Below are 72089 nucleotides of genomic sequence, written 5' to 3'. Positions count from 1 at the left end.
TGCATTAGACACTTAGCTCGGGTACAGGCAGTTCCTTCAGCAACTCAACAATTAGGAACCGAAGCTCTCTGAAATGGCAATTCTAAGCCTCTCAATCAGATGACTAAAGCAGATCTTGCTGCTCCAAATAAACAATGGATGCTGGATGCTGCTGCATGCAGGGTGGTGACAAACCTGCTGATTGCTGGAGAGCACCAGCCTGACTCCCAGGTGGCTGGCAAGCCAACACAAAACAGGGCAGACGCGATTCGGAACCCAGTGCAAAACTCCAATCCCACCGAGGACCAACGCATCTCCTGATACTGGGCAAGGGCTTGCCGTGCTCCATGAAGGCCATGCTCTGAGGCATATCGTGGGGCGTGAAACTTGGGTTACCCAGATCCACTCAGTTAGGGAGAAGTTTGGACTAGAACACACAGCAGAGGGAAACACGGCACGTGGTGTGATGTGACCACTGCCCACACAAGAGCCAACGTCTGTCCCGTCGTACACCGGGCAAGACTGCTCCGGCCTAGGAGAGACCGAAAAGTGGCTGGAGGAGGAAGAGATGCCAGAGCATCCACTGCTGTTGAAAAAGGATCTTATCTCTACTGCAGATAGAACCACGAGGACTTTTTTTATCCTTGAGGTTTATTTTGTTAGTGTTTCTGTATCTGACACCAGACAAAAGGGATTCTGGGGGGGAAAACATATAAATGTTACTTTTAGTGTTTTATAAAAGGAGATGTATGATCTCAGTCATTCAGTGAGAGCAGAAGACTTACGGGACGGTAAGGAATAGAAAAGAGCTTGGAGATTTATTTCCCATTAGAGTGCGGCAGGTGGGGAGGAAGGGGACGCAGACAAAACCGAATTATTTGATGTAGAACCAGAGCCAAAATGTGGAAAAGGCAAAAATCAAATCAAGACAGGCTGAAAGTTTTCCAGTGAAACATTTCCCTCCCCCCCAAGAAAAGAAGTATTTGCTACAAAAGGACTTGTTCATGGACAGCCCCCAGTTTTCATGAAATTGTTATTATTTTTCAGTTTGCACCGAGTAACCAACCCAAAAAGGATTAGTGCCACCAGAAAAAGAAGTTAGGTTGCAGCAGACTTATTTCCATTGAAAACGTAGGTGAAAGCAAAGACTTATGTGCAATTCTTCCATCAATAAAATCTCATCTTCCAACCATTTTTAAGGCTGAGGTGAAAAAAAAAAAAAAAAGAGTTCAGGAAAAACATTCTCAGGGTAAGCAAGCTAGACGCTATTGACAGTAAATCTACAGAAACTTTTACCAATGTCGCTGCCGTTGTTACCTGTCAGTCTCCCAGAGCTGCCATGTGAAGGATAAGCGTGTCCTGGAGGACAGCCCGCTGCTTACAACAGGGATAGGCTTATGCATCCAGAAAAATACATTATTTTTTTTTCCCCCTGGCCATATCTCTTCATCTAATGAAAGGTTTTATCTCTCCCTTGTCTTACTATGACACTTCACCCTCACTGGAGCTACACGCATCCAAAATAACTAAGACACTGTGGAGAATGGGAGAGGACTGCGGCATCTTGAGCCAGTGCAGTTGGTCCTGCAGAGGAAGGCGTCTTGGATGGGTGAGAAAAGAAAGACTGCTGCCCAGCCTGCCAGGAGGGCAGGCTGACGGGGGACCCACCGCTCAGTCCCACTTCACTCCCAGGCTCCTTTTGCTGTGCCTCTAACCCTGCTCCCCAAGCCTCTCATCCCTCCTCCTTGCATCCCTGCTGCTTCCTGTTGCCCCATTTTCAAAGCCACTAAAATAGGAAAATAGAGACAAACACCCACACGATACAAGTTTAGTAACATGAATTGGAGAAGAGAGGGGTTTTATTTATTTTTTTACATGCCGGCTGTTACCAGCACACAGCAACAATTGGTGGAAACGACACATTTTGCAGCATGTGTCAGTGTGCAGAGACCCAGATCCAGACTTTGAGCAGCAGCAGTAGCTGGGATGAAGCTGGTTTGTACCAACCAGCTCAAAGTAACGAAGCGATGAAAACACCAAACTGTTTTACTGCACCGCCAAACTAAATGCCTTTTGGTCCTTCATGCCTGAGTCTTATAAATGTAAACTTTTCACACTAAGAGAAGGAAAATAATCCTTACACTTTAGCAAGAAGAATGATTCAGGTGGCCCCAGGCAAAAAAGATCTGAGCCGATAAAGAACGACAATGTTTGACTGTCTTTGTAAAAGTATTTGCTGATTTTTTCTTCATGCGCAACGTTGCTTTAAGCTACAAAAGACATGGAGGTTAATGGCAGGTCACTAAGAAGATGTTATTGTGTTATTTCTTTTCGACATGCCTTCCTTCCCTTTTCCAGAGGTGCAGGGCCAAGGGGGAGACGGACTGGCAGTGGGAGCCTGCATCCCCGCTCTCTACGCAGAGTTCAGCCCAGCCCTGGGTCTCAGCTTTGGGACTGGAACCTCCTCTATCACTCCAAGAACGAAACGCAGCATCGCTTTTGCAGAGACTGTTCCAATGCAGTTCTCAAAAGCAGACGTGCACAGAAATAAAAGCCAAACATCCATCAGCTCCATGTCACTAACCCAGAAACCCGGCACATATGTTGGAAATCTGGTAAAGAAAGTGTGGGGGGAACAAATACCTTGAGGTTTCCCATTATTCAAGTATCTCAGCATTTCCCACCTCTGCAATAAACCTCTCTGATGGGCAGAGTACCTTGCAGGAGTCCCTGGCTGCTCTGGACCTGATCGCAGCAAATATTTTCTACCCAAAGTGACAACAGCGCACGGAGAAGACAGTCAGTGGAAACAGGTGGAAAAGACAGTGAAAACCAGAGAAGTAAGAGAAGCACCATAGGATGAAATCCTGGCTTTTCCAAGGCAATAGCAAAAAAAACTCCCTCTCCCTCTGGCCTGACTCCCACTCCATAGGCTCATGCAAGTTTTCCTTTCATTAGTAAAACATCCAGACAAGCCCAGAAAGTTTTATCAGGAAGGGTAATGTTCATCCTGTCCATCATTCCTTCTGCCAGTTCTGTCCCTGTGGGAAGAGAGCGGGTAACGTCCCCCATCCTGCTCTGATGTGGAAGAGGCTATGGCCTTTTGACCTCCTCTACTGGCTGTAAGATAAGGCGTAGGGCCTTCTCCTCTCCTGCTTAAGCAGGATTTCTAGCATTTCTTTCAGAATGAAACATAAAAAACTCTGTCTCGCAAACGTGATTTTTTTAATGAATGCTTCCTAACAAACTGATGAGGTGGGATGGAGAGAACAATCTCTCTCTACCCCGCACACGAGAGCGTGCCTACGCTGCCCTCCAGCACAGCTTCCACAGACTGCTGTAACGTCCAGGGAGCAAGCCTCATCCGCGACCATCGCCCGGCAGCCCTGGGTGAAATGAGATCAACTGACCTCCCGCTCAAGCAATGGTAGATGGCTTCCCCAGAGCTTCCTTCCAGCTCTGTAAATCTGTCATCCCAAGCAGAGGGTGGCCAGATGGTGCCTCATCCCTTCCGAGACTCACAGCCCTGCCCTCCTCTCCCAAAGCCATTTATTTGGAAAGGGCAAAGAGAGGTCCCAGCAGAGCTGTGACTAATGCCTAGCTAATTCCCAGAAGAGAAGGCAAACCAGCTCCCAAGGAGGCAGTCCCTTATGCTTTCCTGACCCAGGCTGTGACAGTTTAAGAGAGAGCTTGCTCTTACCAGTAAAAATAAACTCTTTCCTCATCAGAGATTACAGAGGGCAGCTCTCCCGTCCGTGTTACATCTGCAGGGCCAGTGTGCAAGGGCAGATGTCAAGACGTCGAGTAGACCGAAGACCTGCAGCAGTGCACCTCAGGGATTAACCCTTGGTGCAGTCCAGAGGAAAAAATTAATGTGACTCTTGTCCTAACCTTTTTAGGTGTTAAATGCTGAAGTCATTGGTTGGTTTTCACTGTCGAGCCCAGTCAAAACTTACCTTCAATTTCCCCGTGTAGTTGGTGCCCTACATTGGGTTTGAACACCAGACCGTGTATAGTCCTTACTGCAACGTTCATCGTGTTCACAGGTGTGGAACAGCCCCCAACATCTACTCACACCTTCAGTGGAAGCTGCTCTTCACTCAAGCTTAGAAAGGAGGTTCTGAGAGCAGCAAACAAGCAGCAAACATAGCATTGCTTAATAAATGGAAAATACAGTACACATGAGCTATTTGCAACACAAAGCAATAAGGCTCAATGAAGTTGAGGAAACATCTCTTAAAATGAAGAATACTTCAAATTACAAATTTTTTTCCTCCTCAAATGCCCATGTTTTCATTAAGGATTTTTAGCACTTTATGCTTCTTACGTTATCAGCTAATTTGTAAATTCCAGCATCTTTACATACTTTTTAAGCTACATTTGTTCTTTAACTGACAATTAACACTTTATTCAATTCATATTTTTACCTTCAGCAAAGAGATATAAAATCTTTAATCTTTGCAAAAAAAAAAAATAAAAAATTCTTTTAATGACCTCCACAGTTCTGCTGCAGGCAATATTCTGCAGGTGTACATGGGAGCTGGAAACAATTACACAGAGCTGGAACTGCCAATGCTCTTCCTCTGTTTGGAGGAAAGGAGGGCTCCAGCACCCAGTAACTTGTCTTTAGGAGGAAAGATACTGCACAAACATAACTGCAGTTTAGTGAGTATTGTGCATTTTGCCCATATAAACTTAAATAAGTTGTCTCTTTGTAAGGAAATAGAAAATCTCTTGTTCTGCTAGTTCTGGCCAGTGTGGAGGAACACTAAAGGACCTGCCTCTGGCACCTAGTCCTAGAGGGTAACTTCTCCCTTGGAGAAGCTGATGTATCCAAATAGCTTTCTGTGACAGGCAGTATCCACAGAAGGGCCCCTACAGAAAAGAATATGGAAGCTGACGCAAACCTTGCTCTTTCCCATGCAGGTTTCACCCTTCTGCAAGTGTTGATTTCAAGGAGTTTAATGGCATGAGCAGAGTGTCTCTGTAGCATAACTGAAAAGCAGAACCAGAAGCTTGCTAAGTCTGAACTGCAGAAGGAATTCAGGTTTGGGAATGTCGTCAAGGAACACAAGTATCTGAGAGCACGAACTATACAATAAACAACCCATGGCTTTCTGTACAAAAAAGGGGAAGTTCATGGGATAAAATATCACAAGGAAGGAAACTATTTTAACCATATAAATGACAAGCATATTTTAAAGAAAATAGTTTTTAGCTTAGCAGAAGTAGTTTCTGATGTAGGAATACTTTGCTGGTACAGAGAGAACTCAGTATCCAACTTTGCTTTCATGACGCTGTGCCAACACAGCCCATTATGCAAGAGAGGACTTTCAAATTCTTATTTAAGAAAAGAGGTCAGACTGAGCTCAAACAGTTTCTTACTGAAATGCAGCTTAATGTGGGTTTGACTAACTGTCATGGCTTAGTGCCAGTCAGCAGCTTCAGCGATGTTTCTGAGAAAGGTTCTTCAACCTTCCTTTGCTTCAATCTTCCTCATTCAGGGAAATGGGGTGAAGCAATGAGACTGAGGTGTCTTCATAAAGGAAAAAATTACAGGGTCTTGCCATGGAATAGCTATAACTAGCAAGTCAAGATACCCATGCTAGACAACGTGTTTTGTTGCTGGACTATATCTTACCTTAAGGGAAGCAAAGAGAGTTGTCATCTGTAGGTGAGATGAACAGAAAGATGAAGCTATGTGTGCTGTAGAGATGAATATGTCACATCAAAGTTCATTTCAAGCACAGGTTAGGATCAACTGGAGGGTGACATAGTGGCAAAATCTTTTATTCATCCTAATTTCATGGCTATGTTTATGTAAGAATGAGGACAACAATTTTGAAAATTATCATCACAAATGTGTTTCTTTACTTTGTTGCATTTTTTTCTTAAGGCTTAAAACTTGACACATTCAATCAATTCTACGGCTCCTGTTACATTGGGGATTAGTTAATTGCAGAAGCAAAAAAGGGTGCCTGATTTATTATGTATAGAGCTTTGGAAAATTACAAAAAGCAGAAACCTAGACAAGTCATACAACTCCTCACTAATGGCCTTCAGCAATGAGGAAATGAGAGTAACTGTAGTAAAAATGCAAATAAAAAGCAACGTATGAATTCAGGCCTCTGTCTTCATTACAGAATCAATAAGAAATACGTGAATTCAGGCAGCCAAAAGTTTAAAGCCAAGAAAAGGAGAACAAACCCCGGTCTTTCACATCTGTAGCCCCGGGAGCAAGTAAATCTTGCCAAATGCCTAACCACTTGTGCAGCAATTTATACGTCCCATTGTCCCACGTGGGCTGTAGTACCCTATGTCAACAGCTCAGAGAACAAGTATCCAGAAAAGAAAGGCCAGTCTTGCTCTGGGCACAGGAGGAGCCTCCCTTGAAGTCTCTTGCATGATGCGAGGGTGAAATTGTCAAGCTCCATTGAACTGAACTGGAACAAAATTTAAACTGGAATTTCTGACCAGTCCAAAAAGCCTCGCCACTTCTTCCCAGATGTTTCTCTTGCAGGCGCGATGCCTGTCCTGCCGCAAGAAGGGCTCAAGAGCAGCAACAACACCCGCTCTAAGGGCTTTTCAGTCATGCAAAGGAGCAAGACTGAACAGCAGCTGCATGAGAAATTTTCTTCAAGGGTAACTTTCAGACACCCAATCTATTCTGGATAAAATGTAAGAACTCGAAAAATTCAACTGTGATACCAGCTGCTTTTGAGGAATCCATTACACAGGCATCAGCTCATGACAACGCTTGGCTTTTAAAGGCTGAACCAGTGACACGGAGGAGAGAGCTCTACATGCAGCTACCTAACCTCAAAGCCCCTTCGTGGTGAAGCATCTGATAAAGCCCTGAGCCTGTGCAAACTAAATTTAGTGCTGGGAAAATGGAGCTCAAACACATACAAAGCTTTCACTCGCCGTGTGTGCATGTGCATGTGTATAAGTCACATTTCTACACTGCTCTTTGCCAATTAATACCTCCAGATAAAACACACCAGGGAGAGACTCACAATTTCAAAGATTTTGTGTGCTCTCCTGCCCTGATAGACATCGTAGCACTTTACTGCTGTTTTACATGTCCAAATATTTGCCTGGATAAATAGATTTAGAATAGTTTGAATAAGCTGCACTTTCTCTTAGGAAGCTGGATGAGTCACATCAGAAAAAAAAAAAATATTCTGGTAAAGATCTACAGCACAACTACAGACAAGAAAATTAAAGAAGTTGGCACTAAACAACGCATCAAGGCTAGAAATGCCCAGCCTACGTGAAACGTGAATAGCCTGTAGATTTAAAGAAAATTTGCCAAAGAAGGCACTTCCCCAAGCTCAATCTTTGTGAAAACTGCTTCATAAAATGATCAATTGGATATATACCTTTTTTAAAACATAAAACATACCCGTGAGCTCAAAAGGTGCTTACCAGTGGGAAAAATTTGCCAAACCGTAGTTAGAGCTAGACCTTTTCTTCCCAGCAAGAGTCTCAGAAACCCCAAGGAGTCACTCCTTTAAGCTATCTGCTTGGCTGGAGTGCCATGATGCTCCCGGTCCTGGGTCCCTGCCGAGAGAGTCCCTGCAGCAAGGTGGCCTTAGCCCTGGGCCCGGAACTAGCCATGCAAAGGAAAAGAAATTGAGACGGGTTTGAGTGGAAACCAGCCTGGCATGCTGGAAACACTCCTGGAAACGTAACACAAAATATCTGAGATCCAACAAAAACAATGCTTTTGGCTCTTTTTTTTTTTTACTCCGCTCATACCACAAGGAAGCAAAGGACCAAAATAACACATGCACCGTAAGAGAGGGCTGGAGTTACAATTTTGTGTCTCTCAGGACACAGTGAGAGCCCTTGCACGCTTCAGAAATCCAAGTGGAGATCTCACAGGTTATGTAGATCAATTGCAGGCACAGAATTAGGGAAGAAAAAAGTGACATTCACACCATTAAACATAGGTGGAGCCTTAATAAGGCTCAAAGTGAGGGAAATGAGGAGCTTTTAAATTGAAGTTATTATGCGCTGCAACAACTGCCAGAAATTACATGCTAATGTCATTCCCTTGCTTTTATTCCTCTCCAGTTCGGCAACAACCCACTCCCCTCTGCCTCTTCCTGCATCTGCAACCGCTCCCCTCTCACAGATTTGACACCAGAGTGGATGCTCCCCCATCAAAATGCAACATCCTCCCCCAAAATGCCCCAAATCCAACATCTTCACCATGGATCCAGCAACCTTTCTCCCTGAAAGCCTCCCCCCCCCCAGCATTAAGACCCCCAGGACTTCTCCATGCCTGCGCCACATGCTGTACCATAATCTGAGATCCGACTCATAATTTCTTTCCTGCCAGCAGTAAATCTGCTTCTAGAAGGATCCACTTAGGTATTCAAGCTTGACTTTCATTTCTGTATACAGAAAATAGTTTAAAAAAAAAAGAATCAATTAAGACTATTGCATTTTCCCTCCTTCCTGATTTGCTTCATTTGAAAGTAAGACACAGTCCAAGGTTGGCCAACTGGAAACTTGCAGCACCTTCCACTGCTTTCCCGCCTCCAGGAACACAGAGGAATAAACCCAAACCTTCTTTCCTCCTGATCTTCAAGCTTCTGGCTCTGCAGTACTCGTGCATTGTGCAGTCAACCTACTTTCTGTTACACGCCCTCATACCTCTAATTAAACAGAAGATAATTTCAGCCTTTGGCTGGTTCCTTCTACGTGGGGACTCCAAGCCTACGTTATTCCTTCTGCTCTGTCTGCAGTCTGACATGCCACCAAGGGCAGAAGGATTGTGTAGGTAACACACGATCTTCCAGCAATGCTGGTCCTGTTTGGCAGCCCCTGTGTCATCCCCAGGCAACCGAGTAGCATCTCAGTGACGCTGCTTACTGTGCAAGAGAGGGCGTTCAGATATTAGAGCATATAAACTGGAACTGCAACCAAAGTAAAAGATTGCTTGGGGAAAGGGGGTAGAAACCAAACGTGTGGGGCTGTTCACACCTAGAAGCTATTTAGAACCAGAGATAAATACAATAATGGTGTTTTGCAGCTCACATACAAGTGCGCTGTGCTCTCCTCAGCCACGGGTAATGGTCCTGAATCCCCTCTGCAGCCATAGGTACCTTTGTTCTTCTTACCTGTGTGAATGGCTGATGTTCTCCAGTCACCATGGGTCCTGGCACCCAAAAGCAGGCTGTGGCAGAGGTTCAACCACAGCAGTAGCAATAAGCATAAAAATGGTGTTATATGAAGCAGAGAACCTGTGGAGAGAGGACAAAAAAAATCAAAGCAGAAAACAAAAAAAAATAACATTTACAGGGGAACACAAGACCAAGGTGAAAAGCAGAAAGCCACACGATCAGAGGCAATTATGGGTGACTTTCTTGGCAATCACAACTTGCAAATCAAGTCCACGTCCTGCCCCGGTGGCTGATTGCCAGGAACAAGTTAATTAACCATCACTAACAAATGCACGTCTAGTCTAGACTTTAACAACTCTACTAATGCTGGCTCCACCTCCTCTTGGCAGCTTCCCCCGAGTGACCTCCTGCGATTGCCCACGGGCCAAATTCATCCTTGGGAAAAGTCTTTTTATCTTCGCCTTGCACCAGGAATTAATTTAGCTCCAAAAGTATGCCCTGGCATTCTCCCCATAACCTAAAGGAAATAATAAAATCTTTCTTTTGTAGTTTTTTTTTTTTTTTTAACCTTCCCTAAACATCATTGATCTTTCCTGTATTCCTCCAATCACCCTGACGCCAAGGGCTCACGGCCAGCTCCTTTTCTCTTTCAGCTGATATTTGCAAGCATTTATTTTATTTTACATGTTGCTCATTGAACTTTTTCCAGTTCATGTGTCTTATTTTAAAACTACAATTCACAAAATAGCCTAATTCTCCAAATGGTGCTGAACTGAGTGGAATAATTACCTTACTTGTTTTAGGCCTCTGTTGGAGTCCAGAATTATACACTTGGAAAATTATGATTGTTTTATCTTCGTCTTTTTTTTTTTTTTAGTTTCACAAGATGTGTGAAAGACAGCTTTTTATAAAGGACATAAAACCAGCCAAAACTGTAATTACCGCAGACAGAAAAGAATTCAGAGAAAAGATGATTTTATGATTAAGGCATTGGAGTAGAAACTCAGAAATTTAGATTCGTTTTGTGGCTCTGCCAAAAACTCCCTCTATGACCTTTGCGGAGTGAGTTAATCCCTCTGTGCCTCAAATAAAATACTCTGGCACTTCCCTGGTTTGCGATGGCTGCTGCGAAAACACATTCATTCACATTTGCGAGATGTTCAAATGCGCCGATAATCAGAGAACCACAACGGCTGGGACGCTCACAATCATCTGGCTGTATTTAATCATCTCTTGTCAAAAGCATATGCATCTTTAATCACAAGCACATGGGATACAGCAGCATCGCTCTGGAGAAACAAGAGCCGTACTAAAAGGAAAAAAAAAAAAACCAACAACAGGAGCAAAAATCCCGTGTTCCTAACAGAAAATATTTTGCAAAGCAGGGCAGCAAATATTTTAAATGTGCATCTGAAACCTAGCAGCTCCCCATTGCGGCTCCCCCAAAACAGGGACTTTCAGGGAGAAGCTCAGGCTTCTCACTGAAAAAAAACCTGGCCAAGATTTCAATTCGCATTCCCCAGGAGATGCGTGAAGTCAAGAGCAATTACAGCAACTCCTGGGCTTCCATCTTGATACCAAGGAAAAGTACACAAAAGAAACGTTACTAAAAGCACACACAGAGTTTTGAAAATAACCTTAGAAACAGGATGCCAGAGCAGTCAGGGGGATTAGTTGCATACGTTTCCAGGACACGATGAGGACGCTGAACTTTCAGAGTGAATTCCATTTAAAAACACGGAGAGATCGAGCAACGACTGAAATGAGAGAGGAGGGAAGTCAAGCCCCCGCGAGTGAAAGCAACGCAGCAAGCGAGGGTCACCGCAGGCACGTGCGGAGGCAGTTGCCTTCACCCGGCGCTTCGGCGCCTTGCCGGTGGCTTTGGGCACAAACTAAGGCAGATCCAGAAGGTCTTTTCTCTGAGGTTGCCACCATGAACTGGGCTCGTATGGAAACTGCTGCCACCGTGCTCTGCCCACCGCGGGCACCCTGCCTGGGGGAAGAGGCAAGCTCAGGGGTGTCTCCCATCTTCTCTCTTCCTCCTTGAGCACCAAAGACTAGGAAGGCTGCTATGTCAACCAATCCCCCCCCCCCCCCCCGCTTCCTTTTTCATTGCTTTAATAAATTAAGCCAAGCAACAATGGAGATGAGAGAAAGCAGGACAATGTGGTAAATGTAGCAGAAAGAAATTTGAATTGTAATGAGGAGAGCTAATCAGGAAAAGAATGGACTATAGAAAAAGCACTAATGAGTTTCTAAATAAATTCAAAAGGTTAATATTGTTCTATCTAACAAATACGAGAAGAATCCTAATGTGAAATTAAAGGCCTCACTCCAATGCCCTTGCGGCCATACGTTATAACCACATCCACCCACCCACTCAGTTTACCTCTCCGGCCACCACGGCTGCTGCAGCCTCCAGACACGGCTCTTGTAAATGGGGTGTCTTCACATCAGCCCCCTCTCTCAATCTCTTTTATTTCTGGACATCCAATGCTGGAGCCAAAGTCCAATAAGTCAATGGACAGACTCCCTTTGTCTTACAGAGTCTGCATTAAGATTTTTGTGACTCGTTTATGTTAGCGCTAACCCGTCGGTAATCAAAATGCAGTTTTCAAACCATGAGGGACGGGTGTGTGCATCTGCGAAGTGCTGGGCGACGCGGTTTTTCACGCACATTTGTACTCGCTGTTAATGCCACGTGGATTGACAGGGTGAGTAAAGAGCCAACGGAGGTTCACTGAGGAAAGGGCAAGTGAAAATAAAAGTTTGTAAAAATAAAAAGCTGGAGGGTTTTTGTTTGTTTTAATTTATCGGATGCCAGTGGTTCAAAATATAAAGCTACGACTTTCTATATATAACCAGAAATGAAAATATTCAGAGTCCTTTACGCATTCTATTACAAAACACGGTAAAAATCGTATTTCAGCCAAAATACGGTATTTTTTTAAGGTGAGGAAAGCAACCTCTTTCAAGAAAAAAATAAAATATCCAATTCCCAGCAAAGTAATAGACTCACAGGCTTTTCATAAGAATAGAAGATCTGTTCAACTATTTTCTTTCTTGAAGGAAGGAAATGGTGCCATTATAATATTTTACCCCGAGTGTTAAAAAAAAAAAAAAACTAGCGTGACATCATTCTTCAGGGACAAGCCTGAGTATATTTGTGTACATGGCTGTCCATCTGTCTTCTGAGCTGCAAACAAAACCTAGAGGGAAGAGACGAGGGTAGCTGCACATTTATCTCCCGCCCTGGTCCCAGGGTGCCAGGAGATGAGTTAGGTGCAGTCCCAGAGCCGTGTAACCTCATTACGATCCAGCTTTACCCACGCTAATAAATCTATCCCCGCGCATCACGGCGGGCACAGCTGCATGCCGTGGGTCAGACCCCAGGGGGTCTGCGTGGGGCAGAGCTGAGCCCGGCTCTGCCCCTCTGCCCTGCCCCGGCCAGCAGCCCCAGTCCCATCCCACGTGCGCGTGGTCCCAGCGAGCAGAGCTCCCTTCGAGCTCCACCACCAAAGGATCCCTTCACTCCCTACAGAAAATGAACACAATTAAGATGCACACCTTTTTTTCTTCCAGGCAAGCGCATTCCTCTACTGCTGGAGTAATGCTCCCGTGCTAAGACTGACCATCCTATGTATTATTCACGGGAACCTCGCAAAATGCTGCTCAGCCACTCACCTGCCATGAATAATTTTGTTTGACAGGCAGGTTAAATACTTTAGCTTTCTAATCCTCCTCCTCCTCCTCGCTGAGAAGGTGGGGATTCGTGCACTGCACCGAGACACAGCGTGGGGAGGATGTTTAATAGAGGCTTCGGTGGAGTTTGACCCCGGGAGGCAAAGACTGAAGGCAAAAAAACTTGGACCCAAGAGAGAGGAGGAGTGGGAAATGCACAGAGACAGCAACTTGACAGTCAAGACATGTAAACTCTTTGCAAGTAACCCTTCGAATGCCTGTGGGAGACGTGCACTTACCCCCACATCAGTTATGGAGAGCTCACCAGAGCTCCCCGACGTCTCCAGCCCAACTCGCCAGGGAAATCAGACGGAAAGCAGTGGAGCACCTTGTCCTCCCGCGCCCACGCTGGAAGTCTCGCCATGAACGTTTCTGGCGATACTCCGTCTGTAAAAGCTTAAATGCAAAAAATCTTCCTGAGACAAAGGGCACTGCGATGAAATTGCTAACTGTGAATAAACAAGACAGTTGCACAGCTCATCATAACTCTAACGATCCTCTCTAAATCACGCAGGCCCATCACCTAGATCTATTGGCCGCATTAGCAGACTGCTGAGTGCAGGAAATACGGAGAGGATCATTTTTAAAGGGTTTTGCGCGCCGCGCTCATTGGGAGCCCTTTGAGATGGAGTCTAAAGCAGATGGTGAAATGGGAAAATTATTCACGTTAATTCTTTAGCAGCCTAAAATAAATTTTGAAAAAAATTGTGAAATAATGAAATCCCACACTTTTAGTTACAGTTTTGCAGCAGTGAAAAAAGCCCCAACAGGAAGAATCCAACACGGCTGCATTCTGCACCACAAACCTGCTGCCGGTGAATTGGTTCAAGGGCATGGGAACAGAAATATCCTGTAAAAAAATATAAGGTCTTCCCCCTTCATTGGCTGTTGTTCAATGGCCTGACAAAAGAGCAAACAAGCTGAAACAGCAAATGAACCTCCCTGTACACAGTGCTGAATGCTGAAACCCTTTCAGTTTTCCTTCACACACGCTTTCTACAGAACAACATCTTCTGCTTTGAGCTTCTCATCCGCTCTGAAAATTCTTACAAGAGACATTATCATGAGTCCCCCATTTTACGGTTGGGGAAACTGAGGCACCGCTTTCATCCAGAGGGGGAAGAGCAAAGTCAGGATTACCCCTTACACCTAATCCAACCCCAAGACTGAGTTTTCCTGCTCATTTTGCAGGAGGACCAGCTCCTCGGCTGACCCGGTGTATCAGACCATCAGGGTCTCCTGAGCTGAACAAGCTGTGGCCCCCGCCACAGCAACGCCAGGATTTGTCACCTCTCGAGTTTTCCCTCGCCCAGATGAGCCAAAGGACTTGAGGAATGTGCCACAGGGGAACCCCACTCCCCCAGCAGCGGCTTACACGAAATTTTACTTGCCATCTTAAGCACAAGAAGCAGCTCAAGAACACTGCAGAATTCACGAGATATTTCTGTGTGAGGGCAGTACAAAGCTCTCTGATAGTGCTGAAAGCAAATGAGGGACAATGTAAGTGTTTCATACTAAAAATGTTAAAGTTCACTTTTAAAATCACTAACATCAAACTCATCTAATATAAAGATATAATATTTGCTAAATGGAAATCTCTGACTCAGTTTTTGCTCCTGACACTTCACAGCCCTGGTTTTCTTGGGTTATTTTATTTCCTATTATTTTTTTTCATGATGAGTAAAACCCACCAAGGCTTACAACCGCTTGTAGTTGTAATCTGTGTTTCTCTAAGCTTCTGTCTGTCCTCCTGACGTTATTTTAATTTTATCCTCTTCTCTCTAAGGCACTAAGGTGTGCAAAATGAGTTCAGCTCGCACAGCGAGAGCTGCCATCAGCAGAGAGCTGCTTCATTAGTGTTTTTCCCATCAGGTTAGTGCTGGGATAAGCAGCCAGCTGTTTCAGTGAATAAACATATGTGGACTTACATCACCTGAACAGGCTGCCCTGCCTCATTCCCCAGGGTCCAGCAACTGTGAGACAAAAGTTAACGCAACTCCAGCATCGTCCACTGCGTGCATGGAGTCACCTCCGCAGCCCAGGCTTCGGGATAAGAGCCTCCAGCGGTGGGACTGCGGGAGCAGGTCCCTCTCGTCCGACCTCTCCCAGGCCTCAAAGACTGGAGACGGTGCTTTAGCAAGATGTTGCACATCAGCTGAGCTCTGGGGACTGCGCTTCTGCTCTTGGTCCATGGTTAGTGAAGGCAAGCAGGACTCAGGAGAGTCCATGCTGACGAAGCTAAGGCTCCACACGTGCCAGCCACACACAGCTCTTGTAGCTCAGCTCACTACAGTAAGGTCACCGTCTTCCCAACCCCTTGTCAGTACTTAAAACACCCCTGCTTCCCCAGCTCCAGCCACATGCTCAGAAAAACCCTTCTTTCCAGTTTGAAACATCCCTTGGGCTGCGGCTTTCCTGCCCTGCTCCCGAAATGAGGGCTGCTGCTGGAGCGAAGGGGATGGGAAGAAAGCTTCTCTGTGCTCCTCTTGTCTCAGCGTCAGCTGAGAGCTCTGGAAAAAGCACGGCTTGGTAAAGGTCATGATCTGAATGCAGATTATTCATGGACATGACTTTATCTGATGAATTATTCTAAACGTATAATTCAGCTGGCTCTATTGAGCATGTACAGGATGCGCCTCTGCAGCTACTCTAAATACAAAGGGGGGCATTAAATAAGGACAGTCACTTGCTTGAAAGCATAATATTTTATTTGCCACAAATATGCTAATTCTTTAATTTGTACACTCTGTGCTAACTAGAAATACAACCTGAGCAAGATACGTTTTCATGTAGCGGATTACTAGGTAGCATATCAGAACAGATATCTTCGATTTTAGACCCTGATTTGGTGTTTCTTTAGACTCTTACCTAATTTTGATCACAGAGGAATAGATTTTGAGTTGCTTACAAACATGTAGGACTATCATCTGTCAGCCATGTCCCCGTGCTGCTCATTATTGGTGCCTACCGAGCAACTTTATTGGCAGGTTTGTCAGAAAATGTAGGGTTTTTTCTACTGCCTTCTAGATAAAGAAGGAATGCTAAGAAGCAATGAAGAACGAGCCATTTCAGTATCTATCCCAACATCCTGATGAACCTCCTGGTTTCCGGACTCCAGTTTACTGGATTCAGATGATAAAAGTAAAAAGAGAGAGCCTTTATCATTTAACACATCTTCTCTGAAGCTTCACTAGTCCTGCCATTAATGCTATATAATTCTTCATTTAAAAATGTATATTTTCTGTCACTATGACCACTGCTGAGCCCAGGCTCCCATGTGGAGGGACCACAGGCATCATTTTCAGTACTATCTGGGAGGTTAGAGACAATTTATTCTGTCTGTTGCAGGTAGATCTCGTTAGAGCTAATCTAATTACACAGGAATTACAGGAGTCGTCTCCAAGGAGGAAGGCACTAAGCCTCCGTCCAAGAGGAACAAACTGCAATTCACTAAAGTAAGAGGGCTCGGAGATACCGACCTGGGACTGCAGCACGGAGTTCCTGTTCAGGGGTGCGCTTGCATGTGGTTAATGGTACTGACTTTAAGGTCTTTGCCCAATCTGGTAAATGGAAGCACGTGTTTAAAGCTGAGCCTCAGTGCTTTTAGGAGGTGGGACAACACGAACGGTTCAGCTTGGGTCCACCTCTGAAAGTCGCAGCTCTGTGGAGTCATCCCTTTCTTGGCATAAAAATATATATAAAAAAAATATTCTTATAATAATATCTCCACAAATAAAAACAAAATATATATAAATATAAAATATCTCCAAAGTCTTTGATTCCCACGGGGTGTTTGTAACTCCTGTGGTATTTTGCCGTGACAAAAGAGGGATGGAAAAGTTTGCTCCTGCCAAATTTTCAAGTGACAAATTTACCGTCATCTCACGGTGTTTGGGACTGTTGATTGTTTTAGCGCTTGAGTCCAACATCAGCACAGAGAATTTTAGGAGACGAAGAAAACAGAAAACCTATTTTAAAAAGAAGTGCAACTCTTTGAATGTCCTGAATAGTTCAAGTGCCTTGTCGGTTCTGGACAAATATTCAATTTAATTCTTATCTTATCCAAACTCCAAATCTCTTTTGTCATCAGTTCTTTTCCGAGGCACTGAACAAGAGAGCTCTGAACTTACATTTGAAAGACACAGAAACAACACAAAGCTTCTGCTTCCCTCCCAGAGATTAGCCCATCCCAGACCCCTGACAACCTCTAGAGCCTGGGGAAGTTGAAACCCAGAACAAGCTGGAATGAAATCCCCAAACTGCAGAAATAATGCCTGTAGCTGAACATTGCAAGTAATTTTCCAGACATATCAGGGCAGATCAAAATGCAGGAGTGGTCACACTAACGAGATGCAATTCTGTTGTACAAGGTTGAGAGCTTTCTTTAGATCTCTGTCAAAAAATGTTCAGGTATCAGGGACCTTTTTTTCTCACATGTTCTCTTCACCATCTCATCCTGTCACCTGTAAGATTGCGTCTCCACTTATTCCACAGATGGGAGAAACCAAAACAAGTGGGACCTAAGCCAGGTGCTTTTCTTGGCCGTGCCCAATCCATGGAGCTCATTAGAAAAGTTTGATGTAATCACCCCTTTGAAAAATACACATCTATTAAATGGAAGCTGATCAGAAGAAAAAGTAACTTTCATATATTTTCTTCATTTAAAAAAAAAAGTCTGAAAGATATTTTTAAAGTTCAAATAAAAAATGCTCAGAGTTAGATGAACCTTTTTTTTTTAAATTGCAGGAAAACATTAATTCTGTTCAAGTAAACAAAATTAATTGACTGGTTAGCAAAAATATGCAGATTCCAGCTCTTTCTTCTGATTCGAAATCTCACTCACTTTCCTGGGAAAAGGAAATAATTTCTCGTATTATAATATCAAATCAGATATTGCCATCGCACTTCTTAATCTTTTCTTCATAGTCGCTTGTTGAGAGTAATTTTCCCATTCTTAAGTAAATAATTCAGGTTTTTTTCCCCTCCATGAGTACCTGGCACAGACATAGTCCCTGCTTACTGCGGGGGGGTTGGACTAGATGACCTTTAAAGGTCCCTTCCAACCCAACCCATTCTACAGTTCTATGATTCTAAAGACAGGTCACTGTTGGCTGAGTATCGTTTCCACATTGGCACACAACGCGCCCCGCGATGCTCACCTTCTCCTGTGCTGCGTTGGTAGATCCTGCCCCGGCAGCATTGTCCCGAGGGACAGCGGGATGTACCGGACATGTTCCCTTCCCACTCAAACCAGGGGAGCGACCACAAGTGGACAGCGGTGCAGATCCTCAGGATGGTCCCCTTCTGATCCATGTTTTCTATAAGAAAGGATCCCTGTACTTCTGTCAGCTGTGAGCAAGATGTAATTTTATACTGAGAAAAGATGCCCGGACTGACTCAAAGTAGCTACCAAAAGTCAAAAATCACCTGGGCCCTGTTGCCACAAGGCAAGGTTTGGGCACGCGACCATCACATTATGAAAAGAGCCCTCCGCTGTAGCCAAAGCCCCACCAGGTAAAGCAGTATTGGAGCGGCAAGGTACGCAGAGCATCCCCAGGGCCCGTGGGGGTACTATGGAAAGCTTCAGCACAATGAAGTTACTTCCCCTGTTGGAAACACGAAGGCCTGGGGCTTTCTACTCTAGATCTTAATTTTCCACTCATCTCCTCCATGGTTCAAGGACAAAATCAGTCCAGTGGACTTGAAGAAGAAAAACAAGAGAAAGAAAAGCATAACCCTTTCCACCTTTATTGCCCCCAAACCTACTCGACTTAATCATTTCCACAGTGAGCCCTTCAAAATACAAGGCGCTGCTGTGCTTCGACACATGCCAAGGCCCCTTTGACACTCCAGAGGACACCTGTGTCTTTGTGGGCACAAATCCGCACCTCCAGCTTTCACACGGACCTCGGAGGGGGGGTGCAGAGGAAGGACGAGCCCGATGGATTTTGCATGACGTGGGACTTGGAACAAAACATCAGCTCCCGCAGCGGAGGTAAGTCCACAAGCACCGACAGGTTCAAGTCTCAGCAGGACACTTTGTACTACGGAGCGCACGTGTGGGACATAAAAGATAAAAGGTGAAACTGCTTCAGACAGCGTCTTTATCCCACCAGCAGAAAATCAGCTGCTCAACAATGGGCTTTGCTGGGTAGTTTATTTGTGGGAGCCGGGCAGCCCAAACCTGAGGCATTCTACTAAAAATACTCAGAGCAGGGCGTAAGTACGGGTGCCTTCGGCACAAGCGCTCGCAGATTTGAATTCATATAGGGAAAGGGAAGGAGGAAGGAAACAAATGCAATAGGAAGGAGCGGAACAGCAGAATGAGACAGCGGCACAGGTGAGAGGAAACAATTTATAACTTAACTTGAGAACCTTTTCCGAGTCATCCGTTCTCAAAGAGCAGCGGAGGTTTGTTTGACTCTATTACACACAGACGCAGAAGCCCACGTACATTCAAACCACCTCTTTCACCCCGAGCTGTGGGGTCGTTTCAACAAGCCACATCTGCACTGATCTGTTTTCGTGCTTAGTGCCAAACTGACAAGGCAATGGCAAAATAATTCAGATTATTATCACCAGACGAAAGGGGAAGCTGCTCTAATTCCATGGAAGCTTCTCTTACAATAAATAAATCATTATGAGCTGAGCTTCATGGCTTTTTGTGCAATATGCTAAACTCAGAAATAATAATGCAAAAGAGTGTCCCTAAGACACATTAGCACCATTGTTTTGTGCTAACTTGTGGGAGAGAGACGGGTGCTTCAGCTCAGTAAATTCTGGATGACAGAGCTCTGGAGAAGTGCTGCCCTCCCCCAGGACCCTCCCATAAACCCCCAGTGCTTAAACACCGGATTCGTTAGCTCAAGTGTCCCCTTGGATCTCATTAACCACCATGATTGGGGACAATAAGGCTCTCATAAGCCTTGGGAGACCTACTGAGTGCACTTGACATCCCTTACCCCATGTTTTGGGCTGGGTCACAGTCCGCATCTGCAAAACATTTGCAGCTTCCCCCCAGATGCTCCTGCTGACCAGGTTTGCCTCAGGGCAGCGTCAGTCCCGCTACTGATCCGAGTTGAGAGCTGTTTCCCGCTCAGGTGGCTGTTAACTAGCTGTGCTGAAGCCATACAGAGACCGAAAGCAGTGAATTAGGCAGAAAAACTCCAAGGAAAAAGTCCTCCTTCCCAGTGTAGCTTCACAGGAACAACATGTTAAATTTACACCCACAAAACCACGTAATAATTACCCAGGCCTTCTGTTTGCACAGTAATTACAATGAAAGGGTTTAAGGAGGAGGAAGAGAGCCTTGCATATCAGCACGGCTGGTTTTCTAGTCACCTCCTCCATCTTAAACTCCTCTTTCCTCCGCAGCAACGCAGACCCTCCGGCTCACAACTTCCCCCAGCTGTGACCCTGGGGACCGTCTGTGGGACATGGCTGCCCAGGCCGGGCTGTGGGGAGCTCCACGCTCCGTACCCCACAGGACACCGAGACCACATCAGCGGGTGCCACCACGCAGGCAGCAAAGGTGCCGTCAGCTGACAAGCAGCACCGTGGGCACCGCTTTGTGGCACTCTCAAGAATATTTAACGTGTTCTTTGGTTTCACCAGAATACACCACCATTAGCTTTCCATTCCCTCCCGTCTGTACAGGAGAAATCTCCTTGATTCCCTAAATCAATGGACAACCGCTGAGTCAGTTCAGCTGGGACTGAGCACAGCGGCTGCACACATGGAGGCGGGACCGTCCCCCGCCATCCGCGGTGGAAGACGAGGAGCTTCAAAGCCTGTGGGTGACCACGCCGGACCCGCTAACATGCCTCACTTCTAACGCCAATACAAACTCCCAGCTTGAGGCATTAAAATTTAATTACCAGGGACAGCTGGATCCGGGCAAGGGTCTGACTCTGAGGACCTGGAGAAAAAAAGCACTCCGTTCAGCAGCAAGCTGTCCGGCGCTGAGGAAATGGACTCAAGCCAAGTGTTATTTATATATCTTAAGGTCTCACAGATTTTGGTCTATGAGACTTGGCCGGCCAAGCAACCAAACCCAGGCTTGCAGCCTGCGGGACATACCCTCGGGGACAGCACCAGGTCCTCAATGCAGGGGACATGCTTTGCCACCTCCATGCTTTTTGGGAGGGAGCAGAATCCTGCCACATGGGTGACCCACATTTTAGGGGGGACACATGGCAATGGGACAGGAGGACACACATCTCGACCCAGGGCTGGCTACTGCTGCCCGTACCCACCAGCACCACCATTAGAGCATCCTCCATCCCACAACCGGCTCCCAGCGAGCGTGCAGGTGACAGCTTTCATATTTTCTCTTGGAAATGAAATTCAATCTCACACAAATAATTGTGTTTGTTTTCCCTACAGGTTCCAATCAGGCATAGCTAGCTATTGAAAAAGCCAAATACTCATCAAATTTGCTTCTCCTCTCATTTTCAATGCCATAGGTTGCAAATTTCTCTCCTGGATGGGTGGTGCTAACTTAAGCACTGGGGCATCAGCTGTGTTCCAGTTTTCAGTGAATCACCTCAAAACTGGGGGGAGCAGATATCTTTGTACACACGAACAGTAGTTTTAAACAGCATTTTTGTTGCTACAAAAGACAGGAAAAACCGAGCAGTTCTGAAACTGAGTTTGCAGTATGAGCTCAACCGCCTGCTTTACCCCCAGCAAACCTACAGGTGTTTTAAGGGATGCTGGTGAATTTTTTTTAAAAAAATAGCACATACACCTTTTCCAGGCTAAAAGAACAGTGGTGCCATGCAATAGCCAGGGAAGCCCGGGCTGCCCCTGCGGTGTGGCACCCAGCCTGCTGCCACCCTCACCCCCGGCGCTGGGGCACCCAGGGGAGGAGCTGGGGACCCCAAAACGCACCTCCCAGCCCAGCACACTCTCGGAAGCTTTTTTTCGGTGGGGGAAGGAGCGTCCCGCCGCACTTGCCGTCCGTGGGGCTTTGTCCCCCTCTGGTGACCGGCTCACGGAAGGACAGAGCAGAACCAGCCGCTCCGAAAAGCGCAGCGCACGCTCCGGCACAAAGTGGGGCTACCGTTCGCCTGGGCTGGGCTCAGCCCGCCAAGGCAGGGTAGGTAGAGAGACAACATCACAGCATGGTTAAAAGAAAAAGAAAAGAAAAAGAACAAAAGAAAAAACAGGAAAACGGAAAAAAAAAATAAGAGAGAGGAAGGGAGGGAGGGAGGGGAAAGGAAAAAGGAAAGGAAAGAGGGAAGGAAAGAGGGAAGGAAGGAAAGGAAGGAAAGGAAGGAAAGGAAGGAAAGGAAGGAAAGGAAGGAAAGGAAGGAAGGAAAGGAAGGAAGGAAAGGAAGGAAGGAAAGGAAGGAAGGAAAGGAAGGAAGGAAAGGAAGGAAGGAAAGGAAGGAAGGAAAGGAAGGAAGGAAAGGAAGGAAGGAAAGGAAGGAAGGAAAGGAAGGAAGGAAAGGAAGGAAGGAAAGGAAGGAAGGAAGGAAGGAAGGAAGGAAGGAAGGAAGGAAGGAAGGAAGGAAGGAAGGAAGGAAGGAAGGAAGGAAGGAAGGAAGAGGGAAGGGAGAGGGAAGGGAGAGGGAAGGGAGAGGGAAGGGAGAGGGAAGGGAGAGGGAAGGGAGAGGGAAGGAAAAAAAGGGGGGGAAAAGGAAAAAGAAAGAAAAAGAAGAAAAAAGAAAAAAAAACCTCAACTGAAACATGAGCAATTAAGAAAAAGCTCAATGCAACGTAACCTCCTCAGGGCAGGCACTGTGCGAGGCTGGTTTGGCACTTGCCCCAGGGGGAGTGTAAGCAGAGATGCTGCTCTGGGTCTGAAAATACCCACCGTAAGCAGGCAATGCCCTGCTTCTCTGGGAAATCAATTGTATTTGTGAAGATTTTTGTACCTGCAGAGCAAGATGCCCCTCACCAGCCTGGGGGGAAGTTGTCGCTGCTCCGCTGAAGGATGCGCTTTACCCCACTTCAGATTGGAGTCAGGAAAGGCAGGACCATTCCCACTGAAAGCAAACACCATCCTCAGGGAAAGATAAACACCCCAGTTTTCCATTAAATAAAGTTTCATATTAAATTTTTAGGCCGGACCAACTTTTAATCTACATAAAGAACTGAAGATACGAGCATTAGTGGAAGAAGTATTTACTGAGGGGATTCCTCATCTGTGATGCAACCAGGAAGAAAAAATATCATTTCACCTTCTACTGAGACTGAGGAAAGCAATGTGGTTTTTTTCTTTTTAAACCATGCTGTTCCAGCAGATTAATTAGGAATCTGCCTAAATGTTCTCCAAACTCTTTTCATTCCAATAAGGGGGAAAAAAAAAAAAAGAAAAGTTTCAAAATTTTAAAAGTAATAATTAAAAGTCTTAATTAAAAGAGAGAGTGGAAAAGTTCCACCTTGCAAATCTCAAGCATCATCATTTTTTAAATCTTCTGTTGTACGTTCAATTTTAGGCCTGAAAAGGGCTGGAAGTTTGACAACAAAAAAAAATAACATTTTTCGTTATCATTTTTAACAAAAGGATGCAATCAATGACTATATCATACATTTGGTGGCTTTTTGCCATCTTGAGGGAAATATTGAGAAACAAATATGGGCGGATTTGGTTAAAATTATCTGGAATAATTTTATTATTCCCAGGTTTGGCACAGCCCTGTCACTCTCAGACAAAGCTTCTCACATCAAGAACAGCCTTTGCGGGCAGGTGCATTTGTGGGTATGTGATTTTGTTTTTCAGAAGCAAACTCAAAGCCATTTAAAAGCACGTTTTCGAGCTAGATGGAGCATTTTCCTAGATGCCTTTCCATTCCCTGAAATCGCTGGCATTTGAGGGTTTGACTATATCAATACAGAGAATAACACAGGGAAGTCAAGGGCCGAACACAAAACCCTGTTGCAGAGTAAAGCAGCCAGCAGAGCCCTGCCATCACCTTCAGCAGAGCTGAGGTTTCACATGATTTGCATAATTTTTGTGGGATTAAAAGACTTTTAAGGAAGTCTCAGCGCTGACTGCTCCTCTGACATCCCCAGCACCGCACAGAGGTATAAAAGCCACCTGGAAAAGATGGAACTTTTTCAATGGGGTTTCCTGGGGGGTTTGCGTTTAGGATTGCAGCACCTTGTGAAACGACAATGAACTCGCTGCTCTAAAGACTTTTGGGTTACAACCAAGAGCCCAAGGAGGTTTTATGATCTGATTTTTCTGCAGATGCTTCCTGATGATATCCTTCGCAGATAATTTTCCTTGAACATTTAAAAAATGCTTGAAGTGTTTTGGGGTTTTTTGTACTGTTTTTTCACAAGTGGAAGAAATCCTTGTACCTGGCTTGGGTACCAGGTTTGTACAGGGAAAACGTTCACATTTGTGTCACCTCCCAGCCCTAATTGGTTTGTTGACAGCATTATCCTGTCTTTAAATCTGGCATTTGAAAGTTTTCTGAACCTTCCATCGCTCTTGTAACCACCTCTTTTAAGGAGAACCTGCAAGGGAGAGGGCTGCTTTACAGTTCTGTCACCTTTCCCATTAGCTTCAGAAGATCAAGAGGTTTTTGCCCCATCCTGCCCTGGTAAGCCCTCTGCGCAATGTGTCCCTGCTGTTCTGTAAGTCTGCGTTGATCATGCCAGAAAGACAGTCCTGCGTAAATCAGTGAAATTCAGTACTGAAGGGGTGGCAAGGGCTCACACGGTGAGAAATGTCACCTCACTCACACCCCTACCCTGAGGTAGGGTCACGGAGCTTCTCCAGCTCGGTGAGAGCACTCTGCAGAGCTTCTGGGAGAAGCTCCTCCAGGCAGGTCTGGTCTAGCATCACGACAAATAACGACAAAGAGGCGTTGCAAGGATTTGTGCATTCCCAGCCCATGTCTGCTGGCTGGCAATAAGGAGGTGTTGGATTAGCTCCATCCATCCCCAGAGAATGGTAGGAAACAGCATTTCCCCGTCCCTATCTTTTTTTTCCCAGTTTCCCTGTTTATGGCTCTGCCTGTTTGCTTCATGAGTCGTCTGGTGGTGTCCTCTAGTGGCTCCTGCCCGCACAAGAAACACCAACTTCCTTGGCTAATTTATGCCAGCTGCATTGTAAAAGCATTTGGGGGAAGGAAACCCACAACCTTTTGACGGGACTCAAAGGAATAGAAAAATAGATTACATTCTTCTCCTTCATTTACGTACTTAAGAGTTACGTCTTAGGAATTCAGTCCTAATATTAAGGAAATTTTATGAAAGGTAACAAACAGCAGCATGATTCAATATTTTTGAAGTGATGGCTTTCTATAAATATAGAAAAAAATCAGAAATAGCCAGTAGAACTATTAATTAAAATGTGAAAGCAGATGAATAATGAATAGCAGTGTCATGTATTCATTAAGATTCTACAAATGAAAAATATCTCTCCCGGTTATTCCTTTGATGAATCTAGCCCAAATATACTTGAACTGCAACATAAAAAATTCAGGATGCTCGTATTTCATTCTCTATCAGCCATTCTCAGATCCCCAAATCTCAAAGCCAAGAAATGCAAATGTCTAATCACAGCATTGACACTGACCTCTTTCTCTAGCCTTAGACAAGTCATTTAACCTGCCGTGGTCTTAAGACAAGAATGTCTCTAATAAACGCGTATGAAGTTGTGCATAATTTTGTGAAGTTGAGAGACCCTTGCAAGGAGAGCAGTTAGCTAGTGTGGGGTGCAGGGCTGCGGATGGAATTGTTTGGTCCAAGGACTCCTGAGAGCTGAGGCTGTATCTTGTTTTATTCAGGGGATCATCTTAGAAAGGCAAGAAGGTCCCACAAGTCCTGCTGGCTCTGGCTATTTCCTTTATGGCAATCCCATGGACTTGTCATTGAAAACTGGCAGGTAGAAATCTCTGCTGTTCACCCTGTCCTGGCTCTCAGCAAACACATTTGCTCCTTACACTGTTTTCACTTTTGACACAGAGATACCAGCTAGAGCCAAACCGGCCGCACTGCTGGCCTCTGCCTCGCCAGCAAGTGCAGCCACACTGCTGTGGTCCACCACTGCCTTTAATCCAGGGCTTCCTTACCATCATAACTGCAGGCTGGCACAGAACTCTTCCAATTTATAGGCGAATCCCTTACATTGCAGAAGTTTAATGATAGGGAAGGATTGCAGCAAATTATTCAAGTTTCAGAAAGAGTGGACAGATCGTTACAACCGGAGAGGGACTGAGCCATGCAGCAAAGAAGGAAGCTACGGGGAAGGGGTGACTTGGACAGCCCTGGAAGAGAAGGTTTCTCTTTTTACTCTGCATTGTTCCCAGTGGTAGAGCTTCCCCAGAGCCATCAAACAGCATGCTGTCTTTCCTCTCTTATGGAAGTCAGATTACCATTGCTTACTCAATCAATGGCTTTTCTATTGCAATTATTGACAAAATTTCAAACCCTGACCATCGCCAGGGAGAATGTCATGATACCAACACCTACGAGACCTCTCGGAGACCAGCCCATGGCTTCATAGTGAGAACGGCCATGACGTGTGGTCCTTGTCTTATCGCTGCCACCCTCAGCAGGATTTGATTTGAAGACCCAAAACGTCGAGGCCCGTGACCTTTCTTTAGCAGACTACAACTTCGAGTCCTACTTAGAGGAATAACCACCTGCAGGAGATAGGGGCTTTCCCCTAACCAGTCGTGCTCAGCACAGTACCATCACTGCACCGGGTGTGTTTTGGGGCCCTGTCGAGCAAAGGGAGCACATGGGAGCAAGGGTGCATAGCACCGCTGGAGGGAGAGGGAGGAGGGAGCTACAGGCCCCTATCTCCCAGATAAATCTCTATTTGTGCAAGGTAGATTAAAGACAGGAAAAATGAGTCCACTTTCTGCATTATATAAATATATTTAAAATAAAACTACAGAGCTATTCGTGTATAAGACACTAATGTTCCTTCTTTGTTAAAATGTTTTCCAAAAGCACCTAAGCCTCTTTTGAAGAACCAGAACCCAGCGTGTCCCTGAAATCCAAGGGCAGCTTTGGTCCAGAAGTCGCCTCAACACTATAAAGACCTACCCCCAAAAAAAAACCACCCCAAAACAACCAAAAAAAGATTAAAAAAAAACCCAAACAACCCAAAACAACATCCATGTCACTACAACACAAGCAGCTACAACACACTGTGACTTAGTCATGGAGCCTCGGCAGCGACTGTCACCGCGGGCTGGTCCCCCTCCCACCCCACCCGTGGGTCCCGGTGCTGTGCAGAGGGGGAGCAGGAGGGCAAACGGGCACCAAGGCCTCCTGCCACGGCCAGCGAGTGCCTCAGCCCAGCCATTCCTTTTGCTCACACAGAAAACATTTTCACTAAACATTAAAATAAGGTTCCTGAAGTGTACCGGCAGTTGTTAATAAAAGACATGCTTTCCCCTGGGGTTTGTCAGCTCTGCACTTCAAAGCTCATTTTACACACAGGCCGACGCTGTATTTTAAAAAGGGAATGTTAACACGAGCTCTTTAGTCAGATGTATAAAAGTATCAGGAGCCCCCTCTCCTTCCCCCTCCCATCAAATTAAAAAGAAAAAAAAAAGGCAAAAAAAACGCCAAAAAAACAGCAGCCTCTGATGTATTTAACGTTACAATTGTTTTTCTGCTACATCTTAACTCCTCTGATCTGCTCCCTGGACTTGTGCTGCCCCCATCAACATCACCCCTCTGCTCTCCTGGCTGCAAATTCCCCCCCAGCAGGGGCAGCTCTCGCCTCCCACCTGGGTTTGTGTTTGAGGTCTGGGAGACCTCAACAGTCAGCCCAGAGCACTTCAGCGTGGCCACCACCAACAGGCGTGCATCGTACGCTGTGGGTCGAGACATCCCCAACACACCACAGAGCTCCCGGGGTGCGTTTCGTTCAAGCAGAGCAGAGCTGATATTGGCTGGCAGCAAAATTTAGGCAATAGTTTCCAAGAACAGACAGGGTATTTGCCTGGTCTTGTCACCATCCAAGTGCTCTTCCTTCCAATTAAAAGGGAAACTTAAAGGCTAGGAAAAGAGTGTACTAGCGTCCTGGTTCCAAAACAGTCACAGGGAGACATTGAAGGGAGAGGCAGGAAAACACCTATTGTATGTAGGGAAAATAACAATCCCAAGCTCTATGAATGGGATTTTTTTTCCATAATCGCAAAACAGAAAACAAGACCAGGTGACAGAGACCAAGGGACGAGACTTAATAACCAGTGTGGCCAAAGGGTGTTTGACTACCTCACTTTTTTTCTATTAAACAAAGGTTGATACTGATATGGGCTATCTCAGACAGATGTGCTGGAGCTGGAGACTCCAGCCCAGACAGACGAAGGAATGGAGATGCACATTTCCTGGTGTCCATTTAACTCATACCTCTTGTTCAGGTTGCTCTGCAGAGGCCGTTATCTCATTGTCTTCTCCACCACCAGGCTCTCCAACTGCTCCTGTTCACAGTAGGTACAAAAGACAACACGGACCCACCATCCCAGCATGGGTATGGTGGTCTAGAATCATCTCAAACCCATTGTTATGGGGTTTCACACCTATGGGGGCTCCCGGGCAGCCTACCTCCAGCAACACATCCCAGCCCTGGTCAGAATGGAACTGCTTTCTCCTCTCCCTTTAACCCTCTCTGTTTAACAATGCTCATCTTTGGACAAAGCCCAGGTCCCCACAAACATAGGCTTTCAGCTGAAGCATAACATCAGCACGACATTATGCTGTCCGGCACAGCTAACTTCACCTTTGGGCTTCATCTCCAGGACCTTTTGGAGGTTATCTCCCACCAAGATCAACAGAACCTCCACGGAAGTTGTCTCCTGCAAGAAGGTGCTGGCCCCAGCAAGCTGGTTCAAGAGGACCCAGCTCTCAGGTTCCGTGTCACTGGTGCTTGCTTCAGGCTCCACGAGCCACAGTCAGTGTGAAGACACCTGATTTAAGGGCTGCAGTACTGGAAGCAGCAGCACAATTTAAGCAAAACTGGCCGACTACGCACAAGGGAAGAGGCAGGTTCCTTTTATGACCAGAGGAGAAACCCCTCCCAACATCAATTCAGAGCATATAAATTAGGTGCTGTCTACTGGTAGGGATAAAACGTGGGAGAGATGTAGGGTCTCAAGCAAAGGACAACTCTTGAAGCCCTGAAATCAAAAGAGAATTAACAGAAAAATATATTGCTTCTAGTTATTTGGACAGTTAATTACAATGATCTATATATATATTAAGCTTATATTTATTGTAATTACTGAATAATTTATATCACTATGCAGTTGACAGAAATTGTATAAAGAAATGAGAATGATTTTAAATTATTTTAAGTGCTTTGAGTGTGTGAGAAATATTTTTTAAGATATATTGAAAGATTCTAAATCTAATTATAACAGTAAGTTAGAGAAAGCTCTCTTTGGGCTAATGTTTTTTTCTAGCAATTAGAAAGTGGTTGATGATGCAATTACACTCCTATGTACAAGGTCTTTGCAACCAAGATAATTTTTTATTGAAAAATAATCAGAAAACATAATATGCGAGAGGTAGTTATAGTCAGGTTTTTTTCATTTTCTCCAGACACATTTTGTAGCTCCAGTGCAGGTCTCTGCACAACAAAAAAGGTACGGTGAAGTGGAAAAAAAAAGAAGGAAAAGAGTCAAGACAAGCAATTAATGCACGGTAACTCTCCTCAGAAAGGATTATCCCAGTCTCCATCAGAGGAGCATGCAGTTAAGGTTGATTTCAAATGGAAGAATAATCTCACAGATGAGAGTAAGAAGATTAAAAAGGCAAAAGACAGAATAAAAATTCTTAATGACATTTTGTTTGTTTTCCAGATCTCGTGATTTGAAGATTATGATGATTATGACTCAGTGGGTTGTGGGGGTTTTTTTCCTTTCTTTTTTTTTTTTCAAATTTTTTTTTCCACCCCTCTCCATTTCCTGAGCTGGCGGCACTGCAGCTTTGGAGCGGCAACCAAAACCTCTTTGGAAAAGACAGTCTTTAGACAAAGGCCTTGGCCGAGTTCCCTCACTCAAATACCCAAGAACCTGCCGTGAGGCTCAGCCTTGCACCTCGTGGGAATGAAGCTGGTCTCAGCCAGGCCAGCTAACCCCAGGAGACTGGAACAAGAAAGGCAAAGGAGGCATTGGTGTCAAGGTCCAAAGGAAGCAACTCTCCGAGTCACCTTGAAGGTGGTGTATAATTTCAAGAGCTGGCGGGCTGCCTCAGTTCTGCCTTCCCCTCTTTTTTCTTTTGTTTTTCCGCTCGGACCAGACTTCCAGCAGCTCCAGTGGGCCAGGCTGCCCAGCCTGTCCGAATGCCAGTCATCTTTGAGAAGGATCATTTAGATAATTAAGAACAGCTAGAATTTGAATAGTTAAGATTTATCAGTGAATTAGGGAACAGTAGATGAAAAATCAAAGACTATGCTATCATTCACCAATAATAAATGTTTCTCTCTAGAAAATGAAAATCTTATGCAAAGAAGCATTCATTATCATCCATCACGGGCACTTCTGCAGAATCAGTCTTTACTGTACCTTGGGATGGCAGGATCCCAGAGATGCAGCAGCCTGCCACTTGTTCTGAAATGAGCAAATTCTCCTTAGATCTTTATCCCACGTTGACTTCCCTTGCCTGTTTACAGCAACTGCATCTCCACTGGATTCCATAACATTGTTGCTGTTGACTTCCATCAACAGGAGAGTGCTTCAGGCCTGCGCAGCCAAAGGATCTTCAAGGGAGTCCCTGAGTCTCAGGCCTCTTTTACTGAAAGATGAAGAGAAGTATAATAAAATACTTAAGCAGCCACTTAAACACTGAAGCTCAGGGGATGCCACCAGCTTAAGTGGTGAAGACTGGAAACCAACATCAGGCTCCTCTCCAGAGCTGCCTTTAAGCTTGCAACCACACAGATCTCAGACATCACCACCTCCTTAAGCAACCACCAGCTGAGGGCTGCAGATCCTCTATGGCAGGTCTAGTCACGCAGAGACCACACCATGTCTGCACGCTCCACCAAAGCATCCCTTGGCAGGTCTAAATTGCTAAATAAGAGCGCTGCTCGTCCGGCGGTTTGGCAGATGTGGTGCTGGGCAGGTCTTGCACCTGCTGTCACAAGTATCCCTGGTCTGCGGTTCATGTAGAAGCAATAGCAGTGGCTACTAATTCTGGTCACTTTTGTTTACTATAATTTACAGCTTTAAATATTTACTTTATTGATGGGTTTATTGTGCTTCTAGGATGGTAGTGCTTAAGGAAAAATAATAAGTTGATTTACTAGAATAAAAAAAACTAGCATTTAAAAATCTAGTTACTAAAGAGTATATCCAGATTTCCACCTCTTACCATGATATACTCAGCTTTAGAAACAGGCAGATGTTGTTACCACGGTCAATGGCCAATATTCAGGTTGTTAAAGCTGGGTAGAAGAGGACCAACTAATCACACTGACCACTGTGCCTGGCAGCAATCTTTTCTTCTCCCTTCATGCTCGGAGATGTGACTAGTTAAGAAAAGACACAGGAAATCCGTGCGGTGAGCAGATCAGCTGGGTAACTACATGGAAGCATCGACAACATTTTCAAAAATTGTGCTGGCAGAAGTGCCCAGAGGCATAAGGCAGGTACGGAGCAGCTAATGCGGATTTAGAAGGAAACACTGAACCGTGAGGAAAAGAAGGCACGAGCATGAGACCGAGTGGAAGGGTAATGCAGGGCTTCGGGGGGACAGCCTGGAAGCAAATCGAGGAAGAAAAGTGGAGAGAATCAGAAGGAAGTGAAATGTGCTGAGCAAAGCGTTCAGTGCAGTAAAATGAAATGACCCAGTGGGCATTTTCCACTGGTACCAGTGACACCACTTCAGCTCGAAAGCATGGAACTGATGGGGAAAAGATCAAACTCCAGATTTGTTTTAAGGTAGCGCCAGCACCTTTGGATATATGCTTCCCACGTCAGTGCAATGCAACTTAAGGAATACCACCAATTAAATCCCAACAGTTTCACTTACTGACGGCAGGGAAATCCGTGGCGCGCAGGGCATCCTGCGCACTCGCAGACACTAGGCTGGACAAGGCGCCCCAAAGGGCGGCTTCCCTGACGGAGTCAGGAGTGGGAGTTTGAGGCGCTGGGATGAATCAGGTGTGGCCTCTGAAAGTGACCGTATGATTTACAGGTGGAAAATCAAAATCACAAGCAAGGTTTCTGCTGTTCATCTGCACAGTAGCATTTAGGGTTAGCCGGCATCTTTCAACCTTCCAAGTGAGATGTCCTCTGCTTTCTTGCGCGAGGTTTTCTTATGCGCATTTTATTAGGGAATCCAATCAAATACTTTTTCATTTTTCAAATACAACAAAACCCCAGAGGCTGTATAGAGAATGAAATGTTCCAATGAACTCTTGAAATTAAGTATGAGAGTGACCTGAACAGCAGGCAACCAGAAAATATTCGCAGGCAAAGGAATGATGAGTCAGTCAGTTTAATGACTCCAACCTTATCTGAATGAAGGTCTGAAGAAGAGTTAGAAGAATGTTTTTTAACAAATTGGAACAGATTGCCAAGGGATGCAGTAGCTTTTCCATCACTTCATATCTTTCAAAGAAGATTGAATTTTATATACACACACACACATTTTCATTCCCGGTCAACCAGAAGTTATTGGGATGGATACATCACCGAGTGAAGTCCTCTGACTTGTGTTATACAAGAACTTAGCCTGGGTCATAACATTAATCTCTCTGCTTCTCTTAAAATCCTATGGCTGAACTAATAACTTCATTTGGAGTAGAAAAACAAAAATGCCTTCGATTTAATTATAACAGCAATTCAGCCTATGAACCTACTGAAATCTAAGACAGAAGTAATAATTTTCATACACATTAAATAAGAATTTACAACCACTGAAGTTTAAATAGTATTTGATTGCAACTGTAAATAAATTATGGAATGCTATATCATCATTTTAGAAAGCCACACTTATTATCTGATAAAGAGTACAAGCCAAACAAGAATCTGAAAGCTCCCAGATTCCTGAGACCACACATAGATTTTTACAATCAATTCCCATGAAAAATAATGCCTATTTTAGGTAGAGAAAAAAATTAAAGATTTTTCTGTAATGTTTGAGCGCATTTTCCCAACACAAAACTACAGACTAGTTCTGGAGACTGCAGAATTTCTAGGAAACTTTTCATATTTGCTCACTTTGAAGTTTTTACACCAGGATTTTTAAGTTTCATGATCTTTTTCTGTTAAGCGTCTAGCAGCTCTGGATGGCTCTGGTTTTGGTACTCAGCTCCGCAGTTGTGCACAGCAGCCAGGGTAGCACGGGGGTCACCATGAACCGTAAACAGTTTTAGAGAGCACAAAATTTAACAGACCCAAGGAATATGACAGCAGGGGCCATAAATATAAAAGTTAACCATGGGAGCACTCCGTCATTAAACAGGGATCAGGGAACGAGCTGAAAAGCTGGCGTCGGATCAGGAAGCTGTCACGATAATTGAGGTAATTAGTGAACTGTGGTGTCGACCGGTTCGCTGGCTCACGCGAACATCCCATGCGTGAGCTCGTGTGCCACGTTGGCTTTGGGTTACACGGTCATTCTCTGCCTTGTATCAATATTCATGTTTCTGCAAGTGCACTGCACTCAGCACCTGCAATTTATCTTTGCAGAAAAGCTCAGGCTGCCATGAAGGTACCAGAGCAACTCACCTCATTTTATTTTAAAAATCTATACATGTAAGCTTCCCGTGTGCTCCCCGTGTTTGAAAACGGGCTATAAAGTCTGTCGTCGGGGAGTTAATAGGTAAGGCATGTTCGAGAAACTGGCATTTCTTTTACTGCCTGACCAGTTCAAAATCCAAATTATCTGGAAAAATCTTGCCCCATATTTAAATAACAAAGGCCCAGCTCTCCAGAATGAGCACTTGCCCCACAGCGCCGAGCGGGCTGCTAAAACACAAACGCTCCATTGTCTGCAGCGCTTCAAATGGCACATCTTGACCCAGCAAAGCGACAGGACTGCGAATGAAAGCATTAGGCTGGGAGACAAAGGTCACAAAGTGGCTGATAGGAGACAAAAAAGTGACTTGCCTGAAAACAGAGGCGTACCCGGGCTGAGATCCACATGGCAGGAAACAATAGGAAACCATAAGGAAACAACGGGCAAACAGGCGGTGGCAAACAGGTGGATTTTAGCCTCTGTCTTGGATAGATGAAGGATGCTTAGATGAGAACTGAGTCCTCAGATTGTATGAGGAAGGGGAAGGTTAGGTATATCCCCCGGGAAAGCACAGCACATCTCCAGCCAAGTTATGTAGCAGCCATGAGAAGCATTTCTGCTGCGCTCTGCACTCTACCAGATTTCTCTTCTGAAGACAACTTATTTAATAATTCTCTTCTATAGTGAAGGAAAAAGAAATGTTTGTTAGTTTGTTTTTTTCCAAAATGGTAAATCAGGACGTTGAGTCAAAATACCGAGTTTGGGAGTTCAAATACTAAAGCTATGAAGATCTTTTAACAGGAAATTAGGAGATCAAACGTCTCAGAAAGCCACAGCTGGCCTAAAGGACTTCTACATCAAGATCCAGTTTCCCAGGCTCTTGGCAAGGAGATATTGCTAAGACTTCCTAACTCCCAGGCTGTGTAAGAGCCTACAACGTCTCACTGTTGACTGTGCTAAAAATCAGCCTCTGAAGATGACAGCATGCTCTCTTGATGCATTAGCTTTCATTCCTGATATAACAATTTCATGTGCCATGTTTTCCATATACCTTTGTTCTGTGGGCCGTATCTTTTAAGAAATGCTAGCGGAAATTGGGAGTCGACCCACGAAAAGCAAAATCGTATCAGTGGAAGGCAGATGCAAACGAAAGCAGAGGAGAAACGCTCCCACGGCTGTCATCTTCTGAAACCGAATAAAGGGTTTTATCAGGATGAAGAAAAGCAATAGCATGCCTAATAGTCTAAGGCATCTCTAACCCACTCACAGCGGTACCTGACCACCTCACAGCTCCGAGACAAACAGTGCTGTTCCTGTACTCAGTTTTACAGGGGCTGAAAGGACTTGACCGGTATCACCCAGAAATCCCAGGGAGGAACAGGAAAATCGCCCCTGCCCCTTCCTATAGGGAATGGCCCTCCCTTTCTCCTTGGTACCACGTGCTGCCCTCCCACACGCTGTGAAAATATTCTCTCTGCCTCACGCTGCCTTCCCAATTTTATATGTATAAAACATTGCACACACAATTTAACTTTGAAATTAATATATTCACTTGTTATGCACGATATGTGTGTATACATATGTAACCATATTTCCCCGAAACTACGAAAATTCTTTCTTGCCATGGCCAAAAAGCCAAAGAAACATTTTCACCCAGCACGACCAGGGTGATGCAGAGTTTATTTTACCCAACACGGAGTGCAGAGCCTGGGCAGCAGTGGTCCCTTTCTCCTTTGTGGGATGCCACGAGTACAGCTCCTCTCCTTCCAGAAAACACAACATGACATCAGGAAGCTGAGAAAAGATGCTGATAGAGCTGGAGGAGCAGCTGCTCCAATCCCACCACCCAGGAAGGCTCCTTTCAGCCTTGAGAGAAGGCTGCTGAAAATGGATCCTACACTTATAACTGATATAAACACAGTTTCTACACCTTTTTTCCCTGACAATGACAAGTGGCAGGAGATGTTCCCCAGCCAGACAGAAAGCAAGTCAAGAAGATCATCTGGAAACAGCTCCAGCTCTTTGGAAGCGAAGCTGAGATGTGCACCAGGCTGAGCGGAGATGGACCTAATGTGAAAGAAGCACCTGCAGGACACTGTCCTGCAGAGCCTGGTCACAGAATCACAGAAAGGTCAGGGTTGGAAGGGACCTCTGAAGATCATCTAGCCCAATCCCCTGCCAGAGCAGCGTCACCCAGAGCAGGTGGCACAGGAACGCATCCAGGCGGGTTTGGAATGTCTCCAGAGACAGAGACTCCACCACCTCTCTGGGCAGCCTGTGCCAGGGCTCTGCCACCCTCAAAGGAAAGAAGTTCCTCCTCATGTTTAGGTGGAACATCCTACGTTCAAGTTTGTGCCGTTACCTCTTGTCGTGTTGCCGGGCACCACTGAAAAGAGCCTGGCCCCATCCTCCTGACACCCACCCTTCAAGTATTTATAAGCATTGATGAGATCCCCCCTCAGTCGTCTTTTTCCAGACTGAAGAGACCCAAATCCCTCAGCCTTTCCTCCTAAGAGAGATGTTCCAATCCCCTAATCATCTTGGTAGCCCTTTGCTGTCCCCTCTCCAGCAGTTCCCTGTTCTTCTGGAACCGGGGAGCCCAGAACTGGACACAGTACTCCAGGTGCGGCCTCACCAAGGCAGAGTAGAGAGGGAGGATGACCTCCCTTGACCTGCTGGCCACACTCTTCTTGACGTACCCCAGGATGCCATTGGCTTTCTTGGCCACAAGGGCACATTGCTGGCTCATAGTCATCCTGTTGTCTACCAGGACTCCCAGGTCTCTTTCCATTAAGCTGTTCTCCAGCAGGTCAGCCCCAACCTGTCCTGGTGCATGGGGTTATTCCTCCCCAGGTGCAGCACCCTACACTTGCCCTCATTGAATTTCATAAGGTTTCTCTCCGACCAACTATCCAGCCTGTCTAGATCTCTCTGTATGGCAGCACAGCTGGTCCTGGGAACCAGCCAAGAGGTGCCAGCACTTTGCTCCGTGGGGTTGAAGGGAGGTCGGTGTCCCCACCTCAGCGTAGGGACAGGTTTCCAGCACAACCCCGGGGCAGAAGGAAATGCTCATTCCTCTGCACCCTGGCTATTGGAGCCAGCACCAGCGATCAGAAAAATGTCAAAGTCCTTTTACATTCCCCATGATCATCTCTGCAGCCCAACGTGTGTTGACACATGGATCCAGGGGATTATTCAGCACAATAAATACGCTCCCAGCTAGCCCTGCTCAAACACCAGTCCCATGTACCAGGGGCTTTCTCCATTTTCCCCTTCACACAGGTTTGCCACAGGTCGGTGATGAGCTGCTGTGCTCTGCCTCGGACAGTGCCCGGGATGAGGTGTTGTACCAAATGCACATTTAGAAGGCACCCTCCAATCTGACAGCAGATGCCAGCTAACTCGCACTGGGCACTGAGCGATTATAGTACAAGTCCACAGTGATGCTGCATTAGCCAGCGCCATAAACCTGCGGACAGAATTTACTCTAAAATAAATAAATAAAAAACCAAACACAAAACGAAAAAAAAAAACCCAACATAAAAGAAAAAGAATCCATTGGAGCTGCTGAATTTATGGTGTATTTTACAAGACTCAGGGAGAAAGAGGAGAGAGAATAAATCTGGGAGCTAGTAGCCACAGCAACAAATTGCATTTCTCCTCTGGATGGCTTTTCCCCCCCCAATCAACAGCAATTACCGGGCACCTTAGGGTAATATAGCAAAGTTTATGTTGCTTCTATGGCAAAGTTCTTTTCGCAAGACTAATTTATTCCACATCTGCAAGGTGCTGATTCATTACAGCACATTACTGGGGGTCTGATTACGACAGCCAACGAAAGCACAAAGAGAAAAGCCCTGGACGGAGCTCGTCCTGCTCTGCTGGTTTTTTTCTGATACCAATTAAGAGCCCAACACACTGAGCTTGGGAAAGAGATGCCTTCCCCGACTCTTAGGAACAGGGGAAAGGCAGCAAAAATAAAAGTGTTTGGTGGAAGCAACTGGGGGTGAAAGGAAATGTAGGCTCATACCTGGCAACGTCAGACTCAATAAAGGCTGTGGTTGAGAAACCACGTACGTGCTGTTTGAAAAAATAATAATGAAGGAACAGCTGTGCTTCCTTCTGCTCTTCAAAGGCCGCCTCGAAACCGTTTCACATTCTCTCTGTATCGCTGCAGTGCCACCAGGTCTAACAAGGGGCTAGGAATCTGGTTTCCATAGTTTTTATCCAAAGGAACCTGGTGAAGAGTCGAGGTTGATTTGCTTTCAAAACATCCACACGAATACATCTCAGATCACCTACCTCCACACAATAAAAGACTTGTTCAGCAGTGGACAGGGTGTAACGCGGCTTGCTCTGTCCTAGGGCATGGTACAACCACCGAAGCATCTTGCCACGCACATTGCAAAGGGCTTTCAAACAGAAGCTAACGTAGAAAGACAGAGTGAGGACAAAACCACGCGTGGCAGGGGCATGGCCTCCCAGCTCCGATGCCACCCAGCAGCTGTCACTGTTGGATTTTAACCACATCTGCTTTTGTTACCTTTTAGGCCCTCCAGGTTTTCTGTTTCCAAGGGAATGACCTTCAGGTGCCAAGCTCCCCGCTGGAACCGACAGTGGGACAGCATGTCGCATGCAGGTGCATTCATCCAGCCGGTGGGAAGAGCAGTGGGAAATCCTGTTGCCCAAAAAGGAGATTTATCACCCCTGAAACAAAGTCCCTCCAAGACAGCGCAGCTTCCAGCACCTCTCAGCAGGCAGGGTCAGCTCTGCAGGCTACAAGTAAGGCACTGCCTGTCCTAATGAGAAGGCAGAGGTGGTGGAAAGAGACATCTCCACACCACATTTAATTATTAAAGTTGACAGAAAGGATTTGTCTAGTTTCTAAATATTTGGCAGGGCAGCTGAGAGTGCATCTCTGTGGGAAGCAGGAGGTGATTTCCATGCAGGATGAAGAGCTTTGTGCTCACATTCAGCAGCAATCATGTCCTGCCTGTAACTACGCAGAGCACGAGACACGCAGTGGCTGGTTGGTATGCCAGAAGGATATCTAGCTTCACCCACGACAGCTCGACATGCTACTTTACTTTCCTTAAACACACTCTTGTGACTGCCTATGAATCCTAGCAGCTCTCTCATCCTCCCACAATCTCAAAACACGCGTGGAGCTAACAGGACACACATTCATCCCTCTCCAGATGTGCCACTTGCTCCGCTAATGGCGTAAGACCATGTAGGACAGACCACCTGGAGGTACCTTGTCTCTTTATTGGTGGTTCACACACCGGATCCATCAAACTCAAGCTTCACTTGGTTTTCAAAACTCTCCCTCTTTAGCCAGGACTACCAGAATGGATCTCTTTTTCTGCTGCCTTTTATTACAACGGCTTGTTTTCGTGCTATATTTGTCAAACATTGTGATTTCTCCAGAAAAAAAAAAAAAAAAAACAAAAAAAAACCCAACAACAAATCACAACCTTAACACCAGCCTAAATCAGGGTCCTGGAAATATGCCAAACTTGCTGAAAAAAAGCCTGCTAAAAAGCATAAGGGGCAAACACAGAAGCCTCTTCCCTGTTTGAACAGTCTCCTCAAACTACATGCACCCAGGCAATATTTTTCTGCCAAACTAGTTCACTACCCCTCTCCAAAATTTTGTTAGACTGCTTTAATCTAGAGCCAAAGCACCCTGCCCTGCTGCCGCTGAAATTAATAGATGTTTTGCCGTTACATTCAGTGGGATGAAAATTAAGCCTTAAGAAAGCCAGACAGTCACACTGTGGTCCATATTCATGTAGGGAATGCTGCAAGCAGGATTTAAAAGCACCTTACATTTATCTTTGTAGTGCCTATGCTCCATCTGCATATAATTGCTTATGTCTACAGACGCTGCAATGCTCATCAAAGGCTATATTCTTACCCACACTAGGTCTCTCTTTCAACTGGCAGGAAATTCTCATCGCCTTACAATCTACACACGGCCATTTAGCATTTAATAATTCAAATTGTAACACGGTATTTGATGGAAAATAGTCATTATGGATTTATAACACAACGCAGGTAGCTGAAGTACACAAATTTCAGCATTTCAGGAAATGGGTGCGATTTTCAGACAGAGCTAATCCTATAACAAAAAAAAAATCCCATAATATTATCCATAATCTTTTCTTGCTGCATGCATCTATGGGTTTTGGTTGATTTCCTCCCCTCTCTTTTTAATGCTCAAACAACTGAGTTATAGCAGAACATTTTTCTACACTATGAAGCTTATTTACATACTGTAAATAACTGTGAATGCAATAAAATTTTGGTATAAATAACATGAAATAATGCCTCAATTTGCAGTTGTTTTACATCAGCATAGTTTATAGCAGTGTTTACTGTAGACTTAGAAACAAACAAATAAATAAATAAATCTAAAGACAAAGAGAAAGACGAAAACTTCTCCATTCCCCACAGCGTGGTTTCTAACCCGCTAACCAGCACTGAGGTTGCTCACCCCTTAAGGAACATTAAAAATCAGAGATGGCAAACGATACCAGATCCCGACCTGGATAGCGCAGTGCAGGGAGAAGACGATGACTGGGTTTCTACCTCACATCATGGACAACCCAATGCCCCAAGAGCTACACATTGCAGTAAATTTGGGGGGCACTGCTTGGACCTTGATAACTAACGGATCCTTCCCCACAACCCAGACCCCACGTGTGATTTGGGACCAGTTTCTCCCTCTCTGTGCAGCCAGGTTCCCCCCCCCCCACGCTGATATTTTCACCTCTAACTTGTCCATTTGGATGGTCTCGGTGGGATGCCAGCTGCAGAGCACGGGGTTCTTCAGATCCTGACCCCAGCTCTGCTTTCTGTCGCTTTTATAACACACTCCAGACAAACAATCCTTGTAACTAATCCTTACCCTCCACTTTCTTAAATTGAGACATCCTGGTGGCAACTGCCCAAACTACCCTATTTTTGTCACGTAGCCACCAGAAGCCATCCACCTCCTGGGAGGAGGGATGTCTTGAAAGTCTGGCTGACACCCCATCTGCCGTGTACACAGAAGGATCTAACGTCCCCCTCCAAGAGCCCACTGCAAATTTGAGTTACTGGTGACATAAAGAAAACCATCAGCTTCCTAGCTGGAAGCTTAATGGTGGCTCCTAATTTACATTTCTCTGCCTGGTTTGAGGTTTTGATGAGACAAGTTTCCACAGTACCTACGTGATGATTCGATATGCCTTTTATTAAAAAAAAACTACCAACAACAAGAAAACTAACGCAACCAAAAAAAAAAAAAAAAACCCAACACACCAAAACCCAACCAAAACCCTTTTTAACACATTAGAAGGGTTCATGGGGATCATTTTAGACTGTCAGCAGGGCTTAGCCAAGATAGGCCATGTGTAATGGTATATCTCACAGTCCAGTAGCTACCAACCCCAACAGTCAGACAAGTGTGTCAAACTTGGGTACTCCCTGGAACAGACGGGTCGGGAGAAAGATTTGTCTAAATTCTCTTTTTCCTCCTGGTGTATCAGAGAGCCAGAACAGAGCCTTGAAATGATGGAGTGCGATTTTTTCTTTCCTTTAAGCACGCACTGAGATGTAAATAGTCATTTCCAAGAGCTTAAAACCCCAGGGAGGCAGATAATAAGCAATTACTCTAACCAGATAGCACCGATGTCTAAAAATTAATTTCTGTGCTAACATCCCACCCCTAAAGTTTTCAATTTCAAAGCAGAGCATCTTCTGAAAAAGATACACAGGTGTACAATTATGTTTCCTAGACATCTGTCTCCGACTGCTCTGGTGGCACGTTTAGCCCTGCCTGGTCGGAGCACAGGCAGTGCACGATAGCCTTCCTCCCCATTCTCGGGGCACATGTGCCTCCAGACAAGAGCTGCTGCCGAAGCGCAAGGCACTACACTGCTCTAAAACAAATTGATCTTGTCACCGCGGCACTCCTGACGTGCTTGTCCCACTATAGATTTCCTTTGTTATCTCTGCCAGTATTTACAAATCAATTTTTTTCAGAGAAGGTTGCTGTTTTCCTCCAGATCTGCTCAAGCAGTGAGCTGTCTCGCATCTTCAGAAATCATTGAAATGGGACAATAAAGCCATCAAAGTCAGAAGAGTAGGGAACACAATGACAGGAACCTGGTTCCTCCAAGCAGCTCTTCTGTTGGCAACGTTTAACTCACAGGCAGCAGTTCTAAAGCTCACAGTGATGGTCTGGGGCTGCTGGCCCACGGGGAGATGATTCACCTTCATGACTTCACACCACGAGAATATTTCTCCCCCTTTCTCTGAATTCAGAGATGTCATCTGTAAGAACGGCATCAAGTCGTAATGGTAAATGCTACCTTCTTCCACTAACATTTGTCAGAAAAAACAAGAGCGGGTATACGGCTTCACATCCTATGAAATCACAGCACTCTCTTTATTTCGTCCTATATAACCATTAAGGATAACCAAAAGAAGTGAAGCGAAGACGAAGAAGCCATCTTTAACAGCAGGGCTTTGGGTTTGCACTACTATTAGTTGGTTTTATTTATAATAAGTGAGCTCATCATGGTCAGTCTATCTTACATCGAGGGTCCTCTGAGACATCTACAAATGTGCCTAAATAATCATCCCAGGTACCCAGAGCCACCTTTTATCATTTATTTTCTGTCACTCTTTGAAGGTAAAATACTAAAAATAAATATTGGGTGTTTACATACGGATTTCGTGCCTACCTTAATAAATGCTTACATTTGGAAACTGGCTCCACAACTACTGTGTAATCCTTAAAATAGGGAAAGGGGAAAGCTAGCTACTTCGTAGGAGTTCTGTGAATATTCATTGACAAATATCTATTAATTTGTGGTATTCTGGAAAAAAAAAAAACAACCTAAAACCAGATCCTCTACCAAAGCCCCCTGTCTTGTTCTCTCCCTGCTCCTTAACACTCGCCACTAAAAGGTACGTGGCAACTGTATAAGTTGTAAGTTTGAGCCCTGAGATCTCATTTTTTATTTTACGTCATTTGCCAAACAGTCCTTCAGAATTTTTTCCTGCAGCTCTGAATGTTTTCTGCCCTTCATTTCAATTAACGATGTCATAGATCAGTATATTCTCCCAACAAACTATCAAATTAACTGCCACGTTCTTCCTTCATTTTTTATTCACGGAAACAAAGGAAAAATAACCACAGCAAACTGATGCACTTAACTCTTTATGACTTCAAATAAAAGCCAGAAAAATGATGGTAATGTTCCACCAGTCCCATGGTTTAGCCAAAAAGCACACTGTACATCTTAGTTATGTCATGTTTTATTCCTCAGCCTGCGAAGATGCTGGAGAGTAATGTATCTAGGGTCAAAAAAAAACAAAATGAGAAGAACCCAGCAGCTACTTGGAGTCAGAGATTTTTCTGTTGCTTAACTTAACGCCTCCACAAATAACCTTGTTCTTCTCTCTCCCTTTAAAAACAAAGACACAACACAAGGAAATAAAAAATGCCATATGAAGCTTTTATTTCCAAGTCTGTGGAAGTACTAGTTTTTCATCTTTAGCTTTCACCGTTATAATCCCTGTCACGTCCTTTCCCTGCCAGCCATGGGATGCTGATTGACAGGGTGCTGTCTGCATTCACGCCACGTTGGGAAGCGGGTCAAATACTGCCCCAGACAAACAGGCTGGAGGAAATTTCCCCTCCAGCCCCTCCGTATTAAATATTTACAGACACCTTTTCTCATTAGTGGACCACCAAGGACAGAAAAATGTCCACCAGGTGATTCAAACTTTCCACCACCTCTTTTCCAGCTATTCTTTCTCCCTCTTCCGAGCAATAGTCCCTACCTCTCCCCTTCTGCACCTTTTCCTTGTCCACACTTTCCCTAGGCTTCCTACAGTCTTCTCCTCAGAATCTCCTCCATCAGATCTTCCATTCACCATCATCCTTTCCACCTCCCACTCTACCACCTTTTGTTCGTTTGTTTTGAAGGAAAATTTGGGCTTAATTAAGTTAAAAAAAAAAAACAAAAACAGTAACAAAATATATGTCAACAACTAAACACACTCCTTGGAATAAGCAATGGTAAAGAATGTGTTGCCACTAAGAAACCCACAGCAGATCTGCTGCAAATTCGCACCAGCGCTTTCTAGGACACTCCTTGTTGATGGGGAGCTGCATCCATTCCCCCCACAGCTCGACTCAGCCTCGGGGATGTCTCTGTCACTCATGACGACAAACACAAAAACTTGCCAGGCTCTTCTCCAAAGTCAGCAACCTCTACACGCTCCCATGTTTTTCATCACCTTGCTTTGTGTTTGAGCACTGCCTGGCAGAGCAGGACCCCAGGCCAGGGGCAGGGCTTCCCAGGGCCACCACAACACACGCTCCAAGCTACTGCACTGGAAACCACCTCCTCCACAGCCCCGAGGTCAGGCGGTCACACCTCCAGCCCCACACAGGACTGGACCCACACCTCTCCCATCTAGGGACGTGACTTCTTTCCAGACCAAATGTTTTATTCAGTTCTGTCAAGAATGGATTTCAAGGCTGTTAAAGAGCCCTCTGACCTGCCCCACCCAACTGCTCTAACTAGTGATGAGGAAGCAGCTGATAAATGGTTTGGGTTTGGGGCAGTCCTTGTGTATTAACTGCTGATAAAATGCAGAGACACTGCTTTGAGCTCTGCAAACAGACCTCAATAAGAAAGTCTATAACCAGGACAATGGTGAGGATGCGAGAGAGAAAAAATAAGACGGACTGGGAGAGAAGACCCAGAAAAAGAAAGAAATTCTATGAACAGTGTAACATGGCTTCTGGGTGTCTCACATTAACTAAGGACAGCGAAGAGGGTCCTGTTCCTCTCCCGAGCACCTTCCCAGGCATTGCAGCAGCTACGGCAGAGTCTCCCCTCTGCTTCCAGGAGCAGACACATCCGAATTCAGGCTTTCCTCTGCAGCGTGTCTCTTTCCTCACTCCATAGTGTCCAGGAGCTATGACACAAGAGGGGAGGAGAAACATGGTGAAGGTTTTCTCACTACAGTCTGCCCTCAGTTGAGTCCACAGACAACAAAAGTAGGTACAAGGACCTGTTTCTTCCTCACTACACAGAGTGAAATAGTCTCAGCCGTAAGTCAAAGCTCATTAAGTTGCACTCCAAGGACAAGCTTACCTCCCCCCAAGGGCTTCTCAAAAACCCACCAGAGGAAAATGCGAGATGCAAGTCAAAAGTTCTCAGTAGCAGTGGACGCCTTCACAACTAAGACTGTAGCACAGGCAAATTCCAAAGCAAAAGCAAGATTTGTCCACTTCTCCAGTGCCTGGACTAAGGGAACAGGATGCCACAGGATTAACTCCCATAAAAACCTGCACCAGCTCCAGGTAATGGTCTTGGCAACTGCACCCTGGATGGGGAACCAGACCAACCGCAACATCACAGCAGTCCACACAGATTGCTGGCATAAGTGGGACTGAATTCCTGAAATCCAGCACCCAGGGACCCACGGGGCTTTGCTTCTCTTCAGGCCCCGCAGACGCAGGGGAGAAAACCCAAAAGTTATATGGAGGTTAACCTGAAGAGCTGAATCCAGAGATTCAAGAAATCTTAGTTTCTAGTAACCAGAGGTTGCAGAGGACAGCTTGAACTATCATACCTGAGGACTCCAAATAGAGATGCAAAAATATGAACGCGTATATTCAGGGGAAACTTGCTTGCGTTCTATAATGTCGTGGGCAGGCGATACTACAGGGTCTGGCGAGAACCACACTGCACCCTCTCAGCACTGGCCTGTGCTACACTTTGTCCAGGAAAATTGGAAATTGCCTGCTGTCATCAGGCTCATTTCTATTACAATTGCTTTTTGACTTTTTTTTTTCTTTAAGAAAAAGCAGGTCTGAAATCTATCACAGATGTTTCATGGGTATACACTCATTATTAGTTCTCCTGCTTTTTAAGGGCCGTGACTCACGAGGTGGGGTGTCCTCTGCACGCTGAGAAGTGGGCAGGAAGGACCATGAATCACTCCAGGCACCGTTACCTCTCGCAGGGATTGAGTAATGGGACAGAAGCACAAGGAGCCAACCTTTCCCACAGACCGCACAGGGGGATTTGTTGCTGTCTGGGAGTTGCCACCACTTTGGTCACCCACCGTAAAGGAACAGACTCAGCAGCAGCGAGTGCGTTCCTCCAAAGGCCCCAGTGACAACTCTGGCCACGCAGAAAACAACTCTGATGCCCCTTTCCTTCGTTCCAGATGGCATCCAGCCACGTCTTCCGGAAGCGCCACCTCCATGAGGTGTTACTGCTGACGGATCCTGTCGCTGTCACACTAGCTTCCAGTGAACAGTGGCAAATATTTTTCCCAGAGCTGACAGATTTATTATGAATTAAAAAGATTATTTTTTTTAATTACACCCCTTCCACAGCCCCACCAGTGGCACACAAGCCTCAGTTGCCCTCTCGCGGCTGGTTTGCCTGTAACAGAAGTACTGGGGCCAGAAAGATCTCTCAGGTCACCGAGTCCTATCATTTTTTATTGCAGACAAACACATTATGTAAGCCCTTTAATAAATGTCATCAATCCCGCCTGTAAAAAACTCGTTAGGTTAATGTGGTGCTATTTTTATTAAAGCTCAGAGAACTTGCGTTTAACAGCAATTACACTGTTTAAACATGAAACAACTCTAAAATGATAAAGCCAAAGCTTGGTATCGACTGAAATTCACAGCCCCGACCAGCATATCTCAGAGACTTTTTCGTTCTGCAATTACACCCCCAACTTTTCTCAACAGTGACAGTGATTCCACACTCTCAAAGGATTCAGATCTCCTCCTGAGTGAAGGGTTTGACTTCCAGCTCTCAGCTTGTTCTGCACAGGCTCCCCTAAAGCCCTATGAGATTCAGATGGGAGACATTCCCACAACATCTCCATCCAGCACTCACAATGGAACGGCTTTGTCCCCAGGAGGGTCAAGTATTGAGGTATTTGACTCAGTGTCGCACGTTACCAGCTAACAGCATGAGAGAAATCATGGTCCTACGGCTAAAAGCTGCCTCTTCAATAAGATTTACAGATAAGCTGCAATCAGGCTAATTCTGAACACTGAAGCACCCTTTGTGGTAAGGTGTCTTCAGGGGCAGGGGAAGTTCTTGCCTGCACTCTGGGAATTTTGTCTTTGTCTAAATGCTCTAAAAGCAGCCAGTCAGGTGGAGACAGGATAGGAGCTTCAACTAAGAACTCCGCATGAAGCAAAGGGAGATTGTTTCCTTCCTGCATGCACTTAATTTCATAAATTGGTATGTACGATAAGTCAAACCGAAACAAAAGACTTCATTCTGGATTCCAACAGCTGAAAACAAAGCTCAAGCTCCTTACCATTTGCTATTACAGGGCAGAGAGCCACCAACACCGCAAGCATAAAGCATCAAGTGTCCTCACTTCTTTTCTCTCTGGAGCAGTTATTCCTGGTCCTTCAGGGAGAAAACAGGACTCGTGAGCAAATTCAGGTTAACTCTTCCATGCTCCTCTTTCAAACATCAAGAGTCGTCCTAGAAAGCAGAAGACAAAACCCATCATCTCTCTGAACATCTGAGAGGAGACCAGCAGAACTAGCATTTATCTGAACTTCAAAAGACATTATTTTCAATAAGAATTTTTATTTTGATCAGCATGGAATTCTTGTAAGGTTATTTCCATATTCTATTAATCTCTCTAAAACCTCCATGCTCAGCAGCCTGGCAATTGTCACACACATTGCACAACCAAGAAAACAAAAGGCCATAGTTTAAGTAAAGTTGGTGCTGAGCCCTCATTAGTCAGGTGTTGGCAGGACTTTATTAATGGCAGTAATTAGTAGGAAAAAAGTTCAGTGGTGGCAGTGGAAAATTCTACCACTTAAATATTCATTATTATCGACTCCTCCAGCTTCACGGTGCAAGATATCTTATTACCTTCCTTGGGGCCAGCCTCTCAGGTCAGCTCTGCTGGTATCCTTGAAGGTGAAAGGCTGGAAATGTTAAACTTCTTTCAGAAGTCAGCGGAATTATTATGCTAAGACAAATGACCACCCCCCAAATTCCCTGAACATCCCCTTTGGTTCCCCAGGGCACCGGGGCAATCTGAGCACAGCTAACACGTACTGCTCTTCACTTTGGCCTTTTAATTCACAAACAATAATAAAGCAGTAAGGAAGACCAGGAGAGAAACAAAGCACTGATTATAGCGACAATGCACTAAATATCAAAGATCACAGATCCGTAAAGTGCTCTGCGATTGTCTTAATAGGACTGATTAATTAAGATCATCAGAGAAATCTGGAAAGTTTTGTAGAAAGGCCCTTTAAACACAAAGTGGGAAAATTTAAAAATCTAAGACAGAATTCTCAGTAAGTTTTGTCTCCATTTGTGGATGTTCAACTTCGAGACAGTTAGGTCTAGGTTATCAGAGCAATCTGAATGCTCTAGTATGCTAAAGACCAAGGGAAGCAGAGGCACAAGCCCTGGTGAATCAATAACCTGATGTCTGCTTTTCAAAGCCATGCTCCCATGGAGCCCACTTTTACCTCGGCCCAGCTGTAGGAGATGAAGGCAGCTCAGAAGCACTGTGGTTTGGTGAAATCCTTTGGTTCCCATTGACCAGGGGTCAAATGTTCTGCAACAGAAGCAATTCCACCTGAAATCCTTTGAAAGTCAGTATCTCAGATGGCCCATAGTCCAATAGATGCCATACGCATTAAATCCGTGACCTCCAACATATTCGATACACAGGCACTCCAGGCACATGCACTGAAATTGAAATCTCTACTCTTATTCCACGTACCCTGGAACTTCTGCCCGTGTGCAGCTTCGCCTTTGAAGCAGATTTCCACTCAATAGCACCCAACCTGCAGAAGTAAGGCCAAGGACAAAGCCCATCAACTACAGCACAATGGCATTTATCTCCTATGGGTCTTTACATTAAAAAAAAAAAAAAGGGCAAAAGAAAAAGCCCCCAAATGTCTCAGCTGACAGTAAGTCTTCTATCAGCGTGAAATTAGATGGATCAATGCCAAATTCTGTCAGCTGGAGGACCCTGGGGTTAAATTCTACTGGCCTAAAGCATTTTTGAGATAAGATCTGTGATTCTTAGAAGGCAGCTGGGTCCTCTGTGGTTTTTTTCTCCTACCTATGAACCCGGGATAGTGCTTTGCTGTGTCCTAGTGGTGCCGTATATCATAACACGATAGCTGTTAAGTGCTGGAAGAGCTTTAGGCTGGAGGGGGAAAGCATAAACCTACAGAGAGTTTTATGGCTTAAAGTAAATGGTAGTCTTAGTGCGGCACTTGTGAAAAGAGGCTGAGCAGATCTGACCTTTCTACAGTGCTGTAACTTTTACTGAGAAGACCATCCCAAACCCAGCTAGCAGTGAAGTAAAGCAAGCTCATGGCACGCTGCTACAGCAAAGAGTGGTCAGCTCAAGAAAGATGGTGCTTATTAGAAAAGGCCAGTCTAGGTCTATTTATCAATAGCTGCAGAACTGCAGTTCTTACAGAAGGCGTTGCTGCTTTAAGAAGCCTCCATAAAAAACAAAGCGGCATTTGTTGAGATTATTCCATTCCTGGAGCTGAAATATTTCCAAAGATCTAGCTCATTGCACATTTTACCCTTAAAAGTCTCTGTATGTGTGAAAGGATTTAAGAAAGAGCAACTCCATTTTACCACTGTATTAGATACCCTGCAACACCTTTCTATTTGTTGTTGTGTTTGCAAGAGCTTTTCACCTCCATGGTGCATAACCTGTTCTCATTTTTACCTGTGCCTTCACCCCGGCTAAATGTGGTCTGCAGTAATACCTTGGCTTTTTGCAAGAAGGTTGATTTAAGTGAAATGTAAAAACGGGAGAGTTTGGAAATCCACATGGTTCTAGCAAAAATGAAAAAAAGGAGCTTTCCCACTGTCACCTGGGCTGGAAAAGCAATGCTCCCCGCCTGGCATTAGGCATGCAGAGCACTGGCAGCAAAGCTCCCGAGACACCATCTGTGCACATAATAAAGAGCGGTGGGATTTTTGTAACATAAATGATTGAATTTGCTTTCTGCTTCCCTTGCAGTGGGAGTATGCCAGCTATTAAGTGCCATAAGAACTTGCCAGACTACCTTTGAATATAAAATTTATCTTCTCTGATTCATGCCCTCTCCCACCTCTGCAAGTAAAGCTGGTGCTGCGATAGGAAATATTGTAGTCATTTTGCCTAGGCAAAAGTAAGTCTACCTACCTGTCACAGCCACCGAAATTAGGAGTGTAGTTGTGAACTACAGAAAGCCTGAACTGCTTTCAGGACTTGCCTTATTCTTCCTTGACAGTGGGACAAACCTGAAGTGACCGCTGGGTCTTAATACCTCTCAAAGCCTTTTAAATTTTAGTACCAATTGTGAACCCAGCGAGAAGGTTGAAACACAGTACCATCCGTCTTTGTCGTGAGCTTCTGACCCTTGGTTTAGTCCAGCACTTCTCAACCACTTCTCAAATAAGAGAGGAACTCCAAATCGCCAGCATCTGCCTGTGTTTTTCTTCTATAAGTAAATAAATCGTATTTGTCAGCCACATGCATCACCACCAGGACCAGAAGCGCTGCCTGGTAAAAGCATCCCTTGTTAGACCTGTTTTCATTGGATTATAATGCTAAATTTCCTACAAGACTAGAATTTTGTATCTTGAGTGCCTACATCAGGCTAAAGAGGTTTGAAATGTCTCAGCCAAAATGAGGTATTTCAGAAAACAAGACAAAAAACAAATGAACAAACAAAATCCTTCCTATGTTAAAGAGGTAACCAAACCAGTTAGTGATGCCTTTACGGGGAGCATCAGAGCATGCCGTCTTCCTGGCGAGGACACGGAGTGATAGCAGGGAGCTTTTAAACATTACCGTGCAATTAAAGGTGGTTGTAACACGTATGTGTACAAGGAAACTGTACAAACCAGTTTAATTCCGGCCTCTTTCTAACTCTGTTGTGCTTGACTTTTTGCTCTCCTGGTATCTCAAACGTCTTGTTCCTGTGGTTATATAAACAAAACACAACCCATTTACGCCCAGGCAAGTCTTTTAAATTTTATGGGACTGTGGGATGTACGTGGTGGGAAAACTTAGCCTGTACAAATTGAACAGCAAACAGGCAGCGGGAGGAACAGCAGCGGCTGTGGAGTAGAGGCAGCCTCACCGGTGCCGTGCGTGGGAGCGCTGTCTTGCCGAGCCCCAGGATTTAACAAGGAAATAACATGCTGAGTACACAAGATATTGTGTTGAAGGTAAGGGCTAGGAACATGTCCCACAGCATCTGAGTGGAAAAGCCGTTTGAGTTGTGCTTAAGCAGGTCCAGGGGGAGGGAAATGGAGGTTTTCAATAACCTGTAGCATCACCTTTATGGCAGCAATGTGCGTGGCATCCAATCCTCCACCTCCAGGCCAGCATGAACTCTGAAGCTAAAGATTAGCTGACAGTAACTTGTCAGTGGAGGCAATAACCACGGGGTAAGTACAAGCATGCCATTGAAGGAGCTTTGGGAGGACAACCTGCTTTCCCAGAAAGAACTTTAAATCCAACATGCTAATAACCAACGAGCAAGCTTGGTATGGATCAGCAAACCCAGCACTAACAGAGGCTTCCTCCCATCCTGAAGTCCCTGGGGATGGAGCAGGAGACGTGAAGACACGCTGGGTCCCCGTGCAGGGCATGTCCTCAGCAGCACAGATGTCCCACGGCCACCCCAGGCTCCAGGCTTTGTCAGGAGAGCTGAAAGGGCAGCGCTGATCTAGCCAGGGGTCGTACAGCAACAGTGAGTCGTGCAGCTGATGCTCTCCCTGATTTGTGACAGATGGGCTGAATTGTGAGCTCCTTCTCTGTTTTCTGGAGGGGAAGGCAGAGGGAAGCAAAGACATAGAAGAGAAGGGAAAATCAACCCAAGTTTGTGGTGGCCCACAAACTCCTTACTGGTTTGCTTTAAGGACACCTGTGGGACACTTCAGGCAGACACTACCATGAAGGACAGGACAACTGGCCTATCCCAAGGTCTAACGGTTTTCTTCACTGCAGATCTGCACAGCTGGAATTTTCCAGCCTGACCACTGAACTGGAGACCTTCCTCAAGGAGTAGCGGTCACCAGGAGAGTACAGCCGAGGTACTACATGCAAAAATTAGGGATAGAAAAACTGTAGGGTCTACCTGCTCTGAACTGCTGATGAGATCTCCAACTCACAGGAAGAGTAAAATCTCAAGGGGGCAGAGAGGACAAAGTGCACCTGAACCTGCCCAGTTCTGTATGACACTGATGGGCGAGAAAGCATTCACTTAGTGAATGTAATGAGAGGCATCAAGATCAAAGCTTCATTTGGTACTCGGGGGCAGTGGAACCATCCCTGCACAAATAAATGCTGCTCTTCTTTCAAAGCTGGTCTCTCCAGCCAAGAAGTATCTTCTTTCCATGCTTGCCACAAAAACCACTGCACCATGGTCATAATTGATATGTACACAACCACCAGCCTCCTTGCGGGGCCTTAGGAAAAGACCCTTTTTTTCTTCTGCTAAAGCTAGCAGACCACCAGCTCTCCTCTCCCCTCGCCCGCAGCAATCCCAAGGCTTGGCAAATCCAGCTCTGCACAGGACCCATCAGGCCGGCCTGATTACGCTATAAATAAAGATTGAAATCCACAGTAAAAGATTTCTAAAGTGCAAACAAAAAAAAGGCTACTTCAGTGCCTGTTAAGCTTCAATGAGGAGCATTAGCACTCCCATACATGCTGGTAAAAGCACTCTCCCCTTGCAGTATCCCTGCTTGTCTCCCTTCTTCTGCCCTTCTCCTGCCCATTGCCAGCCCTGATTGACATTTTTTATGCTTGCTTCATTACTGCATCTCCAGAGGCTTAGGGAGGGGTGAGAGGAAAGGAAGAATGAGAAAAGGGAAAAATAATTACAACAGGATTTCATCGATAAGCGGGAAAAAAAGGAAGTGTCCCTCTGGGTTTGATCAATAATGCAGCACTTGTTATCTTGATCTTCTTAATAAACCACAAGCAAGCCAGATATATTTCTATCTGTGAATCAATTCTTCGCAATGTTTCTATCACAATATAGCCAGTACATGCAACCACACAAAAATAAAATGAAATGGGCTGGTTTATTGATTGACCAGACAAGAAACCTTGTAGTTTGCATAGATTATCAGCGGAGAAGTGCTGCCTGCTTTGCTTCTGTTTAATTACTTTTGCTTTGTTTCAGACTTTCTCTCTCCCCCACTGGGGCCTTACACATCACTAGGCAACGCCTATGCCATATCAATGGCTAAATCCTTCCAGCTTAACCCCAAAGACATTTGCTAAACCTGCCGCAGGAACTGTATCTGTGTCCCCCGTCAGAGAAACACCTGTAGGCATTGCTTTTATTTCTCTTAAATCAGGGGTGTTGGCGGTGTCACCGCACTTCACAGGAGGCAGAACTGGCCCAGAGTCCCTTGCCCCAGGGGAAGTTTAATTACACAGCTAATTATATGGCTGAGTTCACCTCCTTTCACCTCTTTTTTGTTCCTGTCTCAGAGCCTGCCTGCAAAGTTCACCCTCTCTGACCCATCGCTGTGCAGGCTACGACCACCCACCCAAACCCGTGCCAGGCAGCAGTAATTGCCGGGCTGGGGTCAGGCTGCAGAGTCCTCCCAGGCTGACCTGGAAAGCAGACCTGTGAAGCTCTGCTGACCCTCACAACACATAACCCACGAACAAAATGCTCAAAGGCATTTTGTGTTTGGGTATTTTCAGCTCCCTGATGCACTCTCCGAATCACGGCATGCCAGGAACTGCTACAACGGCGTGGACGTAAAAAGCAGCACTTGGTGGACCTGGCCTTGGAGAAGAGCTCCCCACACCCAGCTGCTGAGTGACCTGCAGCAATGCACCTCGTGGTTAACCGCACAAGAGAAATAAGGACACCTACCTCGCACAGGGCCAGATTATACTCAGGCATCATCTATATGTAACCAAAGAATGCTTTTATCCCCCCTAGATTGAATTGCAATGTCTTTTCTTTTGCTCTTTCAATTTTCAGTAACGCCTTGAGCCTTCTGTGAAGAAAGACTTCCTTCTGCAAAGGAAATTTAAGAAAAAAAATACCCAAACAAGGAAAGCCTTTAAGATTTGACCAATAAAGAAATTACTAATTTTCAGATTTTGTGACCACCTGATGAAAACAACAAGCACAGAAGTAGCAAGGTAACATCGCATCGTCTATTGGTTCAGGTACTGGGCATGATAATGTTTCCTGTGGGTCTGGTGGATCCATGCCACATCTTGCATTGATCAAAAGAAGGTCCTAAAGTAATTCCCCACCTTTCTTAGGTGTTTACCATAGATATTACTAAGTTTTGAGTAGACAGCCCCTGAATGTTATGTAGATGAACCCCCCCTTCCCGCTGAGCCAGCGTAACATCCTTCAAGAAAAAAATGTAATTAAGTTAGACTTGTGAACGATAATGAGTTTCTATTACACCCTGCTGAGAGTAGCAGCAACATCTGAAAATTATTTTTCGCTGTCTACAACCAAGCAATACCTCCTTTATTAGAAACAGGGAAGGAGCTGATAGCTTGGACTGTTGCAGTTCCAAACTTACTTTGAGACAAAACACTTTTGAAAGATGATGCTGTGGATTAAAGCTCTGTAATAACGTACACAGATAACAGAGCTTCACTCTGGCAGGACAGCGCTGGAAGTCTCAGAGAATGACTTGTACAAACCCTTTCTGTTCCAATGTGGTAAAGCTTGCTGGCTGCTCTGTAGCCATGCTCAAGGCACACAGCAGTCTTGGTCTGGCTCTTCTGTCTCCTGCAGCCACCACTGACCAGTGCCATGGGGACACGAGTCAGAAGAGGACAAGCAGTGAGATGTCTCTGGGGCTGGTGCTGCGCTTGCTGCAGCCTCTGGCTCAAGGGCCTGCTGATCCAGAAGCCCTTTTTGATTTTTCCTCTGTACAGTTTTATAAAATCAAAGAATGGTTTAGGTCAGAAGGGACATTGAAGATCACCCAATTCCACCCCCCTGCCCTGGGCAGGGACACCTCCCATTAGACCAGGCTGCTCAAAGCCCCGTCCAGCCTGGCCTTGAACCCCTCCAGGGATGGGGCAGCCACAGCTTCTCTGGGCAACCTGGGCCAGGGGCTCACCACCCTCATAGTGAAAAATGTCTTCCTGATATCTAGTCTCAATCTCCCCTCTTCCAGTTCGAAGACATTACCCCTCATCCTATCACTACATGCCCTTGCAAAAAGTCCATTCCCAGCTTTCTTGTGGGCACCCTTCAGATGATATTTTACTAGACAACCTTTTAAACTTCATGTCAGGTTTTCATTTTGCAGTGTCCTGTGCCCAGGAGCTCCACACCTCCGCAATCCACTCCCGAACCAAACCCTTCTTTGGGGTTTTCTGAACCTGCCGTTTTAGTCTGTGTCTGCATGGGTTTAGAAGGGGCAGTGAACCTCTCTTCCCAATTCAAGCCACCCTTGATTATCTTGAGCTCTGCCATAATCTCCCCTCTGCCTTTTCTTTTCCAGGTTGGACTCCTTGGCCCCTTCACCGTTGGTCCCTGGGGGAGAAGCTGCTCTGTGCCCCCTTGCCCAACCTTGCTGGACACCCTGCAGGGGAAACAGACCGCTGCCAGGCTCAGAGACCAGCAGTGGTTTGCACAGCGCTGTAACAAGATCCTCCAGTTTGTTCTCTGCTTATTCCTTGATAATTCCTCACGCTCAGTTCATCTATTTGATTGCTCTTGAGCACCAAACTTACACTTTCTGAAGGGCTCTCTGTTATAAGTCCAACATCTCATTCCTCAGGGCACTAGTCATGTCAAGGACCACATGAGTATATATACTTATATATATGTATGTATATTTAGATGTATGTACGCGTAAACAGTTAATATTGGGGGGTTTTTTTCCCTATGTGCATATTTTATGTTCAACTACATTGAATGTCATCAGGCGCTGTATTACCAGTCACCATTATGAGGTCTTTACACTCAGCCTTGTTCGCTTTCGGAGTTTGGGGTTTTTTTAAGAATTAAATGGAGAAAACTCAATCTTTAGGTCTTTGCAATGCAGGAGATGCGAGTTTTTTCCTACATAGAAGTAACACTTTACCTAGGACCCCAAACACATCAGGATGAAAACCTCTTGTGAATTTTATCCAAGAGACTTCATTGCCTTAATCCTGGGTAATCCATATCTAATCCTTTTTATAATCTTACTCATCTACTTGCCTCAATAGTTTTCCACAGCAGGTAGTTTTCGTTTCATAAAAAGAATATTTTCCTTTCCTTTTTTTGAAAAGAGTTTTACTATCATAGAGGTTTCTTTTCTGCAAGGATTCTTCATCCGAACTGAAAATGAATCACCTCTTTGATGCCATGCCTTGTAAAGGACTAAAGAGTTGGTTTGTCTCCCAACAGGACTTGTGCTCCAGGTGGCTTAAGGCTGCTACCAGGTATATTTTGGACCCAGGAACAGTCACAGACCCCTGAAACTCACGAATAGAGTAGATATGTATTCAATATTGAACAGAATATATTTTATCTGGAGAAAAGCAGTCCACAGTATCCTATAATGATGCTAAAACAGTATATTTCAGGGCTGGCCATGATGAAGAGAGACAAGAAATCCTGTCTTTTAGATGGTGTCATATGGGACAACGACATCTTCCAGCTGCCTTTTCCAAAATCTGGTACAATACAAGCATCCTGAAGGCTTTTTCCAAGACACTGAGACTCAGACTCAATCTCCGCCAGGCAAACTGGACCGCCTGGCCGGCTTGCCAGCGAGCCCTTCTGCCAGTCAGGACCTTCAGCATGAGGATGCCTGCAGGCTGGGAGGCTACAGGAGGTGGGCAAGGGCAGAGAGCTGCCCTGCTGCTCGCACTCCGGAGTCAGAAAGCCAAGAGAAGTCACAAATGTGGGACAGGAGAGATTTAGTTTTCCAGTCACAGCACTCACTGGTGTGGCAGACGTGTTGATTTCTGGCTTAAGAATCTGCTTGAATTATCTCCGTTGTGCTTAAGGAAACAAGGCAGATGTGCGTTTTTCTTTTGTGTGTGCGCGTGTGAATGATTAAAAAAAAAAAAGACTACACAGAAAACGTAGCTGCTGCATAACATTGCTTTCTCATCCTGACAGAAACAAATCAGCCAGCCTTCAAACTTTTGTTAACCACTCAGGATGAAGGGGACATTGCATCTCCTCTGGAGTAAATAATGTGAATCTGGCAAATATTCAAAGCAGGTACAATACATATGACACAAAACACGGTATTAAACTGAATCATCTATTAGCGATCAAAGAGCTGGAACCAAAACCACACTCTACAAATAAATTGCCAAAAGTGAACTGCAAACTATATACCAAGATGGGTAATAACTAAGAGAAATAGGCAAATTTGTCACCAGGACGCGGGTGGTGCAGCTGTATTTTTTGCTCAGGGACCCTACAAATTGTAACCCTTAGTAATCACCAAAGAAAACCTACCTTTCATCAAGCAGAGCATCCTCACTTGAAATTCAAATCTCTGTGCTCAGCTACCCAATTCCTCTTTTTGTTATGAATTTCAGAAAAAGCTCCTTGGCCCCCAAACCCTGCATGCAATTTCCAAACCACAGGCCAATTACATGCAGCTAACGAACGCGGTTGGCACCGCACCGTACAGTGACACTGGCTTGTGCTAATGAAGAATCTGATCCCCACAGTAGGTACTGGGGAGCAAGAAGACGAGTGCCTCCTTCTCGCCCAGTATATATAGTACCGCTTCGAAAATCCCTGAAGTTTTTTCAAGTTGCTGCTAATAAAAGCAGCTTCCTAGCCGTGCTAGATCTTAAATACAAGCGGATCACTTCCAGCTGCTCCTTGTCTAATTTCCGTTGTCATCTGACACCGTTCATTTACAGTATATCTATCTAGCTTGGTAATGTTTGAAATATTAATTAGGCAATGGCCTCAGCTCATTACCATGGATGCGTTCAGCAGGATGCATGCCTGTTTACAGGTAGCCAAACCGCTGTGCAGAACAAATAATCAGTGCTTTCTCCCTTAGGGTATGTCTGTGCAGAACTACTCAAACTAGCTTTAATTGAGCCAGCTTGGGTGCTGGGCCGGTTCTGCGCCTCAGCCACGATAACGAGCTTTGGGGAGACGCAAGATATATTGGGATCTACTGAGGATCCTCTACAGCCCCACCTCGGGCTGTGCAGCAGAGCCGGGCTGCACCACGCCGCAGTTTTAGTTTGGCTTTATTCATGTCTGTCCGAACCCTGAGTGCCCACATGGGTAAGCACAGAGAGCACAGAATGGTTTGGGTGGGAAGGGACCTTAAAGATCACCTAGTCCCAACCCCCCTGCCCTGGGCAAGGACACCTCCCACTAGACCAGGTTGCTCAATAATAACCCCTCTACCCTGCTACAAGGAGGAGAAAGAACCTCCTGTCATCCCCCATGTCCCCCCCCCCCCCCCCCCCCCCATGCTGGCGGGGATACGGGAGGGTGCTGCTGGCATCAATGCCAGGTCAGGGTGGGCTGGCTGGTCCGTACTTGCCCACGTTTCCAGCAGCTGAGCTGCTCTGTGATTAGCACCCCATTTAAATCCAGCTCTCCCACCCAGCCCCCATGGCGACCCTGCCCCCTCTTTCATCTCCCTCCTTTACAGCAAGGCTGGAGAACATAAAACATAGGAGAAGAAAAGCACAGGGGGCTGTTCTCCACCTAAAAACGATGGCGCAGCAAGAACTGGCCCTTCCTGGAGGCACCCAACAACAAGACACCTGGCAGCACTTCGCCCCCACCCCATTCCTTGCTGAGGCCTGTGGCTGTTATCACATAAATGAGAAATAAAGGGGCTTTGCACAAGCCAAGCCCCCCAGTACAGCTCATGTGGCAGTGTACAAAGCTGCTTCTCTCTCATGCACCTTCTGAGTGCCTCTGGCCATGCCCCAGCAGACCTTGCCTTGGTTTTGCCTTTTGAGGAGGAGGGTGTCAAGTTTTGGGGGGGGGGCGTGGGGAGAAGAGGAGCCAGGTCCCATTCTACTGTATCAACAGCACTGCAGCTCTGCCCAAACACACCATGAAATACCGTGGCGGGATTCAACCCCTCCTGCATCCACATTTTTCCCTGATGAGGCAGAATTGAGGAGCCAGTCAATGAATACACGCAAAGATGAGCACACATCCACTAAAAGCTGTAATTTAAATGCCTGGAAAATAGCCTAATTTCTGCATACTCTATTGCTGAGACGCTGGAGGAAGATGGGCCAGTGATTGACAAAGTGAGACATTAACTCCATCAAGCAGATGGAGAACAGCATAATTATGAAAATAATAACAGTGATTGGCCGAGATATGACAAAAAAACCACCCTGTAGGAATTATTTACGTTTAGGGTTGTTGGGGCCTAATTTATTCTAGTGTTTGAACAGCAAGAGAAAACACAGAAATCACAGCTCCTGAAACGCCCTGTGTCAATGCTTATGATAGGTAGTATAGCCCAGAACAACGGCTACCAGCTAAAGTGGTTTAATCGCATCTCCTGATGAATGAAATTAACCTTTATTTGGGGCTGATGCACGTGTGTCATCCAACAGCATTTCTCGAAAGGCTCACACTTGCTTCCATCGCAGTTAATGGCTTAAATGAGTTCAGTGTGGTCTGGAGCCAGCCGAGCTTGGATGCGCGGGAATGACAGATAAGAGGAATTAAGCTGTACCCAGAGGACCAGCTCCGGAGCAATTAAAGTCCCTCATCAACAAACAATTTCCAGGAGATGGGGAAAGACCGATAAAGGAGTTGGTTTTGAATAAAAAGACAACACATGTTGCAATCCTGTTTATGCCTCCATGTTTCCAGAGGGGCAAATCTGGCCACATATTCATGGTGGCCGGCCAGGAAAGCGGCGACCTTCCTAAATAAAACACTCTCATCCAGGAATTGAAATATGACTGTGAAGATTGTCGTGCTGCCAGGAACACTTACATTTTTCATACTTAACCCTAAATCTTTTCACCTCTCTGAAGGTTTTCATCAATTTCCCTGCCACATTTGCTATTTGTCAAAGCCAGTTGGCCCCATCTCAGCCTGCTCTCACGCTCCTCGAGCGGCGGCGTTACCCGGGCGGTGGAGGGGGGGGATCAGCTCTGTATGCGCAGACCTGCCCTCTCCCCTCGTCCTGCCAGGCTCTCTCCTCACTGATTCCTGGCCCATCCTCCCAGCCCCCTCGCCTGGGTGAAGGATGTTTGGGGATTTAGTCACACTTTATTATCCCCAGGTCTCCTGCCTCATTTGCAGCAAAGGATAGACACTGCTCGGGGAACAGGGGAGTTATTCAGTGCTTAAATTCATTCTCATTCAATGGGGAACCTCTGCCTTATTTACTGCACCCCTCCAGCCCCCACACTTGATTATTCCTGGTCTTTCCAGGGGTGTTCGTCATTCTGCCTCACAAATGCTAATCAGCCACACTCTGCCTCTTCCCAGGAGAAAGCAGAAACCTGTTCTTGCCCTTGTTGCAAGTGGAGACACCAAGGCAGAGGGACACCTGCAATGCCCGGAGGAAACCAACTGCAGAGCTAGAAATCAAGCCTACAAGGATGTTCCCAACCTCCCTGGCTGTGGCCCAGCAGCAGCAGCCTCGTTCCCCATGGGGGTGACCACCAATTCGGGTACCAGATACCCCTTCAGCACGAGGGAGCGACACAGAGCTTCACCAGCGATGGACCCAGCATCACCAGCCCTACTTTTCTCTGCTCTGTTCTCCCCTTCGATACAAATTGCTCATAAAGCAATTCCCTTTAGATTCCCTTCCATGGCACCACCCCTTTTACGGAGGGCAGGTTCATGGAAAAGAACAGCACAGAGTCCGTAACTACAGGATGAAATGGATAAGCTAAAAAGCAGCATTTCTGGATCTCCAGCCTCAGCCACTACCATTCCTCAGCCAAGACAGGCTTCACTTCCACCTGAAAATAGCTGCTTTGCTTTGTTTGGATGCGCGGCTTTTACTTTAATTATTAAACTGTCTTTGTCTCAACCCACAAGTTTTTTCTCACTTTTACATTTCTGCTTCTCTCCCGTATCTCAGCTGGGGTGAGTGAGCGGGCAGCTGAATGGTGCTGGTCATTTGTCTGGGGTTAAACCACGACAGAGAGGAACTCCAAATTCAACATTTCAGGTCTTTCTGACACATCAGCCTCAAGTTTAGCCATGGCCGCAAAACTTTCTGCAGCCGAGCAGATCCTGCCGTGAGCTGCCTGGTGCCGGAGCCAGGGAGGCAGCATCCCTGCTCGGCTGCGTGCAGCTCACACAGCTGCAGTGTATGGAAGGGGAAGAAGGGCAGGAAAAGCTAAAAGAAAAAGGGAAAAACACTACTGTGAAACGGTCTTTTATAAGCCCCCTAGAAGCACAGACACAAGCCTTGATAAACTAACCGAAGCCTTGCAGTAGAAGAAACCTGCAGCAACCAAACACGGAGCCCTGGCGTAGGCTGTTGCACCTGAGCAGAAATGAGCAGCGACCACAATATTTACGCCCTAGTTTAAGTCGTGCCCATTCCCTTAATGCGGCAGCATCCGGGGCTTTGTCAAACTCCAGATTCTGCCACCCAAATGGTTTTGAGCCGGTTCCAACAGAGGTGAGAAGCTCCAGCAAAGTTACCTCTTCGAGACACGTGGCGGTGCCTGCAAAAACCCCCGTGCCTGCGCTAGCCCTGGACCTGCTCTGAGAGAGAGGAGAGCGCCGCCGCCATCCTGGCTGTCAGCCTGCTGCCTCTCAGAAGCACAGAATTCTCTCAATACACAATTAAAGGGGGGGGGAAAGAAAAAAAATAAAAGTTCAATTTTTGTCTGAATTTTTCCCCAGTTAGGTTGTTATGTTTTGCTGCATTTTTACTTAAGGCAGGGGAAAAAAAAAAAAGTATTAATTACACGCTGCCAAGATCTTTGGAGAAAAATTCAATATTATCTTTTACCGCGAAGAAGAAATGAATCAAGGCTCCATTCCAAATCCAGCAGCAGTCCTGATTTGACGTGCCGAGGAAAATAATAACTTTCAGCACATACTAATTGTCTTGTTAACATGGATTATGCAGCCAGCCAAATAAATGTCATTCAGACTTTTATGAGGAAGAGCATAAATCTAAAAATCGGAAATGCATAATATTTTCTAATATTTTTCTTTTCTCCCCATTCCGCATTCATAGCCTAAATATATTTACATTTTTAATCCATGCAAACAAAGCAAGACTCTGCTGGAGACTTTTGAAACCTCCCAGGGGTCCCAAGCTCAAGGTGATCAGATTTTTAAAATAACAAGCCTTAAAACCAGTTTATACTTTCTTGGCGCTGCAAAGCGGTTTCGAAATAAAGATAATTTACACTCGATTTAATTTATACTAACTCCCTGTTGCTGGCGCAGTACCAACCAGCGCTGGGGCTGGCCTGTGTAGGGACGCGGGGATGCTGAATGCTCGCTTGGTTCCTCTGCAGGGGAGGGATGGGTCCAGGCACCGAGGAGCAAAGCCCCCAGTTGAGATGACTACCTGACCCCGCCAGGCTGGTACCTCCCTGGGTTGAACACCCATCTCCCTCCCAGCCATGCCACTTACGTCCTCAACGGTCAATTTTTTCTCTCCAAGCCCTTAGTCATAGCATCGCCTTCACTTCGTGCCAGGAACAGGGGAGAGGCAGAGGTGACTCGCAAAGCCACCCATCAGCACGGGCTCTGGCTGGCAACGCAGCCCAGGGCTCAGCACGCCAGCAGCCAGACCCTGCTGAAAGGCAAAGCAGTTATTTAACTGAAGGGAGGAATGGCCACGCGAGGAGATTTAGACTAACGTGGGATACTGACGAACTTCCCTCATTAACGTTGGCTATGTAGTTATTAAAGTTCAGCATTCACCTCTCGCCCGTAGATCAGGCCCTGGGAAAGCAGCACCCACCAAGGGCACCCGCAGCACTGCCTGGTTTCTGACCTCCCCTGAACACACTGGATCTCTCAACAGGAACCGTTCCTTGGGGTTTATTTATTTAACAGCAGCCCGGCAAATAGCACAGCTCTGGCACAACGCTGGGCTAAAGCCCGTGGGGATGAGCCCCGGCTCCCTCTCACCAGCCTGTTCCCATTCAGGATCATCCCTTCCCCAGCCCCAGCATTGCTGCAGCCACCCCAGTGCTGGTACACGCTAATCCAGATTCCAACTCCGGTATCTCCTCTAACACTGCTCCTTATTGCCCTGGTCTGCTGGGATAACTTTAATCACCACTATCCCATTTTTCCTGATCTACTCTGGCTGGCCAGTGTCAGCAGCGACAGCACTCCCAGCAGTTAGTGGGATGGATCATATTGAAGCTGTCCACCACACAACTTCCTTTCTCCATCTCAGCAGCTGTCCCACTATGTATACACTCCATTGCCACTAACCAAGTCGAGGGAGGTGATTCTGCCCCTCTGCTCCGCTCTGGTGAGACCTCACCTGCAGTGCTGTGTCCAGCTCTGGGGGCCCCAACAGCAGAAGGACATGGACCTGTTGGAGCGGGACCAGAGGAGGCCATGAAGATGCTCTGAGGGCTGGAGCCCCTCTGCTGTGAGGACAGGCTGAGAGAGTTGGGGCTGTTCAGGCTGGAGAAGGGAAGGCTCCAGGGAGACCTTAGAGCCCCTTCCAGTCCCTAAAGGGGCTCCAGGAGAGATGGGGAGGGACTCTTGATCAGGGAGGGGAGCCATAGGACAAGAGGGAATGGTTTTAAACTGAAAAAGGGGAGATTTAGATGAGATATTAGGAAGAAATTCTTTGCTGTGAGGGTGGTGAGACACTGGCCCAGGTTGCCCAAAGAAGCTGTGGCTGCCCCATCCCTGGAGGGGTTCAAGGCCAGGTTGGACGGGGCTTTGAGCAACCTGGGCTGGTGGGAGGTGTCCCTGCCCAGGGCAGGGGGTTTGGAACTGGATGGTCTTTAAGGTCCCTTCCAGCCCAAACCATACTATGATTCTATGATAAAACCCAAACCTGTTACAGAAGCCGCACTGTGTCTGACCCCAGCCTGGCTCTGAGCTTGTGCATCTCAGTGCTGCAGCGTTCGGAGATGCTGCCTCTGCACTGAGAAGATGAACAGGCTCAGCATGGGCCCGAGTCTGGATTATTGAGCACTAAAACCAGTGCCAAGGTGCTGTTCTCCTTCAGGGCGAGAAGCAAGCTGGCTCAGCGTGAACACAGGGTGCTCTGTAGGCTGGAGACAAACCCCCCAGGCCATAAGAACCTGGTGCAGAAAGTATGAAGACGGCCCTGTCTCTCTGCAGGAAGGAGGTTGACGGATTGATTTTTGCACATCTCTGAAGCCCTGCTGTACTTCACAAAAGTAAAACCAAATCTGCTGTAAAAAAAACCAAAACCACGTACTGACACTGTAGCATCACCCAGCTCAGAAGCAGAGCTAGCAGAGATGGGAAGCAACCTCGACAGAGCAATTCGAGCAAAGGCTTACGGACAGACACAATTAAAATAAGCACTATAGTTTCAATTAACTGTTCTCCCCAGCAGCACAGGCTTGGAAAGGACTCTTAATAGATCTCTTCCACCGCAGTGCACAAACTCTATTGCCATTGCTTCACCGATTATTGAAAGTTAGCAGAGTGAGGCAGTTCTCTCACAACACCTTCAATAGTGATTTGAGGATCTGTCTCTTATTAGCTGGCCATTCCGTGTACGGAGAGGCTAAGCAGGGTATAGAGTGTAACCACTTTTCAGAGAGTGTATCTGCTCAGGCCCCCGTTTGCTGCCTTCGGGGGATGCGTTTTCCCTGCTGCCGCTGCCGTACCCCACACACGGAGCCGCATCCCAGCCTCCGAGGAACGGCTGGACCACGCTGCGCCCGTCTCGATTAAATCACAGGAGCGTACACTTCTCCCATTGCCTCGGGTTGATTGGGAACAAGGCTCGGAATAATCTCTGATAGATTTTCTTTCTCAGGCAGAGGGACGTCCTGATGGTTTCAAGCTTTCTTTTTTAGCTGGCAAAATACTCCCCCAGGAGGGCAGGCTCCTGCCAGCCCCACCACGGGGTTTTTGCATGTGACCCCCTAACAGGGCAGGGAGTGCCGATCAGATTTATTTAGCCAGGTGTGAAGGTCACCCACCTGCATGTCTGGCTGTTTGGCAGCAATATTAAATTTAGCGCCCACACTGCCAGTATGCAGAGGCTCTGGAAGAAATTCTGGCTTTAGGGGCCAGCAAAGCAAAGAGTATCAAGGAAAGGCAGAGCTGTACCTTCATTCTCCATCTCAAAACACTCTATAAGCAGCACAGGGTTGTTTTTAATAGGAATTATTAACCTTTCGACCAACTGACCTACAGATGTCAGAGATTCTCTAATTCTACAGTTTTGAAATCAATCCTGGCAGACTTTCTAAAAAAACTATTATAAAAATAGACAATACCACTCAAGCTTTTCATGAGAAGTGACAGCTACCAACAGTTTCTTCATTTTCTTTTCCTCTGGCTTCTCCTTGGCTACAAGGAAATGAAGTGTCCTGTGACTGAGGCTCAGAGATGAGAACCAGGAGGCTCAGAGACCACGTCTGGTCCTGGCACAGACTTTCCATGCCCTTGTGCCTCCACTTCTGTATTTGTAAAAAAGCGATGGAGATACCCACCAACTTTCTACAAAGGTACCACAGTGTCCTTGAATGGAAAGGATTACAGAACTGCAAGATATTAGTTTTCCCTTGGAATTACATACTCCTTTTATTTCCTTTGTGTCCCACTGAACACGGTCTTGTCCCTTCTTGATTCTTCTTCCCATCAATGTCCACTTTAATTTAGGTAACTGCCACAGTCCCCAAAGCTCCCAAAAGCATGGGACACCTTGAACAACCAACCCCCCACCCTCCTCCTTTCTTTTAGTAGAAAAACAAAGGCCCCCGCACTTTAAGTTCCTGCATAGCCAGCAAAATTACGAAGTCCTACTTTCTTATGGAAAGCCCCCAAGCAGATTTTTTTTTTGGATCCCCCAAGATGCGAGTTCATGCCGCAGGTTTCCTCTCACCTGTCCAGCTATTTTTACAGAGCTTTTCAGAAATCTGGTACCTTTCTAAGCTCTTTTCTGTCAAATTGCATTGAAATTGGCCAATTCTTCAAAAGTTAACACGAATAACGTAACAAACGGACTCACGTGCATTGGGTACTCCCACAGCCCTTGTTCTCTCCAGTAAAGAAGCACACAAAAACCAACAAACACACCTCCCTCCTGCCAGCCAGTCTGATGAGACTGGTGCCACTGGGATTAACAGCCCCGGACCACGGGAAAGGCCCAGGCGGAGGCTCAGAGCTGAAATCACCCCTCAGGGGGTGCACCCCGAAATGAGAGGGAAGCACACGAGGCAGACGGGGCTTTGAGATGTCAGCAGCGCTAAAACAGAGAAGATGCCTTTCCAGTTTGGGTCTAAATTGGGTCTTGCACTCTCTGAATCTGATGCCAATATCCTGCCTCCGTCTGCCTGCTCCGACAGGGACATCACGTCGGTACAATTTGCACCACAGGAGGGCTGGACATCACCAGTAACTCCTGAGCAAGTCTGCGCACTTCGCTGCATGCCTCAACTATGAGTTATGTCAAGTTTATTTTCAGATAGCCTGTGTCCCGCTCCTACCCCTGTCCTGGAGAAGCACTCCAAGATTTAAAGGTCTTTGAGAGCGACCCAGACCCGCGGGAGACCTGGCGCTTTGGTCTGTGTATAGCAGAGGGCAGCAGACATTGAGCATCGTACTGGTTTGGGGCAGCTACTCCCAAAGCAGAACCCAGGGAAGGAACAGATTTCTGGGCATTAGGCAACCGTGGTTGGACGCCTCCTACAAACATCTTGCATCGCTTCCACATACCCGGGGGGGAAAAGCACAAGAGAAAGCAAGCATGATTGTGTAGGGAGAGTGAAAAATTTCTCTTCGGATGAAGGGACGTGACATTAAGGGCAATCAAATGCAGTCAAACCACACTTCCCCTCTCCTACAAATATCCAAATGTAGATTCACAAAATTGCCAAGGCATTATCGATGAAACTTAAGTTTCTTTCCTCTGAAATATCCACCTGTCATCAGGGGAAATCCCTACGCGAATCCCTATTTGAACTGTATAATTCAAGGTTTCCTGATGTAAACCCTTTCTGAATGGGGTCAGCATTCCTCCAGGCTGCCTGCACCCCTCTGTTCCCCACCAACACCCAGCTCCCCTTCCTTCTCTCATATTAAAAACCAAACTGGGTAATAGGTGTTCAGCCCCTCTTCGCCTGGATCTATATCTCATTTTTCTACAAGGGTTTTGAAATATTGGACAACACAAGACAAAAATCCTGTCGTCTTTTTTTTTTTTTTCTAACCTGAAAGAAATAATTTCACCTAGATGGCTGCAGTGAACATGCTGCAATAACAAGAAGATTTTCTAGAAGGGTAAATTACTTAGTGGTGGTACCAACTGGGAGCGATGCTGGTTTATAACATCAGATGTAATCTTTCAGCAACAGGGGGGAAAAATGCTTTCAGAAAAATGCTTTTTGTCATTGGCCACTATGGTAGTGCATCCAATTATGCTGCTTTCATTTCAGATCCAGGGGACACAGCTCCGAGGAGAAATCAACAGCCACAATAAACGTGTGTGGCAGTGACCCAGCCAGCAGGAACAGGAGCTCCTGTGTGCCCTGCTCCATGAGACAGGGGGCAAAGTCTGTCCTATTTCTCCTCAGCTCTTTTTGGGCTCCTTGGAGAAATCTCAAGGCTTTTGATAACCCAAGGAGATGCCCACAAAGCGGGCAGGTTAAAGGGAGGGAGAAGCATTACGTCCTTCATTCGGAAAACTGAGTCAGCATATAAAATCCTGTCCAGAGACAATGGAAATCTGCCCTAAAGTCTCCAAGTCTGTTCTGAATCTTACTAGTACGTTGGCCTTTGAAATCTTTTTCTTAAAGAAACCTTAAACTCAATAGAAGGTCCCTCTGCCAAGGAGCTGATGCACACAGAGGCTGGGTGCAGCCTGGGCATCCTCTGGAGACCCGCCATCTCCATTATGAACTACCTCATCGATTATTCCTCCTCTTCCTACTCCGTTGCTCTCCTATCTGCCAATATTATCTGTTATCTTTTCCAACTGTCATTCTCATTGATTTTTCCAGCCTTCTTCCCCTGGTCCAGACTTGCTGTCAGCATGTGGGAATTGGGTTGGTGAGGTACAAGTTTCCCTTACGTGGCCATGGGGCCACTTTTGTTGCACACAGCAAGGTGGCCAGCAAGGACAAGCCAGTGGCCAGCAAGGACCAGCCAGTGGCCATCCCTGGGGCACATGTCACACTGTGCACACAGGTGACATCAACCTGGTGATATCATCAGCAATAGTTTTGTGTCAGCTGGCCAATGCGGACTCTGGTACCGGTATTAGCAGGTATAAGCCGCTCTTGGAAAGCAGCGTCCTATCTGCTGCAGCAAAGACACCTTCCAGCTCACACCACATCGGTGGGTCTCTGACTTGTGCAAACGAGACCTGAAAGGGTGCTGTGTGGTCCCCACAACCCCAAAAGAGGTGTGCGCTCTTGGGGATACACTCATGTGTAACTTATAAATAACAGAGGGAGCTACGGGGAGCCTTTTCCAGCCCCATCAGCACACCTCCACACCTCGCAGAGCTCCTGGGGAGCCCAAAATGGAGATTTTGATTTAGAAACTGCTCCTGATGTAGGAAGCGCTTGCTTCTGTAGGTACATAATGGAGCAATTTGTGGGGGAAATGGTTGCATAATATTCATTTCTTTCTTTTCTGCCAATTATTACGATACATTTGCAAAAACATTTTTCCAATATTCAGCAAGCTTAACAGGTGACTGAATAATATACACCAACTACATCATTTGCAATATTTTCCTGTCAGTCATCAACTAATGTATTCAGAGATGAATTCCCTTTCTCCTAGGCCAGCTTTATGTCAAATTTAGTGACTGAAAACAACATTAGCCTTATTGACTCTTTTATCAGAATCCTATTTGTTGGTGGGGAGTCTGGAAATCCCAGATTTTCACGAATAATAAGACTGATCATATTTTAAAATCACAAGAATCAAGGGTAGAGCAGGGCAGGGGCAGAGGCAGCAATTTCCATGGCCAGATTGGGCTGCAATAAGGTCCAAGCCCTTTCCACCACAGCTGAGTTTAGGTCTGGGTGTGAACTTTGCCACTAATACACAGAAATCTGGCTCTGATAAGGGCTCTCGTTCTCTCCCACCAAGGCCTCCAGCTACCCAGTTGCACCTTCAGACCACAAAGCAAATCCTTGTTAAAATCCTTTCCGTAGCTATTGCACACTTATTCCCTGATTCTGCATTTGCAGGACTTTCCCTGCGTTTAAAGTCATACCAATAACTAAATAGATACCTACAAAACCCCAGCAGTTTGCATTCCCAGACTGGCACCGGTGGGTCATCGATCCCTTCCCGGACTGCCGGTGCTCAGCAAACACATGCAGGGGAAGATGAAAACACAGATCTCCCCATTCACAACTACCAGCCCTACCCGCCAGCCCACACACCATCCTATTTTCCTCCTTGATAAGCAAGGCTATCCAGCTCTGCTCTCTGAAGAGTAATACCTGCCTGCCCAGTAGCCAAAGCTGAGTTCCGGCTCGATAAGTCGCAGCCACAGCACAGTTATCTGCCTTCAGCACCTGTAATCTTCTCTGTCCTGTGCTCTGCGCCCTTCCTTGGAGATGCAGATGCGGATCCAACAGACGCACAGCTCTGAAGAACAGAAACAAATCATTTACATTTGGTTCCTAACCAGTAGCATTTTCATTTAATTTCCTCGCTCCTTATTGTAATCGCCCGCTACACAATTTCAGTCAAATCACATCCATCAATCTGCCCAGCCCAAAGCTTAACGATGGTAACACTCTCACGTGTGTTCCCAAATGCGGTATGTAATTGCAAATTGCAGCAGGCGTCAGTTATCTGACCCATGCTCCCTCTTCATTGATAACCTTCTGATCCAGAGACGACTTGCTGTATTGAATTTATCTCTGGGAGAAGCTCGCTGGTGTAGGTAAAGCTGTCTCATAAATTCTCATAGGAAGGTAAACTGTAAAAGAAGAGAGAGAGAATTATCCGCTTTTACACATGGTGAGCTGGTGAGGGAAGTCATATCTCCAATTGCATCTCTCTTTCCCCTCATATCCCTGGCTTAGCGCTACCTCTTCTCTCCAGAACCATATGCGTTTTACATGTTCATAGACACCCTGGTAGACCCACATGCCTGTGAAGACCCAGGCAGGTCACTTCTACCCCAGCCTTTTCTGGGTAGTTCCAGGTGCCTGTTGGGGGTCAGGACAACCTCTGCTTTGTCTCCTCCAGGATCCTGCAGTGCCTAAGCTGTCTCAGGTCCTCTGCTTTAATCTAAACACAAGCTTTATGCACAGCCTATGCTAGCGGGTCTGTGAGCTCTCCAAAGAGGTACTTTGTGCTCTCAATGTTTGCGCACCATTCAAGACAGTCAAGAAAAACTCATATCAGTATCGTTTAGATTAGTCAGACCAGAAGAAGTCTCAGCTGGGAAGCGTTCCCTGGGAAAAATGGGATCCACAGGGTTCATACCTAAGTTTCGGCTACCTGAGCAACTTCATGGAAAACACCTTCACCCAGCACGTGCCTGAGGATGCGTGTGCCCACCACAACCAAGGTTGGATCTGCCCCTAGCAGGAACAGAGACTAAGACGCACTTGGAGCTGCTCTGACACTTTTGTCCACCTTAAATATGCCCAGCTAAGAGTGCTGGGGAAAGGAAGGGTACAAATTAAGAGCCATATACCGGACTTACACAAACAGTTGCCTTCTATACCATGACAATTAAATCCACTCTGGGTGAACTATACCACCTGAATTACACCAAAAGTGGATCAAACAATGCCATCTTTCAGCATAGATACGGCCCTGGGACACTAGGATCCAGCCCAGCTGCTGGGCTTTGCCTTTCCAATGACCCTGCAGGCTTTGACAAGAGCGGTATGCAGAGGTGCAAAGCAAACTGAATGTATCCCTCTTTGGCTTCCAAGGCTGCAAGTCATCCCCAAAATCTGTCCTGTGAGGGATGGCCACAGCACATGATGGCAAGGCCCCACCACGTATCGACCCAACCCTCCCACATGTAGGTGACCAACCTACATCCTCTGAGTTCCTCAAGGATGGCGTGAGGCTGAAACACCTGCCATGGCTTGGCAGTGCAAGAAAGCTGGCCACCACTCTGCTGAAAACAGCGCTTCTCAAGATCAGCCCAGCATTAGGAGAGAAATCAACTCCTTTAGCAATTTTAACGGCTTCAGGTCTTGGCTGCGCCTGGACCCAGCAGAGTCCCTTCTCCTCCTCCTGCCACCAGCACGTTCGACACCGACACAGAGCAGATCTGGCTCTGCAGTAGCACAGCAACCTGCTGCTAGCAACGGGGTGTTATGCTGCATACAAGTAATGAGAAAACTGGGAATAGTGTGGAAGAGAAGAGATTATTAGATAATAAATTATCGATGCACCAAAAACTGCTCTGTACATATTTTTCCCCCCTTACAGGTTCCCTAATGCCCTGAGAAAGTGACAATTACACAATTTAAGGAGGTTAAGTTTATTAAAATCCTTTTTCTATTACTTTTCTTTTAATATATGGTCGAGATAAAGAATCTGATTAGATGACGGTCACAAAATAAAATATTTAATACTCATGGAAAAAGCAATTCATCCTCCCTTCTGCATGCAGCAGCAGGAGAGAGGCAGGGGGTCCTGGTGACAACTCGTTGCAGAGGCTGCTCCACAGAGACCGTGACCAAGCGAGAAAGTGCTGCCAGCAGCCGGGCCCTGCTCTTCCCTGTTGGCTTTGCCACTTTATGGCAGCCCTTAAAAATGGTAAAATGGGCCACGTGTGCAGCCAAAGAGACAGACCATCTCTAAAGAGGGCTTACTAACACCTCCCTGACCTCAGTATTGCTTAAAAAGAAACGAAAAGTTACATTCAACAGCCTGGAGGCGTGGTGCCCACTCCAGCGCCACGCAGATGGACACTGCACCCAGAGTAAGACCAAGGTTTGGACTCCAGTTCTGTGCCTCGCGGTGCCCCAGCCCAGCACGTACTTACCCCAGTGAGACATCTCACTTCACTACACCTAAACTGCACAGCACAGACCTCTGAATTACGGGCTTTCTCTTGCCACAAACTCACAGTCTATGCCAATGCCTGTGGGAACTATTTGCACAGCGAAGTTCATTTCTTTTTCTCCATTTTAAGCATTTAGGTCATTGCAAGGTGTTACTTGCAGCATATAACCCTATTACAGGAGCTCCTGAGAGGCAGGGAAAAGTTTGGCTTACAAATCCCAGCAGAAACAGGCCAGGTCGTGCCATGGGGCCAGGGAACAACCTCACCTTTCTTTTCCACCAGGAAACAAACAAAATCATTCATGTTCCATAAATGGTGCCAAGGGAAATGATTTCCTAAAGGAGAAAGGGCTGTTTGGCCACCCAGAACTCCTTGGGGC

This window comes from Rissa tridactyla, chromosome 12 (genome assembly GCF_028500815.1).
Source record: "Rissa tridactyla isolate bRisTri1 chromosome 12, bRisTri1.patW.cur.20221130, whole genome shotgun sequence".
Lineage (NCBI taxonomy): Eukaryota > Metazoa > Chordata > Aves > Charadriiformes > Laridae > Rissa > Rissa tridactyla.
The sequence above is the reverse complement of the archived record's forward strand: the minus strand, read 5'-3'. Positions refer to the sequence as shown.